The 68,010-nt window shown below is 35.0% G+C and overlaps 2 protein-coding genes and 1 long non-coding RNA gene across 25 annotated transcripts; 2 read left to right on the top strand and 1 right to left on the bottom strand.

Annotated features, from left to right (window-relative positions):
• Positions 1–27,183: 27,183 nt before the first annotated feature.
• On the top strand, positions 27,184–42,159 carry LOC18440312 (Leucine-rich repeat (LRR) family protein). 23 transcript variants are annotated; one of them, XR_016053982.1, is made up of 9 exons: positions 27,184–27,461; positions 27,617–27,743; positions 29,240–29,440; positions 33,022–33,176; positions 33,270–33,487; positions 34,006–34,618; positions 34,696–35,223; positions 35,355–35,561; positions 41,946–42,159. XR_016053982.1 is itself a non-coding variant. In XM_088864634.1 (9 exons), the coding sequence occupies exons 2-8, from the start codon at positions 27,694–27,696 to the stop codon at positions 35,429–35,431; spliced, it is 1,842 nt and encodes a 613-aa protein (XP_088720760.1). In that variant the 5' UTR covers positions 27,184–27,461; positions 27,617–27,693; the 3' UTR covers positions 35,432–35,435; positions 41,946–42,159. The 23 variants fall into 23 exon arrangements, 9 of the variants coding, with proteins under 9 accessions (XP_088720760.1, XP_006850525.1, XP_020526665.1 ...); XR_002281984.2 differs by lacking the exon at positions 41,946–42,159 and adding an exon at positions 36,601–37,140 and having other exon boundaries at positions 34,696–35,219; positions 35,355–35,435; XR_002281983.2 differs by lacking the exon at positions 41,946–42,159 and adding an exon at positions 36,601–37,140 and having other exon boundaries at positions 34,696–35,219.
• Positions 42,160–49,580: 7,421 nt separating this feature from the next.
• Positions 49,581–52,391, top strand: EMB2261 (Tetratricopeptide repeat (TPR)-like superfamily protein). The gene has a single exon (XM_011627319.3). It carries the CDS (start codon positions 49,765–49,767, stop codon positions 52,333–52,335), a length of 2,571 nt encoding a protein of 856 aa, XP_011625621.3. The 5' UTR covers positions 49,581–49,764; the 3' UTR covers positions 52,336–52,391.
• Positions 52,392–55,356: 2,965 nt separating this feature from the next.
• Positions 55,357–58,547, bottom strand: LOC148783824 (uncharacterized). The gene is made up of 2 exons (XR_016053976.1): positions 57,216–58,547; positions 55,357–57,019 (listed from the first exon to the last, which is right to left on the bottom strand). It is a non-coding gene; the product is annotated as an uncharacterized LOC148783824 (long non-coding RNA).
• Positions 58,548–68,010: the final 9,463 nt, after the last annotated feature.

The raw sequence follows: 68,010 nt of genomic DNA, 5'->3' as shown, positions 1-68,010 counted from the left end.
TCTGGATTCTATGGAGAGAATAGATAGGTTTGTGGCTATCTTGGGGTATTGTTAACGTTTATGGCCCTGTGATACTTCTGCTCGAAGCATTTCTTAATGATCTTGACGATGTTTTGCTTGCTTATGATGTGCCAATCTGTTTTGGTGGTGACTTTAACTTCATTCATTGGCCAGATGAGACCTCGTCGAATATTGCTATTAATTTTTCGATACGATTGTTTAATTCCTTTATTGAGCGACATCAGCTCTTTGATTTGCCCCTCGCGGGGGTAAATTTTACTTGGTCCAATAACAATGCTAATGGTCTGGTTATGTCCAAGCTTGACCGTTTTTTGGTGACTCATAATTGGATGGAAGCTTTTCCTCTGGCAACAATCAAAGCATGGTCGAGGTTTCATCTGATCACACTCTGCTATTACTTAATACTAGATTAAGTAATAATGGGAGAAAGCGTTTTAGATTGGAGTTGGCCTGGTTGGATGAAACTGGTGTTGCCTATTTGATCAAATCCACTTGGGAGAATTCTATTAACTTTGGGTCAATGGATTTCCAGCTTCATAAAAAGCTTCTCAATGTTAAAAATAAACCATTAAGTTGGAGATCTGAGTACTGCTACTCAATCAAAACTAAAATTGACAATATCCTGGATGAGTTACAGAGATGGAATTAGGACCTTCAACAAACGAGCCTTATATCTGAGGCTGTTGTTGGGTTGAGAAACAAGTTGTTGTCATCTTTGGATGCCCTTAATAGAGCTAAAGAGATCTACTAGAAACATAGGTCCAGGGTAAAATGGCTAAAAGAAGATGACCATAATACCAAGTTTTTCCATGCCATTGCTAGTGCACGCAAGAGACATAATGACTTGTCACGTCTCCTGATCCTAGGTGTGGTTGAAGATGACAACACAACTTGGGAAAACAGTATCTTGGCTCACTTTCATAAAGCTTTCTCTACTAAAATCCCCTTCAAGCCTAATCTGAATAGATTGGCCTTTTCGACCCTTCTTCTATTGCTAACAGTTTGGAAAAAGGGGTTTCAATGGATGAGCTTAAGCTAGAAGTGTTCAAACTCCCTAGAGATAAAGCCCCAGGACTAGATGGCTTCCCCTTTGCATTCTTTCATAGATTCTAGTCGGTGGTTAAACCAAAGTTGTTGGAGATGGTGAGGGAGTTTATGACAACTGGGGAGTTTTTTAAAGGGGTAAATGCCACTTTTATTGCTTTAATTCCAAAAATGTCTGTTATATCTGCTCTCTCATATATTAGACATATCAACCTTCTCACTAGTCTCTATAAAATTGTAGCTAAAATCCTTACTGAAAGGCTGAAAACGGTCCTCCCTATGCTCATATCGGATACACAGTCGGCCTTTATTCAAAATAGGTTGATTTCAGATAGTGTTTTAATTGCTCAAGAGTTTATCCACTCTAGATTGATAAGCAGAGAACCGGGGGTAGTGATTAAGCTGGATTTGGAGAAAGCCTATGACAGAGCGGAATGGTGTATATTGCTAGTTTATGAAACAAATGGGTTTTGGACATAGATGGAGAAGTTGGATCTTTGGTTGTCTTTTGACGGCGCACTTTTCCGTTCTCATTAATGGAAGCCCAAAAGGCTTCTTTTGGGCATCTAGCGATTTGAGACAGGGCGACCCTCTTTCACCCTTTCTGTTTACTCTGTATGCATAATGTTTTAGTAAAATTATATGTATAATTGTGGAGAGAGTGTATTTTTCAGGCTTTAATGTATCTCAGAATAATATCTGAATTTCCCACCTTCAATATGCTGATGATACACTGCTCTTTTGTGATTCTAGTAGAGATCAAGTTGATAGGATTGAGAGGTTTTTTATCTACTGTGAGGTGTTAATGGGGTTGAAAGTTAATTTTAGGAAAATGGCTATGATTGGGGTTAATTGTAACGAGGATATGGTCAGAGATCTTGCTTTGAGATTTGGATGGAGCGTGGAAAAATTCCCCTTTAAGTTCTGGGGTTTGCCAATAGCAGATGGAAGCATACCGGTTGCTACTTGGGATAGTGTCATTCAAATGGTACAATTTACGCTGGAGTTGTGGAAGCTTAATTACATGTCCTTGGGAGGTCGAGTTACTTTACTCAACTCTTGTTTGGCAAACCTTTCAATATATCAAATGTTTCAGATGCGGCAAAGTGTATCGAATGTATGATACACAATTTTCTATGGGGCTCTTTCGGTGATGAGAGGAAATATCACCTCATTCAGTGGGGTTTGCACATCAAAGAGGGAAGGTGGTTTAGGGGTGAGGAGACTGACAATTATGAATGAAGCGCTGCTCTGTATGTGGTGGTGGTGAAGTCTTACATGCAAAGAACAGCTATGGTGCAGACTACTCTTATTAAAGTACGAAGTCGATAATTTTGGTATGTGGATTTGCAGAGGCGTTGGTAGGGAAAGTACGTCGCCTTTATGGAGAGATATTTTTACCCTAAGACAGATAGTTGATCACAAAACTAGGTGGTTGGTGGGTTTAGGTACATCGATTTCGTTCTGGCATCACAAATAGCTAGGAGATGAGCCTTTGAAATATGTTTTTCCCCTTTTGTATGAGAAGGTCAACTTGCCGCAGGCAAGGGTAGCAGATGTGATGGAGTTTAGAGGCGACAAGATAGCTGGAATATCACTTTTCTTTATGATATACATAATCATCTTTACCTGCCATTTGTTAATCTGTTACGAGAACTTGAGCTTACTTATATTGCGCAACATAATGAGGATGAAGTGGTGTGGGAGATTGAAAATGATGGCCAGTTTGCGGTTAAGTCTGTCTATAATCTTCTGTTCTTTGATAGGGTTCATTGGACTCTGCCAAAGATTTCGCAGATATGGAGATGGCATATTCCACATAAAGTTCAAGTATTCCTTTAGTTAGCAGCCCAAGACAAAATCTTAGCTGTTGATAACTTGCTTAAGAGAGGAAAGATTATCACTAATGTATGTCTCATGTGCAAAGCAGATGGCGAGAGTGGGCCACACTTGTTTATTCATTACTCGTTTATATCTAGAATTTGGTGGTGGTGTTTTAAGTTGTTGGGCCTTAACCTAACCCTACAACAATTTGTCCTAGACCTGATAACCAACTTGAGGTGTCTCTACCGAAGATTGGGAATTCTATCTGGAAGATTTTTCGAGGTGTTATTTTGTGGGAAGTGTGGTTAGAGAGAAACAAAAGAACGTTTGAAGGAAGAGTTTATAGCTTTGACATGGTGTTAAATAAAATCAAATTGTCCCTATAGTCGTGGTTGTCGGTGAACAAGGAAAATTAGGGCTTATCGAAGGTTGATGTCATGATTAACCTTTCCAACCTCTTTCTTTTGGATGTGCCAAAGATCAGGCCATTCACCAGATGGAAACCACCAGATCATGGAGTGCTAAAACTAAATTGTGATGGAAGCTTGTCAGGTAACGTAGGCCCAGCAGGTTTTGGAGGAGTTATCCGAGATTGGCAAGGTCGGGTTATTCTCGCTTTTGCTGGGCCGTGTGGAGTAACCACGGCTAACCAAGTTGAAATGCTCGCGATTCTTTGTGGTATGAAATTATTACTGGCAGAAAATTATGTGGGAGGTATCATCATAGAAGGGGACTCGATGAATGTGGTTAGATAGTGTAAAAAAGAGCAATATATCCCCTGGAAACTCAAGTGGATCGGGATTCAAATCTTTGAGCTTCTGTCCTCTCTAACCTGCTCCTTGCAACATGAGTATACGGAGGCCAATGATTTGGCTTATTCCTTAGCTAAAATGGGTGTCTATCTTGCTACTTTTGTTTCCTCTACTAATATCGTTGCAATCTTGTAATTCCGCTTATTATCAATGAATATTGAATTTTGTCAAAAAAAAAAAAATTAGCCCAACTTGGGGAAATTTACAAAAATTAAAAAATATAAAAAATCCCAAAAATGGGAACTTCATTTGGAAAATATTAAAATTATTTTGATCATAAATACTTATTTTTACATTTTTGTAAACATAGACTCTCGCTTGTTTCAATCCATAACTAAAACATTCCATGCAATGAAAAGTATAATAAAGAATCACACTAAAACTAATGAATCGTGTGATATGGATAAAACACTAATAACTAAATTGCCACAAATATTGACACCATAAAAAAGCAAAAGACAGTATCTGATTGAGAGTAAGAAAGACTTATGCAGCAAAGAGAGAGAAAGAGAGAGAGAGACATGGCAATAGATAGGTAGAAAATATAGTTTATATGAACAAATGGTTTGGGTTTCCCCCTTTTAGGGTTTTCTAACTTCTATAGCATTAAAACATGGAGAGAGAGAGAGAGAGTGAGTGTGTGTGTGTGTGGGGGGGGGGGGGGGGGGGGGGGGGGGGGGGGGGGGGGGGGGCGTGAATACATTGAGAGGGGTTATTTAAAAAAAATTAAAAAATATAAAAAAATCTCAAAAAATAATAAATCTATGCGTAAAACATATTTTTATATTTCTTATCATTTTGACAAAAATTAAAAAATATTTTGACTATGAATACTTATTTTTATAGTTTTGTAAACAAACTCTCACTTGCTTCAATTCATAACTAAAACATCTCATGCAATGAAAAGTAATTGAGAATCACACTAAAACTAATGATTCATGAGATATGGAGAAAACACTAATAACTAACGGGTTTTGTTAGGATACACCACTTGATGATGTAGACCTTTAAAGTGCTCAACATTTTTTGACACTAAAATACCATTGAATTATAATATAAAAATTTTCAAATAGGGGCATTTTTGGTCATTTAGAAGGATAAAATTGATCTTTTAATTAAAAATAGTGGCATTCTATTAGTAGTTAAAAACAATTAATGCATTTTGTGGATGATGCACACACCATATCAATGATGTCATTGTCCACTATTGTTAATAAATGTTTTTGTTTCTATTAAGAATTTCTAGTTTACCTTTGACTAATTACTTAAAATACCCCTAAACAAAAAGTTACTATACTCTAAGATAAGGGTATCTAAATGTTTAAAAATGTTGAGCATTTTAAAGGTCTACACCATAAGTATAGCCTAACAAAACCCATAACTAAATTGCCACAGATATTGATACTATGGAAAAAGTAAAAGGCACATGCCTGATTGAGCAAAAAATAACAAAAGATAGGTGGATGCTAGTATAGTTTATATAAGCAAATGCTTGGGCTTGCCCTCCTTTAGGGTTTTCTAATTTCTATAACATCAAAATCCTAACTAATGAGAGAGAGAGAGAGAGAGAGAGAGAGAGAGAGAGAGAGAAAGAAAGTGTGTATGTGTGTGTGAGAGAGGGGGAGGGGGGGAGGGGGGGTTTATTGCATTGTGAGGGGTTATCATGATCTTTGCTAGGGAATCCCCTGGGCTATGGAAACATTCTTAGATATGTACGCATATCTTTCTCTATTGAATTTGAGTTGGGGATAGGTACCTATTTTAGAAAGTTTGAACCAAAAAATATGGAAAGAAAAATTCTCTCATTTGTCAAATTCAGATATGAAAACAATCTCCTCTCTCTCTCTCTCTCTCTCTCTCTCTCTCTCTCTAATCTCTACTTTAAGATCTCCTAAAAAAGTCTCTCTCTTCCACGGAATAATTTTAGAAGTTAAAAAAGTCTCTCTCTCTCTTCTCATAAAGTTGGGACATCTCTCTCTCTCTATCTCTTCCATGCACTAATTTTAGGAGAAAAAATGTCTCTCTTTTCAAAAGGTCTATCTCCCCTTAAAGGTGGGAATGTCTCCTACAACCTCTATAGAGTTAAGGTCCCTTCTTATTTTTGAGATACATGCCCACTGCTTAACTTTGGATTAATAATCTAGTATCGATAGATATGTGGGTGTGGTTTCAATAAGGTTGCAACCTCTTTTCTTTTTAGACCAATGTTAACCAAATTTTATTGACAAAAGGAAATTTACCAATGCATGATTACATCATCCGCAATCACAATCGCAGAGCATGTAGCACCAAATTTAGCCAAGGAATTAGTCACAGAATTGGCCTCCCGATATGCATGGACGAAAGAGATTCGAAGGTGGTCCGATAATTTTAGAATTTGCAACCACAGGGATCTAAGTGTCTAAGGGACCCTTAGTTCACTCTTGCACTAGCTAATTACATTTTGAGAGTCCCCTTCAACAATCAAAGTAGTACCCAAATTTTTTTCTATAAAAATCTTCAACCCTTCAAAGAGAGCAATAAGTTCCGCATGGTTAGCAATTGTATCACCAAATGGACCAGGGAAGGAAAAGAGAACCTTCCCATTCAAATCCCGAACAACCCCACCAAAACCGGCCAATACAGGGTTCCCCAAGAAACTACCATCAAATTTTAGTTTTAAGTCATCTTGAGAAGGTGGAGTCCACGATGATCTTGGTCGGCACCTAACAAACTTCATAGGATAAAGATTACCTAGGTTTATAAATACATCCACTTCGATAATGCCCTGGCCCTCGGATATAACAGACAACGAGTACCAAATGGTATTTTTAATTGCATTGACAAGTTTATAAAAAGTTAACCAAACCCCCTCAAAAATTCTTTTTTTCCTCTCTTTCCAAACTTCCCATACGATCGCAGCTAAGGCAATTGGCCACACCCTCTTACCAGCCTTGAGAAGATGTGGAAAAATAAGGTTGGCAGACACACCTAAGACACTTTGAGGCATAAGTAAAGATATCCTCAATCGTGCAAAGAACCAAGACCAAATACTTGCTACAATGTATAGTGCAGAAACATATGGGCCCATAATTCACCGGCCTCCTAACACATCAAGCGGATATTTTGCAAAATCTTACCTCTCTTAACGAGGTTATCCACAATTAAGATCTTATTTTGTTTACCCAGCCATAGGAAAATCTGAACTTTATGAGGGATAGGCCACTTCCAAAAGGTCGCCACTTGAAGTAAAGACCACCTAAAATAATCATGGAAGAGAAGTCGGTAGATTGATTTTACTGAGAAAAGACTATCGGCTTCAATATCCAAGACTACCTCATTAGCAACATCACTAGGAATAAACACCTTGTTTAGCATCTCTATGAGGACAATGTAGCTTGATAAAGTAGTATTATTGGCCCTATTATAAAGGAAATTAATATTCCACACAACTTCATTACCTCTAATCTCAAGCAATTCATAAACCTTGGCGTAAGGCTACACCATTCTTTCAAACACATTTGGGAAAACCCATTTTAGTGGCATATACCCAATCCCTTCTTTGTGCCAAAATGAGATATGGCAACCATCACCAATAACCCATTTGATATTTGTGTGAATTAAAGGTTTACACAGATAGAGAGCTGCCATAAAACAGAGCGGCTCTCACTTCCACCACCACCCCCAATCCAAGAACCATGTCTATTCATGCCATATTTGTGAGAAAGGATTTGAAACCATAACTGATCTCTAAGAGTAAGGCTACGCCACCACCATGTGGATAGCAAGGTTTGGTTGACAAACCCCACCTTTCTAATGCCCAATCCACCTTCATTCTTATGTGTACAGACTCTATCCCACCTAAGAAGATGATATTTTCTAGTCTCATTATCCGAACCCCCCAAAAAACCCAACGATAAATATTTTGGTTCCTACATGTCCAATTTAACTTGAACTCTTTGCAAAATTGTATCTCATACCAAAATACGTACTCTACCAACAGAAATAGGAATCCCCATATAGGTAAAAGGAAAAGAACCCACTTTACAACCCATAACAACAACTAGCTCCTTCACCAAACCCTCACTGCAATTAATACCAATAAGAGAAGTCTTATCGAAATTAACTTTGAGCCCCACAACTACTTTACTACAATTTAAAAAGCACGCAATATTAAAAACTTGATCAACATTTGCCTGGCAAAATATCAACATGTCATTAACCCCAACCTGGAAACCCACAAAATTACCTACATTCTCCACATTATTTATCATCAAGCTAAAACTTTCAGCGTAAATTGTGAAGATAAAAAGGGACAGGGGATCACCTTGGGACAATCCCTTAAGGGCCCTGAAGATGCCCTTGGGGCTACCATTGATAAGGATAGAGAAGTGGATATATGACAAACAACCAAAAATCCAACTCCTCCATTGTAATAATCCTAAAATTTCAAAAAAAAAAAAAAAAAAAGAAACTTTTAATAAGTGAAGGTCCATATGAGCATGATGGTCTTTAGGGACCATCACTATCTTCAAAAGCTTGTGGTTTAAGCTTGTTCCTTTCTCTTACTACGTCCTTAGTTGACATGTTTCTTAATCGTCTCTCGCATAATATTAAGGTAACACCTCAGGTGTGAGGTGGAGCCTAATAAAATAATATAATAATATATTATAAGAATTTAAATTTAGAGAGGTGAGGATTCCTACCCTAGAAAATTTTGAGATCTCTCTCTCTCTGGTCGAAACACAATGAACTCCTCTCTCGAGCCGAATTTTTATCGGAAGCTCTCTCTCAAATATTTGTGTGTAAGTGACATCATCTTTCTGAAAAATAATCTGTTTTTAATAAATAGTGATATTTCCGTCCAGGATCTTTATTTTATAAGCTTTGTGTGTAAGTGACCTCATTGTCTCGAAAAATAATCCATTCTTTTTAAAAATAAAAGGAAATGATTATTTATACTTATTATCATGAATTTTAAGCGCAATAAATTTTATGCGCACGCGACCTCATTATCTTGAAAACTAATCTTTTTAATAAAAATTGTGATATTTTATCTATGTTAGAAATTTTAAATGCTGTAAATTCTTAAAAAATAAATTTATTTATTTTTCTTGTCTATTGTTAGATAATTTTAGATACTGTAAAATTATTAAAAATAAATGTGATATTTCTACTGTTAGTAAAATTGTGAGAATTCGTTCTACTGTTTTTTTAATATTTAAACATTGTAAATTTTATGTGCAAATGACTGCCTTATTATTTGAATATATTTTTGCATTTGATTATAGCATTGTCTGTGAAATGTTCATTTGTCAATTGATATCCCATAAATTGTGATGATTCCGTATTCTTGAATTTCTATAAGAGTTTTTCTATACACATTAAATTGGCAATTATGCTAGAATGTCTCTACGAACTACTACCTTTCTAAATTTGAGCCCAAAATATTTGATTGGTTATTTTTGAAATGTTATTGAAAGTGAATGTTATTAATGGTTTCTGTAAAATTCATATTAATGATTTCAGCGATATGTTGAGTGCATGATATTGCTGCTTTCGAATGTTTAAAGAGATTTAGAAATACTTTAAGTATGCAAGTGGACTCATCCGATTCGCCGGTGAGGTATAAGTGGACCTATCCGGGATGCCGGTAGGGATTAAGTGGATTCATCCGGTACGTCGGTGAGGTATAAGTGGACCTGCAGGGATTAAGTGGACCTATCTGGGACGCCGATAGGGATTAAGTGGACCCATCAGGACGCTGATGGGGTATATAAGTGACCTCCTTGGGATGCCAGTAGGGTATTTTGTGGAATATTTTTAATTATGCATTGATGTTAAAATGTGATATGTATTTCAATTATTCGGATTATACTTAATTATGCATTTTTTGAAAGTGAAACTGTTAATGCATTCCTGTTAATAGATCTCCTTTTTAGAAATATTGATATCTTTCAATCATGATTATTTTTAGGATTATGATGATCACTTACTGCGTAGCCAAACTCATCAAATTATGGTAAACATTTTTCAGGATAAATGCGGATTCATTTTGAGTGCTAGTCAAGATCAACCTTGGAAGATATTGTTGTTGTGTTAACTTTCTTTTGTTAGCCACTGTAAATTTGTCCTATCAAGAAATGTATATATGTTTTGACTGTCACATCTTAGGAATATTAGTATTGTAAACTCTTGAGGTGTGACATCCATCTTTGTGTCATAATTTCCAGTAAGATACCCCATTTGACCTTGTCATATGACTTCTCCATATTCAATTTTATCACTACCCCTGGTAACTGACTTAACACCCATGAATAAACACACTCATGTGCCACTAGCACACTATCCGAGATGAGGCGATCCTGCATGAATACTGATTGAGGACTAGAAATAATCAAGGGAAGGACCCCTTTTAGCCTCACTGCCAAAATTTTGTCAATGATTTTATACTGACTCGTAAGAAACTAATAAGCCTAATATCTGTAGGGAATTCGAATGAAGTATTAGCAGTATTATATCCAGAAGGATTGGGATTATAAATGGGTTTTTGTGGTGATATTCTTTTGGGTACAAATGTAGTGGGATCCATATTGAAAATGTCCCACCATTTTACAGAGATAGTTTTGCCCAAACACGGGATATAGGTATAGTCGACTGTATTATTAGAAGACATAGACTATTCCCATTTCATGATCCATGGAAGTTGATATAAGGTGAGAAATTATAAGTGTGGATCCGTATCATTATCAATCTTATTGAATATTGCAAACTGCTCCTGTGCCTTCTTAAAAGCAGGAGGTAAAATGTCACTTGTAGAACCCCATATCAAAAACCAATTTTTAAACCAACTGGAAAATCTTTCAAAAATGGGCATCCTGAATTGGATGCACCAACTATGAGAGTTGTTTGGATTTTGGTATGAAAATACTTTATGTCATGCCTCAATGTATTCGGCATACTTATAAGAAAAATCTTGATTATTTAATTTTCTCCCCTGGGTGGGATTGCAACCCCACTCATCATAGGATAAAAGTTTTTTTATTTGCATTTTCGAGTATGCAATTACTCTTGTATTTTACTGATAATAATGGACTACAGAGACAGACCCTGTTTTCATTAATATAGCTTCATAGTATTCACGGGTTTTCACCCCATTGGTAGGGTTGAGATGGTTTATGAGGTAGAGACGAGCAAGTTTGGTTGGGTCCATATGGGTATGGTGATCTTCAATGGTTATATCCTTGAGGAAAGCTCTTTCGATGAATGTGGAACGAGGAAGATTTTGATTCGGCCTCTGAAACGGCTTTGATTGAGCAGGTGTAAAGGCTGGAGTGGACGTATTATACTCTGGGTAGGTTATTTGGTGGATAGGTGAAATAGATGGTGAGAGAGTGGCCAAAGGTGGACTCTCTAGCAAAGCTGGTACTATTTCAAGAGGGCGTTTCTCATTGCGAGAATTGCTACGAGTGCCCATGATAGTGGATAAATCAGGCAAAGTATTATTGAATATAATGCTTAAGAGTTGGGTTTAGGAGGAATCCTAAAACAACAAGTTGATAATCACGAACAACTACTCAGGTATACTTCTAAGGCCTAGAAGTCTACCCAACAAAACTATTCCACAGTCAAAAAAGAACTTCTTGCCATTGTTTATAGTGTCACAAAATTTCAAAGCGATATTTTAAATCAACAATTTCTCATTCGCACTGACTGCAAAGCAGCCAAAGATATATTGTAAAAAGACGCTCAAAATCTTGTCTCCAAACAAATCTTTGCTCGCTGGCAGGCGATTCTCTCTGCTTTTGATTTTACTATTGAACATCTCCACGGTTCTTTAATTCCTTACCCGATTTTCTGACCAGTGAATTTTTATAGGGGGGGCCACACTGACGCCAACGACGATACACCTCTTACACTTGCACTACAGCTCTTTGCAGCTAATAACAACAAAACTTCGCCTGATTTATCCACTATCATGGGCACTCGTAGCAATTCTCGCAATGAGAAACGCCGTCGTGAAATAGTACTAGCTCTACTCGAGAGTCCACCTTTGACCACTCTCTCACCATCTATTTCACCTATCTACCAAATAATCTACCCAGAATATAATACGTCAACTCCAACCTTTACACCTGCTCAATCAAAGCCGTCCCAGAGGCCGAATCCAAATATTCCTCGTTCCACATTCATGGAAAGAGCCTTCCTCAAGGATATAACCATTGAAGATCACCATACCCATATGGACCGAGCCAAACTTGCTCCTCTCTACCTCATAAACCATCTCAACCCTACCAATGGGGTGAAAACCTGTGAATACTATGAAGCTATATTAATGGAAACAGGGTCTGTCTCTGTAGTCAGTTATTATCAGCAAAATACAAGAGTAATTGCATACTCGAAAATGCAAATAAAAAAACTTTTATCCTATGATGAGTGGGGTTGCAATCCCACCCAGGGAAAAAAATTAAATAATCAAGATTTTTCTTATAAGTATTATAAGTATGCCGAATACATTGAGGCATGGCATAAAGTATTTTCATACCAAAATCCAAACAACTCTCATAGTTGGTACATCCAATTCAGGATGCCTATTTTTGAAAGATTTCTTAATTGGTTTAAAAATTGGTTTTTGATATGGGGTTCTACAAGTGACATTTTACCTCCTGCTTTTAAGAAAGCACAGGAGCAGTTTGCAATATTCAATAAGATTGATAATGATACGGATCCACACTTATACTTTGTCACCATATATCAACTCCCATGGATCATGAAATGGGAATACTCTGTCTTCTAATAATACAGCTGACTATACCTATATCCCGCATTTGGGTAAAACTATCTCTATAAAATGGTGGGACATTTTCAATATGGATCCCACTACAATTGTACCTAAAAGAATACCACCACAAAAACCCATTTATAATCCCAATCCTTCTGGATAAAATACTGCCAATACTTCATTCGATTTCCCTACATATCCCCGAAATATGCTCCAAAATAACCCAGATGCCACCAAAGAAACTCTGGAAAAACAAATGCGCGAAATCTTTGCTGAAGCAACGCGCAAACCAGTATCCTCAGAAGAAACAGTTCAATCCTCTCCAAACCGTGTTAATAGATATTTCCCACTAGAAGAAACGGATCCAAAAGAAGAAGAATAAGAAGACCCCAATGAATTCAGCCAAAGAACATAAAGTTGCTCCACCGTACTATATCACCTCAAAGTACTGTAGTAAGATTCTCTTCATACCAGACACTGTAGCTGCCGACGCATACGACAAACCAAACATTGTAGCTGCTGACGCATACGAAAAAACCAGGCACTGTGTGGCCGACAGAACACTGTGCTGCCGATAGAAGATGACAAAAAGATACTGTTTTAGATGCTTCTTTAAGCATCTTTCTTTTGCTTTTACTTTTCTCTTTATCCGAACCCCCCAAAAAACCCAACGATAAATATTTTGGTTCCTACATGTCCAATTTAACTTGAACTCTTTACAAAATTGTATCTCATACCGAAATACGTACTCTACCAATAGAAATAGGAATCCCCATATAGGTAAAAGGAAAAGAACCCACTTACAACCCATAACAACAGCTAGCTCCTTCACCAAACCCTCACTGCAATTAATACCAATAAGAGAAGTCTTATCAAAATTAACTTTGAGCCCCACAACTACTTTACAACAATTTAAAAAGCACGCAATATTAAAAACTTGATCAACATTTGCTTGGCAAAATATCAACATGTCATTAACGTATTGAAGATGAGATACACTAAGGTCATTAACCCCAACCTGGAAACCCACAAAATTACCTGCATTCTTCACATTATTTATCATCAAGCTAAAACTTTCAGCGTAAATTGTGAAAAGAAAAAGGGACAGGGGATCACCTTGGCACAATCCCTTAAGGGCTCTGAAGATGGGCTACCATTGATAAGGATAGAGAAGTGGATATATGACAAACAACCAAAAATCCAACTCCTCCATTGTAATAATCCTAAAATTTCAAAAAAAAAAGAAAAAAAGAGAGAAAAGATACTTTTAATAAGTGAAGGTCCATATAAACATGATGGTCTTTAGGGACCATCACTATCTTCAAAAGCTTTTGGTTTAAGCTTTTTCCTTTCTCTTACCACGCCCTTAGTTGACGTGTTTCTTAATTGTCTCTCGCATAATATTAAGGTAACACCTCAGGTATGGTGGAGCCTAATAAAATAATATAATAATATGTTATAAGAATTTAAATTCGGAGAGGTGAGGATTCCCACCCTAGAAAATTTTGAGATCTCTCTCTCTGGTCGAAACACAGTGAACTCCTCTCTCGAGCCGAATTTTTATCGGAAGCTCCCTCTCAAATATTTGTGCGTAAGTGACAACATCTTTCTGAAAAATAATCTGTTTTTAATAAATAGTGATATTTCCGTCCAGGATCTTTATTTTATAAGCTTTGTGTGTAAGTGACCTCATTGTCTCGAAAAATAATCCATTCTTTTTAAAAATAAAATGAAATAATTATTTATACTTATTATCATGAAATTTAAGCGCGATAAATTTTATGTGCACGCGACCTCATTATATTGAAAAATAATATTTTTAATAAAAATTGTGATATTTTATCTATGTTAGAAATTTTAAATGCTGTAAATTCTTAGAAAAATAAATTTGTTTATTTTTCTTGTCTATTGTTAGATAATTTTAGATACTGTAAAATTATTAAAAATAAATGTAATATTTCTGCTGTTAGTAAAATTATGAGAATTCTTTCTACTGTTTTTTTAATATTTAGACATTGTAAATTTCATGTGCAACTGACTGCCTTAGTATTTGAAAGCTGATATTTTTGCATTTGATTATAGCATTGTCTGTGAAATGTTCATTTGTCAATTGATATCCCATAAATTGTGATAATTCCGTATTCTTGAATTTCTATAAGAGTTTTTCTATATACATTAAATTGACAATTATGCTAGAATGTCTTTACGAACTACTACCTTTCTAAATTTGAGCCCAAAATATTTGATTGGTTTTTTTTAAAATGTTATTGAAAGTGAATGTTATTAATGGTTTCAGTAAAATTCATATTAATGATTTCAGTGATATGTTGAGTGCATGATATTGCTGCTTTCGAATGTTTAAAGAGATTTAGAAATACTTTAAGTATGCAAGTGGACTCATCCGATTCGCCGGTGAGGTATAAGTGGACCTATCCGGGACGTCGGTAGGGATTAAGTGGACTCATTCGGTACGCCGGTGAGGTAAAAGTGGACCTGCAGGGATTAAGTGGACCTATCTGGGACGCCGATAGGGATTAAGTGGACCCATCAGGACGTTGATGGAGTATATAGGTGACCTGCTTGAGACGCCAGTAGGGTATTTTGTGGAATATTTTTAATTATGCATTGATGTTAAAATGTAATATGTATTTCAATTATTCGGATTATACTTAATTATGTATTTTTTGAAAGTGAAACTGTTAATGTATTCCTGTTAATAGATCTCCTTTTTGGAAATATTGATATCTTTCAATTATGATTATTTTTAGGATTATGATGATCACTTACTGAGTAGCCAAACTCATCAAATTTTGGTAAACATTTTTCAGGATAAATGCGGATTCATTTTGAATGCTAGTCAAGATCAACCTTGAAAGATATTGTTGTTGTGCTAACTTTCTTTTGTTACCTTGTAAGAATTCGCCACTGTAAATTTGTCCTATCAAGAAATATATATATGTTTTGACTGTCACATCTCAGGAATATTAGTATTGTAAATTCTTGAGGTGTGACATCCATCTATCACTAAACCCCATTTGTTTCATAATTTCCAGTAAGATACCCCATTTGACCTTGTTATAAGACTTCTCCATATTCAATTTTATCACTACCCTTGGTAACTGACTTAACACCCATGAATAAACACACTCATGTGCCACTAGCACACTATCTGAGATGAGGCGATCCTGTATGAATACTGATTGAGGACTAGAAATAATCAAGGGAAGGACCCCTTTTAGCCTCACTGCCAAAATTTTGTCAATGATTTTATACTGACTCGTAAGAAACTAATAAGCCTAATATCTGACAACACTGCAATAGTGGAGTTTTTTGGAATCAAAGCAATGAAAGTTGAATTTACCCCTTTTAAAATTCTCCCCCAATAAAAAACCTCTAACCATTTTCATCAGCTCCATTTTTATCAAGTCCCAAAATTTATGAAAGAAGATTAGGGGGAAACCATTTGGATTTGGGGCCTTATTACCAAAAAGTGAAAAAACTGTTGATTTCAATTCTTCCATAGACACATGTGCTTCAAGCTGAGTAGAAACATCAACTGGAAGAACATTAAAAGGAACTCTATTTAACCTCCGCATAAATCTAACTTTATTAGAGAAAGCCTTTTTGAAGTAATTAGTAATAGCCAATTCTAGAAGGCTGTTTTGAAGTGATAAGTAGCAGTCAAATCCAAACCATTGCTATCATTACAATCAATACCATGAAAAGATAAGCTAGAAATATCATTTTGTTGTCTCCTACCACTGGCAATAGCATAGAAATACTTCGTATTTAGGTCACCCTCCTTAAGTCATTTAGACCTCGACCTTTGCTTCCAATAAATCTCCCCCATTATGAGCAAAACACTAAAGTCCATAAGTTTAGTATTTCTTTTAGTCACCAATGCCTATGTTAAGGCCCCATTGATTTGGGCAGAGCAATCAATGGATTCAATAGCTGACAGAGTTTCCTCCATCTTGGCCTTCACATTAAAATTGTTGGCTTTCTTCTATAAGATCAGGCCATGCTTAATATTGAGTAGTTTTTGTGCAGTAGGAAGTCCATAGACCCAAAAGAAACAGTGTTTGTCTAGGTAGACCTAATCAACGCAACAGACATCTTTATCCTCAAGCCACCCAATCTTCAAGTGAAAAGGCTTAGCCCCTGCCCCTAGTAAAAGAAGTATGAAGGAGAAATAGACCGCAAGAGAAATAAGCGCCCCCCCCCCCCCCCCCGCTTCCTTTTTAGAAAAAGACTCATCCGGCCATCTAATGAGGTTGAAATCACCACCAATACATGTAGGGAGATTATAAGATTGTAGAAAATCAGCCAAGTTACTCACAAAAAGTTCTTTTAAAGCAAAAAAATACATACACATTTAGTAATCCCTAAAAAACACCCAGCATAGGACTCTGAAAACCCACAAAGCAAACCATCCCTAACAACAGAATCAAACTTCTGGTGAATTAAAAGATCATCCATAAACCCCCAACGGCCCCCACCACATCCGTACCCGCAAAAGCCACAGCCCTGAGCCCCAAATTTCCCTTACCCCCGAAACCGAGGGCCTGGGAAGTTTAGTCTCTTACAAAATAAAAATAGTTAGTCCAAACTTTTTAACTAGAAAAAATACAACCCTTTTTCTTCTGGGTCCACAAGGCCCCTAACATTCCAAGAGAGAATAAGCATTAAAAAAGGTTAAAATAAAAAGCACATGGACTTTCAATACAAGGTCCGAAATATATTTCTTCGAGTACAAGGGCCTCCTCCAAGGCAGCAGAATCTGAAGTAGCCGTCAAGGCATCCGATGTAGTCTCCGAAGAAGAGATGCCACTGCTCAACTCCACCAGTGAAACATCCACAGTATCAGCAGGTCTGGCTTGAAAACCACCAACCCCTCGTAGCAAGCCTGGTTGATGACCTCGAAGGCTTTAAGGAGCCTTCAGCTTTTGATTTACACGAATTCTTGGCGGGGTTCTTCTAAGAATCACCAACCTCCACCGGCGCCTTATCCTCAGAAGCCTCATCGAACTTCCTAGCCTTCTTCTTTTCTTTAAATTCAACCTTCCTAGCCTTATTCTTTTCTTTAAATTCAATATAAATGAATCCCAACCCCACGTCATTGAACATAGTGGCAACCTTATTTTCTTCTAGCTTGTCATTATCTGCCACCTCCTTCTCAACGGCATCCACACCCGGCAACAGCAGAAGCACTATCACCGGTTGAACACACAACGGTGCCTGATCCTCCGACTCCACCAGAGCGCCCTGTGAGTCAAAAACATCATCATGATCCCCCTCGTCCATCCATGGCTGATCTTCAACAATGGCTTGGATGGGCACCATTTCATCATCTGACTCCATGGGGAAAGGCTCCACCTCTAGAGGGTCGAACATTGGTCTTGAGGCAGCTGGGGGACCCTTTCTAGCAGCCCAACTATGAGGCAGATACTTCATCCTTTCTCTGATGAGCACAGAGCACAGGAACCACAGACCCTCTTACGTATTCTTGATGGCAGATGATACCAACTTCAGAGAGCAGAACCAGAACCTTAACCTTGCCTACTGCACAACCTTTCAAGAAGGAAAGCTCCTCCGACGATTCTTCCAAGCAAGAGGACAAAGAAGATTTAGTGGAGATATTGAGATGATTGAAAGGGAAGCTTGCGGTCATCTAAGACAGCGGTACACTTTCCAAAGGATTTAAATTGTTAACCGCCATTACCCGAAACATTTGCATGCATCGTCTCGTCTCCTTGGTAGGCATGTATCTCGAAAAATCAGCTGTAAAATTCGGCAGTGTCCCAATCGGCACCCATCTCTTTTTCAAATTTGAAATTGGCTAATTCGAAAACTTATCGTTATTGTTCCTGTGTCTAGGCCGTTGATACCATCGACCGCCACCGGACCGGCTGTATAGGTGCAATCTTTTGCTGCTCAACAACACCATCTTTACGAGGCAAGCTCACAACCCTGCCATCCGCCACTGGCCCAGGAACCCGTAAGTCCTTCCCATGGTCAATACCCTCCCTCAACCGATACTTTAATAAGATAATACTCCTTAGGCACACAACTGGATAACTTGAGGAGAAGGCTGACCCACCAACAACCACACCCTCACCCTCACCCGACAGAGCAGCCATCAACACCTAAAAAAGACGTTCAATCTAGATCACAATACTCACCACAACTATTAGCAATGCACTCGATGACTGACAACTTCCACACACGGAAAGAGATACCCAATAGTCTCACGCAAGTACAACCCCTATGGGGAAAAGGAAGAATGATACGACGGTTTCCAAAGATAGATCCAAAGGTAGTAGCCTAGCTCGAACTCTGGGGAACCTGAAACGCAATGCTCTACTAAACTCCAATTAAGAAAAACTCCAATTAAGAACGAAGCATAAAACCACTTTATTATCACCAATAATCTTCACCTCCGAGCTGTAGTTGAGAGATCAACCTCTCTTCACCCAATCTCCAAGACGGAAAATATTATTGGAGGGAGGTGAAAAGGAACCGACCACACAGTTCTTGATGAGCTTAAAACCATCCTCACAATGCTCTTGATCCAACGAAACCAGACAGGGGGACATCTCTACCACCATTGGAAACCTCTCATCTCTCCCTCCACTCTCTCACATTCACCTGCCATCTATAAGAGAGCTCGTTTTGTTTGATGATCAAAATACAAAAGAGGCGGCTCTGCTAGTGTTAATAAGGGTGCAACCTTAAACAATCCAACTAAGGCACATCTCTAAATTTTATTTTAAATATAAATTTGGTATCAAAATTTCTTAGTATGGCTTGAGAATTTATTTTCATCTCTAACTCTAAAAATGGTTCGCATAAAGTAGATCTATAAACATGAAAATCTTGAAAATTGACAGTCCAAATAATGTGTAGCAAGATACATTATTTTTTGGCCTCGAAATCTTTTTTTCTTTTCATATTCATACATGTCGATGTCAAGATAATCAATTAGAATATTTTTCAACATCAAAACAAACTTTTATGATGGATTTTTGGCGTGCACTTTTAATTCTACATTTTAAGGTTGCAGCCTTAGCAGTAGTATTACCGATCCCCATGGTGAGGTCTCATGCTCCATTCTCATCAAAGGGTAGGGGCCTAAATCCCCATTGACTTACGACTTTAAGAAAAGAGCCCAAGCTTAATTAGTTAGCGCTTGATGATTTGCAACGCTACATCCTAGGCTCAATTCCTACTAAGGGTAGGGGCCCTCTCCCCACTGACTCACCAAAAAAAAAAAAACCTTATATAAATTTTTTCATATATTATATATATAGGTAGTGATTTAATGATATAATGCACTAGTTGTATCATAGTATAATGCAACTACACTTCTAGAAAACTATGTTTGTGGTATTTGTATGACCCAAAATTTTGCACACACACTCTTTTCATCTTTATAATCAATCTAAAAAACAAAATTTTATTTAATCAAAATGTGTCCCCTCCAACAATGAATCTAGATTGCCCATTGACAAATTTCAAGATCTAGGCCTTTATAAATTCAAAATCATTTTTTTCTTTTCTTAATATAGTTAATATAATGATAATAAAGTTATCTAAAAAATTTGGAAAGAAAAAAATCTTTCTATGACCTAGATCTAAGCATCTCACCAAAAATAGATGGCCTATGTTAAGTGGGCTAAAAAAAACTTTTTAGGTTGCATTTTCAAAAAAAAAATTATGATTGTTCATTAGAATGAATAAGTGTATATTTTAAAATTTGGATCAAACAAATAGCTCTAATATGGTTTTTTCAATATTGTTGCATTATATTACTATATAACCATTGCATTAGATCACTACCTTATATATATATATATATATATATATATATATATATGGAAAAAAACTTTCCAACGCATATAGGCGATAAGGAACAATGATTTCGCCCCTGCTCTCTCCACCGTTCGTTTAAATGGGATGAAACAAGAGGCTGGGATTGAATAAAAAAAACCCATACAAACGAAACAAAATCTTCAAACTCAAAGAAATTTCAACCTACCCCTCTCTTCCCACTTCCCCTACTCTGCGAACTCCCCTCTCTCTCGCTCGCCCTCGCTATACTCTGCGAAGCCTCTCATCCTCTCTCTACAATGCTCCCCTCTGTCTTGCTCGCACTCCCGCCTCTGTTGCCCTCTTCTCTCACTGTGAAGCTTCTTGCTGCCAGACCCACACACACAGCTCTTCAACAAACCTGGTGAGTTCTTCCTTACCCTTTTTCTCTCTCTCTACGCCACACACATAGTTCTTCTTTGTTACCCAACCCACAATATCTCAATAAACTCTAACCCCAAATCAAGAATAAAACCCCATTTTTTTCCCAAAACGAAACCAACATTTTTTATTCAAATCCCAAACCGACAAAGCCTTACGCTTTTTCCTAATAAAACACCAAAAATGGGAGAAGAAATCATGGGTAGAGAAAATAGAAGATAAAACTACATATGGGAGAGGAAATTTTGGATTTAGTTTAAAAAAATTAGGTGATTTCAGTTTATCACAGTTTAAATCGAACATTATCACAAATATACACACCAAATATTTTTCTTTGTTGTCCAAAATAATCTCAAAGTGGAATTTGTGAATGAAGCCCTCTATTTTACAGTGCTAAATGCAAAATCACCAAGTAAAAAAAAACTTTTACTTAATAAATTACCAAAAGGGCTTGCCTCAATGTAAAATTCATTATTGCAAAATTGAATGCCATAGAGAATGCTTAAAAAAGTACATATGGGAGAGAGAATGTTTTTTAGGGCATTGTGCATTCCTTTAAATGAAATCATTGCTATCAAGGTTATGGATTTTGAGAAGACGACAATAATTTGGTGAGCCTTTTGGTCTTATACGTCATTGCATTTAATAAACAATGCTTCTTGTTTCTTTCATTTTTTTTGTTATATTTGTATTTGATGTTATTTATATTAATAATTTATAGAATCCATCAAGGAAGTGATTTTAATTAGCTAAATTTTCTCAGTTGATATTGTTATTACTATCATTAACACTATTATGTTTATTTTCCAATATAATTCGGTGTTTTTTTTTATATTATTACCTTTTTATTCAATCCCAGCCTCTCGTTTCATCCCATTTAAATGAATAGTGGATAGAGCTGGGGCGAAATTACTGTTCCCTATCGCCTATAGGCGTTGGGAAGACTTTTACATATATATATATATATATATATATATATATATATATATATATATATATATATATATATATATATATATATATATATGTAAAAGTCTTCCCAACGCCTATAGGAGAAAATAAACAGTGATTTCACCTAACCTCATCACCATCCAAAGTTCATCGCATTAATCACGATTGTCCGGTAGTGTTTTATTTTTCATTTTTCTTCTACAAATCAAAATTACTTGAAATTTGGAGCGTATCTACATCTTAGTGAGGCACACCTAAAATAAATATAAAAAAATAAAAATAATTCACAATAAAAAAATTGACCAAAATAAACCCAAAACTATTTGGGGGTATTTTGGTCAATTTTTTTTAATGTAAATTATTTTTTAAAATATTTTTCGTAGATTCATCTATTTTTTATGAACACAAGCACCAACTTTCAGGTCATTCCGATTTGTAAAAAAAAATAAAAAATAAAACACTATCGGACAATCGTGACAATGCGATGAACTTTGAACAGTGATGAGGGTACGCGAAATCACTGTTCATTTTCGCCTATAGGAGTTTTGTAGTATCTTCATATATATATATATATATATATATATATATGGAAAAGGCTTCTGTGGGCCAACGGGCTCACAAGAAAAAATAAGTCCAATAGCTCTAATTGAATCTGGACCAATCTAACGATCATGGATGCCCGATAGTGTTTGAATTATAATTATTTTTCCACAAGTCCAAATCACTTGAAATTTTAGATGTGCGTTGATAAAAAATAGATGAACATTTTTTTAAAAAAAAAAAAAAAATTATATGAAAGTAATTGACCAAAATACCCCTACAAATATTTAGGGGGTATTTTGATCATTTTTAATTTTACGAATTATTATTTTTATATTTTTATCAGGTGCAAATTATTGATAATATCATTCATATAAATTTTCAAGTGATTTGGATTTGTAGAGAAAAATTAAAATTCAAACACTCTCGGCCGTCAGATCGACCCAAATTCAATATGGGCCATTGGACTTATATTATTTTGTGAGCCCTAACCCAGCATATTCCTATATATATATATATATATATATATATATATATATATATATATATATATATATATATATATATATATATATATATATATATATATATATATATATATATATATATATATATATATATATATATATATATATATATATATGTTATTCTATTGAGATCATTGGTTGTTGTATCCATAAAAGCTAGTTCTCTATTATGCAAATTATCTACTATGGTTGGTTCTTCCTTTTGAAGCATTAAAGTTTCATATTCAAGAGGTTCATGGAGCATTAAGGTATCATGCTCAGGAATTTTCTGTTTACGTTTATCGGATGATTCTGGGATACTAGGTATGGGTACATGAATACTTATCTTTGGAGAAGGGATTCCTTTAATATCTAATTGGACTAATTTAGAGATTAGTTGATCCATTAATGTTTTGTTGTCTTCGCCAATATGAAATTTAATTTTATTAAGTTCTGGAGGAGGTTTGAACAAAACAAATTTAGGAATAGGAGGGATTATTGGTTTAGGTTGAGGAGTAATGAACCTTTCTATGCGTTCTGCCTCTTTTCCTAAGGACTGCATATATAGGTTTGTATAATTATTTCGTTCTACTATATGAGGTATTAATTCCTGTTTTTTAGTCATTTCTTTGAGTATAACCTTATAGGGTGTTGCAATAATTTCATATAAAGCCTGTGGTGGCTCCCCTTTCATTGGTGGAGTTTTTACTTCTTTTAGTACTATACTTTTTTCAGGAGGGTGAACACTTGCAGTACTTGTTCCATCTGTACTTAGATAAGTTTTTTCTTCTATGGTTTGAATATTAAATTGAGGAATTTGGATATTATATTGGGTACAAATTTCTTGTAACCATATGAAAAATCATTTTGTTTGTTTTTCTTTCTTTAGGAATGTAATGTATTTTTATGAAATAATTCCACTAATCTAGGTTGAAACGCTTTAAGATACCATTCTCTAATACCTTGGTTTTCTAAGGCTAAATAGTCATTTTTAAGAAATTCAATATCAACTTTTTTCTTTTTTGCTTTTACCTGATATTGCTATTCTTGGTATTCTTCTATGTCTATATCATTTTCGACTTGTAGGGTTAATATTTGGAAGTCAGCTATGTCAGGTTCAGATGTATAAGTAGGTATGACTACATGATCGGCTGTTCTCTTTATTCCTTATAATTGTAGATCGGAGGATCCTGTAGGTGTTGCTGGAGGAGGAAGGATGATGATATCGGGAGTTGTATGACACAATTTTCTTGCAGAAACTAATGGTTTTCTAATTCTTTTTCTATTTATTTCTAAGTCATCTTGTACAAATGGTGTATTGGATTGGAATTTGATTTCAATATTCCCATCTTGATTTTCAATTATTTGACTAGGAATACTATTTATTGGTACTGCTTTTGGTTGGTTTTCATTTTGGATTGACCATGATTGAGGTAGCATAATATCCGACCAAGTAATAGTTTTTGGAATAATAGTATTGGATTTTTCAATATTGGTTTGAAATAATATCGTTTGTCCTTTTGTATCTGTTTGCATAATATTAGGGCAAATAGTAATCATAACTTTGTAATATAGACGATATACAATTGCTAGATTTTGAGATCCAGGAGTCAAACTGAATCCATAGGTTTTGAGATTTATTGTTAATACATCTAGGATATTAGGGTCTGTTAATGAAACAGAAAAATTTGAAAAACAGTTAAAATAAATGGGTCCACTACAAAGGCTGGATTCAACCATGTCGAGGAGTGAGTCCGAAAACTTATTGTGTCTTGTATCTCTTAGGCATACAAGCACTGAGTTGTTTAAACCTAAACGGGTTAAAGGTTTTATAGCTATTTATATTAATCCAATATATAAATATTATAATTATTTTCTTTATGTTTTTCGATAATTTTTCTAGATAACAGTTGGAAGTCTTTCTGATTTTGAGTTACTGATAAACTTTCTACCACTGTTTTAATTGCATATCCTAATTTTAAATTGAATGTTCCCCTATTATAAATATCTGAGATAGGTATCATGGGAATATTCCGATTTTGTATATATTTTTCAACATCATTTATTATTATTTCTTCCTTATTTTTTACTCTTAAAGTTTGACTAGTTTGAGTTACTGTTTTACCTTTTAGATTTCTAATTAAATTTGCCATCTGTAGGTTGCGGATAATGACAATCTGGAAGACCAAGGGTCCAGTGTGTTCCCCTAAGCGGCTCTTCCTGGCCTTGGCAGGTACTTTGCCTAGACTTCTTTCGTCTCTTGCCTTAACTCTCGGACCAACTTTCTTAGGTGGAAATTTACTTAGGTTTCTACAATAATACTGTAACTTTCACTTTGGCTCTGATACCAAAACGCGCCAAGATCTAGTGACATTTAACATTTAACCCTATATAGAAGGTATGTAAAGATCAAACTATTATACTTTATTAATTCTTGTAAAATACGGTAGTAATTTAGGCAAAAGAGAATTAAGGAGATAAAAGGAATAACGGATATATCGATAACAACCCATTGTGTGTGTGTGTAATTGCCTAGTTTAATACTAAAGACGAATTTAAACTGCATACCAACAACATGACATAACCATTACATAAAGATGAAATTATTACAGACTACAAGCAGACTACAAACCACAAGAGATATTACAGTGTACAAACCATCGGTATAAACAAAAACAAACACTTACAATTTACAGATACAATAACTGGAGAATAACTTCCAATGTTGAGGACAGTATGATGGAAGTGTGTGGAAATTGCAGTCGCACAAAATAAAATTATAAGAGAAGAGGATAAGAGAGAACCTGGAGGTAAATCAGAAAGATAGGAAAAGACCTGGATAGCATGAGGTGGTTTCAAGCTGTGAGGTTAGGACAACAGCAGTGGAGCAGTATGGCAAAGAGAGTAGCCGGATATTAGAGAGATGAGCAGAAGACTGTGAGAGAGCAGAGGGATGGAAAGAGAGAGAGCAGAGAGAGCAAAGGAAGAAGAAAGCTCTAAGACCTATGTCAATTAAAGAAAGGTGCTTCCTTATATAGGCGAAGGCTAAGGTAACTTAGCGAGGAAGGAAGAGAAGGAAAGCGACTTGATTTGACCAAACAAGAAAGAAGAGACGTAAAGGAAAAAGAGAAAAGTAAAAGCAAAAGAAAGATGCTTAAAGAAGCATCTAAAACAGTATCTTTTTGTCATCTTCTGTCGGCAGCACAATGTTCTGTCGGCCACACAGTGCCTGGTTTTGTCGTATGCGTCGGCAGCTACAGTGTCTGGTTTGTCGTATGCGTCGGCAGCTACTGTGTCTTGTACGGAGGGAATCTTGCTACAGTATTTTGAGGTGATACAATATGGTGAAGCAACTTTATGGTACTTAGCTGAATTTATTGGGGTCTTCTTCTTCTTCTTCTTCTGGGTTATTTTGGAGCATATTTCGGAGATATGTAGGGAAATCGAATAAAGTATTGGCAGTATTATATCCAGAAGGATTGGGATTATAAATGAGTTTTTGTAGTGATATTCTTTTGGGTACAATTATAGTGGGATCCATATTGAAAATGTCCCACCATTTTACAGAGATAGTTTTGCCCAAACACGGGATATAGGTATAGTCAGCTGTATTATTAGAAGACAGATTATTCTCATTTCATGATTCATGGGAGTTGATATAAGGTGACAAATTATAAGTGTGGATCCGTATCATTATCAATCTTATTGAATATTGCAACTTACTCATGTGCTTTCTTAAAAGCAGGAGGTAAAATGTCACTTGTAAAACCCCATATCAAAAACCAATTTTTAAACCAACCGGGAAATCTTTCAAAAATGGGCATCCTGAATTGGATATACCAACTATGAGAGTTGTTTGGATTTTGTTATGAAAATACTTTATGTCATGCCTCAATGTATTCGGCATACTTATAATACTTATAAGAAAAATCTTGATAATGTATCCGGCCCGCAATGGGGGCAATATAGTTATCACTCGAATAAGAAAAAAAAAAGGAAATATAAGCATTTAACTGTTGAAAAAAAGAATACATTTTTTTTATATGGTTTCAACCTTAAACTCTATAATTAAAATACACCTAAAAATAAGGTACATATAGAGATGTAGCGCTGCTAAACAAAGATTTTGAATTCCCAAAAGGGTGTAGTTTGTATAAGGCTGCAACCTTAAAGAGCCCAACCATGAGGCACTTCCAAATTTTATCATAACATATAATTTTGATATTAAAATTTTTTTGAATTATCAAAAAATCTAATTTTATCTATAATTATAAAATTTTAAATTTCAAGAACGTTAAAATGGAGTTGATCTATAAACATATCAAAAATTTAAAAGTGAATGGTTTAAATAATGTGTGTAAGATGTACTATTTTTTAAACTTAGCTTTTTTTTTTATTTCTTATGTTCATATTCGTACATGTGTTGAGATAAATCAAAGGTTTTTCACATTAAAACAACCATTTCAGATGGATTTTCATCATTTTAAAGTTGCAACCTTTAAGAGGACAATGAGAGAAAAACAGAGTTCTCTCTTGTACTCTCTCTCTCTTGTTTTGGAGTTGACGCTTTAGAGAGATAAACAATGGCCTTTCTCTCTCTTGAATTAAACGAGTCCCATGCGTAGGCGGCACGTTACCTAAGGCGCTCCAGCCCCCTGTCCCTCTCTCTAGGGCCACGTTCCATTTCTCAAGCGAAGTGAATTCCGCCTCAGGCGATTTTCATCTCTTGAAAGTTGAAACCCTAATTTTCACGTGAGAGTTCTTAAGCTCTCCACTCTTGCTTATATATTATATATCTGTTCCCTCCATTTCATTCACTTAGTCTTGGAGAAAATATGAATACATAAAAAGCTTTTGGATTCATTCCCTGATATCTCAGATATCTCTGTAACTTTTGTTTCTGATAGATCAGCGCAGTTTGGTTTGTTTGGGGAAGCTGAGAAGGGAGGCCAGGCGAAATCAGTTTGCGTTTTTATCTGTCAAAATGAGCAAGAAAATTTACATGTCCATGGGTAGGAAGGCCTTGATTAAGAGGTATGTAATGTATGTGTGTGTTTTAAACAGCCCTTGCAATCTCAATTTCTGATGAAATCATCTTTTTACATATCATGAGTTGCATATTGAAATTCAAATTTTACGTTTTTATCACTGATTTACGCAGAGGGCTCGCATTTTATATCTTGCAAATTATGTTTCAAATTGGCAGTGGAAGCTATGTTAGACTTATGGATCTGTAAGCTTTAGTTTACACTGGAAATCTGAGTTCTCTACTGATTTCAACTCATTTTCTTTGCTATAATCTGTAAAGTAGACAATGCATTGATTTTTTGTTGTATCCCGAGAATTTTGATGACTAGATTGTCTCTTTATTGCAATTTACCAGATATCCACTGTCAGATACAAGAAATGAGTTTACTGGCTATCTTCCTCATATTTCTGTGATTTTCTAGGGGACTAAGTGGACATACAAGGTTTATTTGTTCAAGCTTTGTACATGGCCTACTGAAACAGACAAACGACCATATTTCTTTTGTTATTTGTTCAGCTTTTGGAGAAACAAATAACACTGATCTGCAGTTTTTTTATAAGTAGTTTAAGCTACAACTGATATGAAATCTTCTAATGTATGCCCAGTGGGAAAACGCTTCACACTTGTTTTTTAAATCCGAAACTATTAGTAAGAACGAGTTAAGGAGATTACTGAAACCATCATGGGTAAAGTGACTCGTCTCTCTTGTTCAAACATGCTTTTTGTGGGGATAGATAACAATAGAGGATGATCATATGAAATTGCTTGGAGGAATCAAGGGACGTAACCCCATAAAATTCAAACAAAAGTGAAGGTAATAAGACAAAAGAGACATGAAGAGAAAGAAGTGAAGTCAAAAGTGAGATTAGAAGTTAATGGGTATCATTGGCTTCTCTAGTTTCAAATATGAGGAAATCCATATTTGTGGGAATCTCTACAGTATTAACTAGCTTCCATGGGTGTTGTCACTCTAATAATAGAAATGAAAGAAACAAAAGCATGTTCCTCTTTAACCTATTTAAGATGTGTATATATGGTATTTGTGGCTATGTTACCAATATATATATATATATATATTGATGATGTAAAATAAAAATTTTATCTTTTTTCTAACACTTCATTCAAGTGTAAGCAGTTACAACAAGATACCATGATGTATAGTAAGTAGTGGTCATACAATTTTGTCGTGATATTAACAACTGATGCTGTATCCAATCTGAAAATGTGTCATGAGGTGTCAGTGTCAGCTGTGTTGGACATTTTCACAAGAAGCCAATTGAAGTCTTAGTTTTCTTATCACATTTTCCATTAATCACTTGTGGAAATGTATGTGGAGATTTTTTTAAACCTTTGAAGTTTCATATTCACTATATGGAGGTTTCTTTAAACCTTTGAAATTCCATATTCATTATCTGGTTTCTTGGAAATATTGTTAAAGGATGACATAGAAAAACTGTTAGGGGAACATTCATTAACCTATAATTCTTATGCTTCCTTTCAGAGATCTAGAGTCAATAATGGCATATAATGAAGGGGAAGGCCTTCTCACTGTTATGTGTGTCGACGCTGCTTGCAAGAACCCACAGGCTATTGAAATATGGAGGAGGCAGCGAAGAACCCTTGAAAGCATGCCTTCGCAACTTGCAGGAGGCCTTCTCCGTCTCCTAATTCAACGACACCTCATTACACCTTCATTGCTGGAGTGAGTTTCTTTTTCATATATTGGGAGGGTTTCTTTTCAATAATGAAAAATGTTTTTGTTTGGGTTTTAATTTTGTTTCATTAGATTAGTGAGTCAATTATTAATGACCTTATAGGCTGCCTAATAACTGTGGTGCTCAAAGTGTCTGGACATCAACAGGGGATTTCATTGGTAGATTTGTGTTGTGTAATAATATGATCTTTGTATTAGCTCAGGGGCTTGGATATCGATTCTTTTTATAACTATCTAAAAAATTCTTTGTATAACTATCTAAAAATAAACACATGTAGTTTGTATTAGAATGACAATTTGGGTTCAATTGCTCCCCTGTGAACCTATACATCCTATTTGTCTGATGATCTTAACTAGGCTGTTGCCTTTGTGGGAGAGGCTTGTTGATGATGGATCTTGCAATGTCCTTCAAAATGATAATAATAAAAAAACAATGTTTCAGAAAATGCTAATCGGCCCCTAGGTGGCCGGTGTGGCACCCAGCACCGGGGTGGGTGCCTAGAACCTTAGGCGCATGAGGTGAAAAGTTTTTACAAAATGCATATATGTGTTGTCCAAATGCATGTATATCAATATTGACATATTCGTTTCAGAATTTGCTTTGGTTTGATATGAAAAATGAAGCAATTTGGTGCTTCGGAAGATTTGGGGGAGGACTTCAGTTCTTTTTATATTTTAAAATAAATAAAAATACATTTTATAAAAATTGAAAATGAAAAACAAAAATTAATAATAAATAAATTTATTACTACTGACTTAATAATAAATAAAATGGCTAAAATATATTATTTTAATACGACCGATTTTAAATTTAAATTTTTAATGCCCTTAGAGTTAGAGCATCATCATGAAATGCACTTTAATAATTCTTTGTATGATTTTAAATTTTAAAAATACGAAGACTTTTTCACTTTTGACTGTGAAAGTAGGCAAGGTGGTCTTTGTACTTCTCTCTGAACCAATGTTGTTAAATTCGCTTTTCTTCGGGCGAAGCATCTGAAGTCTTTGGGTTTTTCCTCGTCACCCGAAGCGAAACAAATAGTGAAGACTAAGTGTTATTTTTACTATTAAATACTTTCAAAAAGTAAGTACAAGTGGAAGGAAAGACCGCTTGTTGACGAGAACATGTCACGTTTAGAGAGCTTTTTGACTTTCTTTGGAGAACATGCCACGTTTGGAGAGAAGTACAAAGACCAACTTGCCTACTTTCAGAGCGAAAAAGTCAAAAGTGAATAAGTCTTAATATTTTTAAAATCTAAAATAATACAAACAATTATTGAAGTACATTTCATTATGATGCTCCAACTCCAAGGGCAATAAAAATTAAATTTAAAATCAATAGTTTTAAAATGATATATTTTAGCCATTTTATTTATTATTAAGTCAGCAGTAATAAATTTCTTTATTATTAATTTTTTGTTTATATTTTAATTTTTTATAAAAGTAGAAAAATATTATTTATTTAGAAAAAAGATAACCAAAGTCGTCCCCTGAATTTGCCGAAGCACCAAATTGCTTCATTTTTTCAGACCAAACCGAAGCAGACTTTGAAGCGAATCTAACAACATTGCTCTAAACGTGCCTTGCTCTCCATAAAAAGTCAAAGGTGCTCTTTAAATGTGGCATGTTCTCATCAAAAAGTGATCTGTCGTTCCACTTATACTTACTTTTTGAAAGTGTTTAATAGTAAAAGTAACTTAGTCTTCGCTATTCGTTTGCTTCGGTGGCGAGGGAAAACTCGAAGACTTCTGGTGCTTTGCCTGAAGCGAAGCGCTTTAACAACATTGATATATATATATATATATTGTGTTGATTTTTTATATTTTTTCATGCAAATATCTACTCATGAATGTTGAAACACGTCCAAAACTTAAATCATAGAAAATTTAGTGAAAAAACATAAACAAGTCCATAGTGTATTAGCCTCCAACTCACCAATCCACACTCCATAGTGACATACAATCATGATACACAGTTACACACACATAGCCATAGTCACTTGGACTTCAAGTCTCCAATAGAAGTATAAAACCTTTAAGTCCAAACCTTCATTACAAAATGATGCAATACAAAGTACAAGATGAAAAACAAATACAAGATGAAAAACAAAAGAAAAGACAATAGAAGCCTTCTAATACTTTCATTAGCACCCTAAAAATAATTCCAACAATAAAGGTTAAGCTTTTGGATGCTTCTTCAAACCCCAGATTTCATTTGATTCAAATAAAAATTTGCAAATTCAATCGATTTGGGGTGTTTGTAGGGTTTAGATTTGATTTTTTTCACTTTGGCGTTTTAGAATACCCCAAACACCCTTTTTAGTCTATCTTGTGGGTCAACATGACCCAAACTGGCCATACGGGCTTCTTTATTTCCACAAAAAAAAGCCCTGGTCCTGGGCGCTGGGTGCTCGCCTAGGTTGCCTGGGCGGGCACCTAGGTACTGGCGCCTAGGGAGGACCGCTCAAGCCTAGGCATGCAACCTAGGGCCCTGTTCGCCTAGGGCGGTCTCCTTTTTTTTTTAAATGAAAAAAGGAAAAAAGAAGAAAGAGATGATGGATCTTGCTTTGAATTAGTGTACATAAACTCTGAATTTCCATTTTAAGAACGAAAACCCTTTTATTTGGGTTTCAGGCACTGCTTAGATTGGTTACAATGTTGACTATTGCAAACACAACATTCCTGGTTCGAACCCATGCTGACCTACCCAAAAACATAATTGTGCATGTTACTCTTATATATTAAAATAATGATTAGGAATTTAGGATAGATGACTAGAATATCCCATGCAAGTACAATATGAGATGTATACTTTAACAACTGGTTGCATAAATTCAGCCTATTTGCAGCAAGGAAATTAGTATGTAATAAACGGATGGTTGACTGGTTACTGCACTAACCTATCAGAAAATAAAAAAATGATAAATATTGGCATTCTGCAAAGAATATAACTGTATCTATAAGGGAGATCATTCTGTGATGGTAAATTGTTACTTGCTTGGGAGGCAGCTTCATGTTTGAATTTTTATGACAAGATGGTTTTATGATTCAAATTTTTATGACATGATGGTTTTATGTTTAGTAGTCCAATTTACATCATTTGCTTATGAATGGATGGACCTTTCTTAAGCTGCCTTAGCTATAGACTGATTGCAGGATATATCCGCACGAGGTACGGATTCCTTTGTTGTCAAGTTGGTAAATAGGATTTAAGATTATATGATGGCTTTTTTGCCTTCATCGAGATTATTGAGTTGATATCTTTGTGGAATCTTTATATTCTTGAGTTTATATAATGTTTCTGGCCCTATATGTTTCTCTTATTATCTTTTTTGTGTATGATCTTCTAGTGTATATTCTTAGGGTTTACAACATTGCATAGATGCTGACTCAGGTTAATGCCTTCTTTTTTTCTTTTGGAATGGATTACAAGTCCTCCTTTTCTTTGATTGCATTTTGATTACTTTAAATTTTATTTTTTTGGTGTACTCTGTGTTGTAAAATGATAGACCCATCCATCCAGCGCTCTGATCCTTCTTATTTTATGGTCTGTGAGATGTGAGTTTTCAGGGTCTTCAAGACATGTATAGAGGAGGTTGATTTGATGGGTGAGAGTTCTGTAGATGCAGAATGGATGGCTTATTTGGGGGCATATCGTTATCTTAGGAGTTTGAATCTTGCAGATTGCAAGAGAGTTACTGATTTTGCTCTCTGGAATATCAGTGGTTAGTAATCATTTCAGTGAAGTATTGTGATTCCATGTCATTCTTGTGAATGCTCACTCAGTGCTTATGAAATGGTTTGTTCTTTGGTGACAGGATTGAGCAGTTTACAAGAAGTTGACTTGTCCAGGTGCTCAAGAATTACTGATAAAGGGATTGCACATCTTTTGTCCATCCAAAATTTGCAGAAATTATGTCTTCCTGAAACTGCAGTGAGCTCCAATGGAGTCCATCTTCTTTCTTCTCTTCGAAACCTCACTTACTTGGATTTAGGAGGCATACGTGTCACTGATTCAGCACTAAGCTCGTTGGCGGTAAATTTTTTGTTTGTACTTTCTCCAAATTTTTTTTTTTTTGTTCTCATTCTATGGTGTGTGCTTTTGTTCATGTCTTTCTACCTTTTATATTCTCAAATTAACATTTTTAGCAACAAAATGAACAACTCTTTTGTAGTTATAAGATCTTGTCAAAGGCACTTTTTCTTTCTATAGCCTAATGCGTATCAAGAAAAGAACAAAAAGTTTAAAAAATGTTTGTTGAGTTGTTTAATGTGATTCTTTCACATCATTTGGAAGTTTTCTTCTGCCGGATTTGTGAGTATCCTTTCGCGTGATTCTCTCCTGTTTCTGAAGTTTTTTTTGGATTTTATCTTATTAATGTTTTAATGAAGTATTTGTTAAGCTTGAATTCTAACAGTTTCACTATGCGTGTATTTCGTCAAATGATCTATTTCTGTACAATGCATGGACTTTCAGGGGAACTAAACTTACTAATTTCGTTGGTGTTGCCTTTTCATTGTCGTGTCTAACAACCCCTCTTGGGCGCAATTTAGACATTGACAGATTTGGAGTACCTCGAGTTATGGGGAAGTGATATTTCAGATCAAGGAGCTGCATTTCTAACAAGGCTATCAAAGTTGAATTTCCTGAATTTAGCCTGGACCAATGTCACTGAGTTGCCAAATTTTCCCTCTTTAAAAACTTTAAACATGAGTCAATGTGCCATATCCTCTATCTTTCATGGAGAGAACGAAACGAGACCGCTATTGTATAAGCTTCTTGTCTCAGGAGCCATATTTAAGGATGTGCACAGGGCCTTCTCTTGTCTGGAAACAGCCAACTTATCATACTTGGATATATCTGGCTCCATTATGGATGAATTCCACTTTTTGTCTTCTATGAAAGCACTGGAATATTTGGATATAAGTTCAACCAAAATGGGAGATAGTTCAATAGATTCACTTATATGTATTGGAGAGAATTTGAGAGTTTTGAAGCTACGTAACACAAAAATTACCTCTAATTGGGTGGCTGCTCTTGCTGGAAATGTCCCTAATCTTGAAGCAATCTCCTTGTCCCACACAGCCGTTGATGATGATGTCTTTTCATATATCAAACTGATGCCTGCTTTGAGGGGAATCGATCTGAGCAACACAAACATCAAAGGTTTTATACTATCATTCGTGCTTAACCAATATTCTTCTGTATTTATCTGATTATTTGTCTTTGTTTTGGAATGCTAGGTTTTCTTCAGCAGCACATTAATGGAGTTCTGAAAACAACTCCCTCCCTGGTAGCTCTGCAAGATCTCAAGAATTTGGAAAGATTGGATTTGGAAGACACCCAAGTCAGGGATTCGGCATTGCATCCACTATCTCGGTTGAGTGAACTGATCCATTTGTCCCTTAAGAATGATTTCCTCTCTGACATCACTCTCCACCCAATGTCCTCCATCCCAAAATTGAAGTTTCTTGGGATTCGAGGTGCGGTTTTGACCAGTGCGGGTCTTTGTTCTTTCAAGCCACCAGGCATGCTTGAGACCCTTGATCTGAGAGGATGTTGGCTTCTGACAAATGAAGGAGTTTCACAATTTTGTAGGAGCTACCCTTGGATTCACGTAAAGCATGAGTTTGTTAAGATGTCCTCTACAGATTCAAATTCCTCTTCTGATTGTTTGTTGCCATGGCATGGAACATCAGGAACATGTAGACCAAGGAACATCAGGAGGAAAACGCCCTCATCCATGCTCAATACCAGGAAAAAGTTTGTAGGTTTGGAATTTCTATGCCTTATTGGATCTTGGTCACTTCCTTTTGTAGAGATCTAATCTTGCTATGGTCTTATGTTTTCCAATTTTGGTGGTTTTTGCGTGGTTGTGAAATTTGATATTCTTGTTGGACAGATGAACGTATAAAATACAGCCGATCAGAGTTGCTAAACCTGCAGCCATCACATCTATCCAGGATAACTCTTTCATGATACGGTATGTTGCTCCAGGAAATGGACTGTAAGGAGCAATACGATCCTTTTGGAGTTCTTTCCCATTCCCAGTGTTTTGAAAATCGAGTCGGCCAAGGTACTCGGCCCTTGTAAGAGCCAAGTTACTCAGGTGAGTCTGAGGTACTTGCAGTCCAACCCTAGTTTCAAAAAAAAAAGAAGAGAAGTAAAAAATAGTAATAGATAGAATATAGCCTTCACTTTTCTTGCAGCCAACGCCAAATGGCGTGTTGGTTTGCATCTCCGCTCTTAGAATGCCTCTTTGTGAGGGTCTTGGGTCATTTGGCATTTTGTTTTTAACTCCCATTTATTTAAAAAAAAAGAAAAGAAAAAGGCAGGGCCTTGGTGAGATTCAAACCCCCGATATAGCGCAAAATGAACGTGCCCACTACCCGGCATTGCCCTTTGGGTGTGTTTGAATTGAAAATGATACATTATTCTATATAACAAAAAAAAATCGGTATACAACACAATTCACCTCGCCCATAGGGCAGGGCTAAGTAAATCGGTCAAGTCCGAGTGCACTCGGCCTTGATTAGATAAACTGCTCATTCCTAGTTCTGTGATTGAGTTATTTAATCAGCTTTTTATGCAATTGCATGTAATATTGATTTTGTTGATACACCCAATTGGATTGTTTTTGCTGCCTTTAAGGTTTCCAAATGTATTATCACAAAAAAAAAAATAGAAAAAAAGGTCCCCTAATGCTCTTCTTCGATTTTGTTAATTTGTTTATGTTCTTCATGGAAAATAGCTTTCTTTACATCCCCATGAATTCAAATAACAGGTTCCACTGGAATTGAGAGGCTTATGTGTATTTGGGTTTATATTTAGAATATTATTAAATAAGAAAAAAGTTTACAAGGTTTCAATTTATACGGTAGAAATAAGGCACATTGAAAAATTCAGTGAAAAGGTTGTTTTGGCAGGGCAAAACCCTCCAATGGATCATCTCAACTTTGAGATGTATGGATGTGAAAAAAAAGAATGATTTCATGCCTTATCTGGACTGTATATTTTCAAAATTTTCAAGAGTTTGTAGATCTGCCCGACATACGCTATTTTTTAGTTTTAAATTTTATAATCAGATATGAAAATAAATTTGACCATCAAGGGATTTCGTTCGACTGTATCCTTTGGCGTCAATGCAGGGTGCGTCTAACTGTGATTGTTTAAGGCGCCAACCTTACACAAACCTCACCCGATGAGATAAAGGGTTGTAAAGTGATGGACTATTTAGAGGTCAGTCCTGGAAGAGAAGCAATATGTGTGAAGCTTGCCATTACTGAAAGCCAAGGCCTCAGAAAGAGGTCGTGTTTTTTGCTGCTGCTGCTTTGGACCGATGGGAGTATCAATTGAGAGGCACCATTATTACATTCATGGCTTCCAAACTCATGAACAAATTTCTAGCACCGTACGACCATAGCTTGGAAGTATTAAAGAGATTGAAGTGATTTCTGAAGGGTGGACTTCTTGTTTACTGACGCAGAGAGAGCATATAACTAAGAGAGAGACTGCTTCTTTGTAGGTTACAGAGGGAGCATATAACTGAAGAGACTAGTTTAGCACGTGTAGAGAGAGTAGCTTAGTTCTTGGAGAGAGAGGAACTAGCTTACTATGTATAGTATGCTCCTGTGGGAGTATACTATACATTGATTCAATCCCACACAAGAGCTGCTTGAGAATTTAAATTTTAGGATCCACCTAAGTATCATTCGCTAGATGATTATTTTTGACGACAAAAAAACAAAAACTAGGTTTTTAACGCTTAGATTTTACCCACGTGTGATTGAAATTGTTTTTATTTAGAGGTGGTCCCGTGGTTCTGGAGGTTACGTACCTGAATATGTTCATCTCCAAAATTCAATATTTCTAATCTACGTACACGTCGTCATTGGCCAACCCCTTAATCCTTGAGGTTGTGCGTGAGAGAGATTCGCGCGTTTGGTTGTGCAAAGAGAGAGATTTGAGTAAATGGCTTTGATGGTTAAGGGGCTTCCGATCCACTAATCCTTCAATTGAAGTGGAGGGAGAGAGAGAGAGAGAGAGAGAGAGAGAGAGAGAGATTGGGGTTGAAGATTGACAGGCCTCACAAATCCCTAGTCCTTATGTTGGTGTGTACCATGTAATGCCTTTTTTAGAAGGGCAAAGTTTATATGGAACCGGGGTTCTAAACAATCAAATTCGAGTCTATCTCAAATAGTTCTCTAGAAGAGGTTGATTTGATGATCAAATATCTTCAAATTAATCATTTCGACATCAAGATCTTGGACATGAGAAAAAAAAGGATTGCAAGTTTTGGAAATAGTGTATTTTGTAACGCATTTTTGGCCCGTCAATTTTCAAGATTTTTAAAGCTCTCAGTGATATGTTGATTTACATTATTTTTGAAACTTCAAAATTTTAAAATAAATATAAAAATATACTTTTAAGGTTATAACAAATATTTTCAATATGGAAACGACATTTCTCGATACTATTTGAAGGTAGGCTCTAATTTGATTGTTTAGAGCTTAGGCTCTATACAAACTGCACTTTTTTTGGAATCCATCCTTAACATGGAACCCAAAACCATCTCCTTGATTAAAGAGAGATAAAACGAAGGAGAAAAGGTTCAGTATGGGTGAGAGAGAGAGAGGGCGAGAGAGAAGCCATACATATGAAAGCTAAAAATGCGTGTTGTGATCTTAGATGATTAGGATTGGAGAGAGAGAGAAAGGGGTGCTAAGAGAGGAGGATGAGAGAGAGAAGGGGTAACTAGGGAAAGCAGTGAGAGGGAGAAGAGGTGGGAACGGGAAGAGAGAGATGGAAAGCGGTATAATGAGGGGGTGTTGAAAGGGGCAAACTGATTACCTCCCCATCACCGTGAAGATCTCAATGTGGGTGAAATTCAAGGGCCAACAAGCAGTATTTTATGTATTTTTTTTTTATATATATATATATATAGGAAAATACTATACAACGTCTATAGACGAAAATGAACAGTGATTTTGTCTATTTCTATTATCGTCTAAAGTTCATCGCGCGGTTACGATTGTTTGGAAGTGTTTTATTTTTTTTCTACAAATTGGAATGGCTTGAAATTTGGAGTGTGTATTCATTAAATATAAGGGAATCTTTAAAAATTATAAAAAAAAATATTTCACTTGAAAATATTTGACCAAAATACCTTCGAAAAGTTTAGGGGGTATTTTGGTCAATTTAATTTTTTACAGATAATTTTTTTTATATTTTTATTAGATGCGTCTCAATAAGATGTACATATCCTTCAAATTTCAAGTCATTCTGATTTTTTTAAAAAATAAAACACTATCGGACAATCGTGACTGCACAATGAAATTTGAACGGTGATGAGGGCAGGAGAAATCATTATTCAATTTCGCCTATAAGTATTGGAAAGACTTTTCCATATATATATATATATATATATATATATATATTGAAAAGTTTATATAAGGTCGCAACCATAAAATGTAGAATCACAGATGCACCTAAAAATTCTATCGAAAATGTTGTTTTAATGTTGAAAAAACCCTCTTATCGATCATCTCGACATCGAGATGTATGAATATAAAAGAAAAAAAAAAATTAAGTCTTGAAAATAGTGTTTCTTACAACACATTATCTAGACTGTCCATTTTCAAGATTTTCATATATTTATAGATCTACTTGATTTTAACCATTTTTGAAATTTTTTTAGTTAGGTATGAAAATAGATTTTAGGATAATGCTAAGAATTTTTTATAAAAAAAGTACATGTTATGATAAAATTTTAAGGTGCATTTTAATTAGATTGTTTAAAGTTGCAACCTTATAGCAACCGTACCCATATATATATAACGTTTATAGGCTAAAATGAACAGTGATTTGGTCTATGTTCATCACTGTTCAAAGTTCACCGTACGGTTACGATTGTTCGGTAGTGTTTCAATTTTCATTTTTTTTTCTATAAATCGGAATGATTTGAAATTTAGAGTGTGTGTGCATTTTAGTGAGGCACACTTAATAAAAATATGAAACAAATATTTCGTAAAATATAAATTGACCAAAATACCTCTGTAAATTTCAGGTGTATTTTGGTTAATTTTGTTTTACGACTTAAATTTTTTATATTTTTATTAGATTTTCATATTTTTGATGAACATACGATCTAAATTTCAGATCATTACGATTTGTAGAAAAAAAAGGAAAATTGAAACAATACCGGACAACTATGACCATGCGATGAACTTTGGACGGTGATGAGCATAGGCAAAATCACTGTTTATTTTCGCCTATAGGCTTTTAGTAGTGTTATATATATATATATATATATATATATATATATATATATATATATATATATATATATAATATCGCTCTGAAATTTTGTGACACAATGCATAATGGCAAGAACTTTTTTGACTGTGGAATAGTTTTGTTGGGTAGAATTCCAGACCTTAGAAGTATACCTGAGTAGTGGTTCATGATTGTCAACCTATTGTTTTAAGATTCCTCCTAAACCTAACTCTGAAGTATCGCATTCAATGATTTTAAAAGTAGTAGGGTTAGGAAGAGAAAGGCAAGGTAAAGTTTTAACTTTTGTTTTAATCAATTGGATTGCCTTAGTGTGAATATTTGTCCAAGGTGGAGGATTCTTTTTTAGACGATCATGTAAGGGTTTGGCATCAATAGCAAGGTCTTGATAAAAATCAATAACATAATTCAGACAACCTAAAAATCTCTGAAGTTCTTTTTTATCTAAGATTTGATCGGGAAATTTATCACCAAATTGGATTGATTGGTCGATAGGAAAATATTGTGTCCTAAAAATCTAATAGTAGTTTTGAACAAATTAATCTTTTTAGCAGATACTGCTAATCCAGCATGTTTAATTGTATTAATAAAAGTATGAATATGTTTAAAGTGTTCTTCTATTGATTCTGAAAAGATAAGAACATCATCAATATAAACAATCATAAATTGACAGTAAGCGTTGAAAATATCATTCATTATTTTTTGAAATTCTGATGGAGCATTTTTTAATCAAAAAGGCATAACATTCCATTCATATTGGCCAAATGGGACATTGAATGCTGTTTTATATTTATCTTCTTCGTTAATTTGAATTTGCCAGTATCCTAACTTCATATCAAATTTTGAAAATATACAAGCATTTGCTACTCTGTCTAATAAATCTTTTTTATTAGGAATAAGATATCTTATCCATTGTAATACTTTATTCAATGGTTTATAATATATAACAAGTCTAGGAACTCTCCGTTCTTTTTCTGCATTTTTATTGACATAAAAAGCTGCACAATTCCATAGTGATAGACTAGGTCTAATAAGTTTTTTATTTTGGAGTTCAACAATTTCTTTTCTACATAATTTTAATAAAATAATATTCATTTGAAATTTGTCTTTCATCAAATCCAGGTTCATATGGAAGACTTATACTATGCTTTTTCTTATCCCAAAAAGCATTGAGATGTTCGCTACAAATAGAAGTTTCTATCTGATGTTGAAGTTCTTGAATTTTTTGTAATATCAAGGGATTTTGTAATTGTTCTTCTACATGTTTATATTTAATTTCTTGTTTTAAAGTACAGAGAAATTTTTTTTTATTGGTTAGTTGGCTTTTCATATTGTTGATTTCGTTCATTTTTAGTTTATTAATGAATTCAAAATATATAGGGACATTTTGGTAAGTTGATGTTATTCCTGTATGATCTATGGATAGAGGATATAATAATGTAAAGAATGGGACTCCTAAGATAACTGTCTGGCTTAGACCTTTTACCATAATAAAAGGTGTTTTGATGCACTGTTGGTTATTACAAACAGAAGCATCTGATAATTTATAATTAATAAAGAGTCTACTGCCATCTGCAGTATTTAATATTTGAGTTGTTTTAGCAAAATACTTTGTTGGTACTAGTCCTTCATTTATACAATTTAAATCAGCTCCGGAGTCAATTAAAGCAGATGTTTGAAATTTATAATCTTCTGCCACTATAATGGTTACTTGTACAAACCATTTTTGTATGATGATTTTATCCAGAAGGTTAACAGAAGGAGGGTTGTCATTTGTCTGAAGTGGTTTAGTTTCTGAAGATTCGAGAGTATCGGTTGATATTTCTTTTTTGGGAGAGAAAGGAGCATATGTTGTAACTAAGTGGTTGAACTCTAGTTCATCTGTATCAGAATTTTGATTGGATAGATTTTGTAATTCTAAAATTTTTATTCTATTTTTTAATTGGTGTACTTTTTTCTTTACTTCATTTATTTCTTGTTTTAGCTCAGAAATAGAAGGTTCTTTTTAGACAGTGAGATGTTGTTCACTGACCCTTTTCATAATAGCTGCGAAATTATATTCATCTGGTGTTTTTACTAGAGGAGGTGGTTTTGGTTTAATTTTGGTTAGATTAATAAATTTTGTAATAACAGATCTTTTTTCATCTGGATCTGTAATTTTTTCAATAAGATCTAAAATCAAATTATCTTATTGTGTTAGGGTATGAAGATTGTGCATTGGGATTGGACAAGCACAATTTGATTCTTGCATAGGATTACAAGATTGTTCAGAGGAGTCTGAAGAGGAATCTAAAGAATCTGTCCATTCAAAATCATCTTCTTGTATATTTCCTATTAGAGATTCACTTGAATTTGTACTCAACGAAGATGTACTATTATAATTGATAATGTTATATATTTTGGTTTTTAATATCTCATCCAATTGTAAAGCATCCATTTTTTTTTTTACTTTACATTGATGTTTATAATGTCCAAGTTTTCCACACTTGTAGCATGCAGGTATTTTCTTTTTATTTTTAGTATGCGGAGTGAATTTCCTTATAAACTTTTGTTTTTTAGACTTCTTATATTTTTTATGTAATTTATCGAACTTATATTTATCTTTATGATATTTTTTTTGTTCTTATAGAGTTTTCCGGTTTATTTTTTCTATCTATGTGATAACCAAACTGTTCACAAAAATCACCAAGCTCTTTTCTTTTAGTAATTTGTTGTTTGTCGAGTTGACGTTTAAGTTTTAGATCTGTGCATAATGCTAATTCTTCAGCACATATTTCTGCTGATAATTCTCCTAGTGTATATGCAGAATAAATAATAACTCCATTATGCTTTTTTCTAAGTCTTTCTTTCACCTTTTTCTGCAAATAAGTAAAGAAGACCAATAATAAAAAAAAATTTCCAATGGTCAAGTTGACAGTCTTCTCTTATCAATAATCTTGAAAAGAATACACCTTTATAGCACTTATAATGTGATAAGGTAGGACATCTGAGGTTTGACAGCAAATCTTCTAATCGTGCTGCTAATAAAGCACTACTTCCTACAAAGTGTAAGGTGATAATATAAATTAAAGTATTTACAACATCACTTTCTGTATAGATTATTTCTTGATTTTGTTCATTTCTGGCCGTCCATTGCCTAAAATTGGTTAGGATTCTATTTTTGGTTTCATCATCAACATAAAAATCCCACGAACCTCTTAACCATCCTGTAAATCCATTGACTATTGCTTTGGCAACTTCTTGATCAGGATTACCGGCCATCTTATTGGCTAATGCAAACATAGTCATATGTCTCATTACATCTAATATTTTTAAATCAGATAAACCATCAATAGTCCAGTTTACTATTGATTTGCCAAAGTATGATACTGCCTGTTGTATTGCATCTTCTTCTAATTGGACATCAACAGGTGTAGGTCTTTTATAATATGGTAAGGCAGTAATTGGTTTCCATGTTTTACCATATGCTATTCTATTGAGATCATTGGTTGTTGTATCCATAAAAGCTAGTTCTCTATTGTGCAAATTATCTACTATGGTTGGTTCTTCCTCTTGAAGCATTAAAGTTTCATATTCAGGAGGTTCATGAAGCATTAAGGTATCATGCTCAGGAATTTTCTGTTTACCTTTATCGGATGATTCTGAAATACTAGGTATGGGTATAGGAATACTTATCTTTGGAGAAGGAATTCCTTTAATAACTAATTGGGCTAATTTAGAGATTAGTTGATCCATTAATGTTTTGTTGTCTTCGCCAATATGAAATTTAGTTTTATTAAGTTATGGAGGAGGTTTGAACAAAACAGATTTAGGAATAGGAGGGATTATTGGTTTAGGTTGAGGAGTAATTAACCTTTCTATGCGTTCTGCCTGTTTTCCTAAGGACTGCATATATAAGTTCGTATAATTATTCTGTTCTACTATATGAGGTATTAATTCTTGTTTTTTAGTCATTTCTTTGGGTATAACCTTATAGGGTGTTGTTATAATCTCATATAAATTCTATGGTGGTTCACCTTTCATTGGTGGAGTTTTTGCTCCTTTTAGTACTATACTTTTTTCAGGAGGGTGAACACTTGCAGTACTTGTTCCATCTGTACTTAGATAAGTTTTTTCTTCTATGGTTTGAATATTAAATTGAGGAATTTGGATATTATATTGGGCACAAAGTTCTTGTAACTATATGAAAAATCCTTTTGTATGTTTTTCTTTCTTTAGGAATTTATTGTATTTTTTATGAAATAATTCCACTAATCTAGGTTGAAACACTTTAAGATACCATTCTCTAATACCTTGGTTTTCTAAGGCTAAATAGTCATTTTTAAGAAATTAAATATCAACTTTTTTCTTTTTTGCTTTTACCTGATATTGGTATTCTTGGTATTCTTCTATGTCTATATCATTTTCGACTTGTAGGGTTAATATTTGGAAGTCAGCTATGTTAGGTTCAGATGTATAAGTAGGTATGACTACATGATCAGCTGTTCTCTTTATTCTTTGTAATTGTAGATCGCAAGATCCTGGAGGTGTTGTTGGAGGAGGAAGGATGATGATATCGAGAGTTGTATGACACAATTTTCTTGCAGGAACTAATGGTTTTCTAATTCTTTTTCTATTTATTTCTAAGTCATCCTGTACTAATGGTGTATTGGATTGGAATTTGATTTCAATATTCCCATCTTGATTTTTAATTATTTGACTAGGAATACTATTTATTGGTACTGCTTTTGGTTGGTTTTCATTTTGGATTGACCATGATTGAGGTAACATAATATCCGACCAAGTAATAGTTTTTGGAATAATAGTATTTGATTTTTCAATATTGGTTTGAAATAATATCGTTTGTCCTTTTGTATCTGTTTGCATAATAATAGGGCAAAGAGTATTCATAACTTTGTAATATAGACGATATACAATTGCTAGATTTTCAGATCCAGGAGTCATGCTGAATCCATGGGTTTTGAGATTTATTGTTAATACATCTAGGATATTAGGGTCTGTTAATGAAACAGAAAAAATTGGAAAACAGTTAAAATAAATGGGTCCACTACAAAGGCTGGATTCAACCATGCCGAGGAGTGAGTTCGAAAACTTATTGTGTCTTGTATCTCTTAAGCATACAAGCACTGAGTTGTTTAAACCTAAACGGGTTAAAGGTTTTATAGCTATTTATATTAATCCAATATGTAAATATTATAATTATTTTCTTTATGTTTTTCGATAATTTTTCTATACAACAGTTGGAAGTCTTCCTGATTTTGAGTTACTGATAAACTTTCTTCCACTGTTTTAATTGCATATCCTAATTTTAAATTGAATTTTCCCCTATTATAAATATCTGAGATAGGTACCTTGGGAATATTCCGATTTTGTATATGTTTCTCAACATCATTTATTATTATTTCTTCCTTATTTTTTACTCTTAAAGTTTGACTAGTTTGAGTTACTGTTTTACCTTTTAGATTTCTAATTAAATTTGCCATCTGTAGGTTGCGGATAATGACAATCTGGAAGACCAAGGGTCCAGCGTGTTCCCCTAAGCGGCTCTTCTTGGCCTTGGCGGGTACTTTACCTAGACTTTTTTCGTCTCTTGCCTTAACTCTCGGACCAACTTTCTTAGATGGAAATTTACTTAGGTTTCTACGATAATACTGTAACTTTCACTTTGGCTCTGATACCAAAACGCGTCAAGATCTAGTGACATTTAACATTTAACCCTATTATAGAAGGTATGTAAAGATCAAACTATTATACTTTATTAATTCTTGTAAAATACGGCAGTAATTTAGGCAAAAGAGAATTAAGAAGATAAAAGGAATAACTGATATATCGATAACAACCCACTGTGTGTGTGTGTAATTGCCTAGTTTAATACTGAAGACGAATTTAAACTGCATACCAACAACATGACATAATCATTACATAAAGATGAAATTATTACAGACTACAAGCAAACTACAAACCACAAGAGATATTACAGTTTACAAACCATCGGTATAAACAAAAACAAACACTTACAATTTACAGATACAATAACTGGAGAATAACTTCCAATGTTGAGGACAGTATGATGGAAATGTGTGGAAGTTGCAGTCACACATAATAATTTTATAAAAGAAGAGGATAAGAGAGAACCTGGTTGTGATAAATCAGAAAGATAGGAAAAGACCTGGATAGCATGAGGTGGTTTCAAGCTGTGAGGTCAGGACAGCAGCAGTGGAGCAGTATGACAAAGAGAGTAGCAGGATATTAGAGAGATGAGCAAAGACTGTGAGAGAGCAGAGGGATGGAAATAGAGAGAGCAGAGGGAGCAAAGGAAGAAGAGAGCTCCGACATCTACTTCAATTAAGGAAGGGTGCTTCCTTATATAGGCGAAGGCTAAGGTAACTTAGCGAGGAAGGAAGAGACGGAAAGCGAATTGATTTGACCAAAAGAGAAATAAGAGACGTAAAGGAAAAAGAGAAAAGCAAAAGCAAAAAAAAGATGCTTAAAGAAGCATCTAAAACAGTATCTTTTTGTCACCTTCTATCGGCAGCATAGTGTTCAGTCGGCCACACAGTGCCTGGTTTTGTCGTATGCGTCGGCAGCTACAGTGTCTGGTTTGTAGTATGCGTCGGCAGCTACAGTGTCTGGTACGAAGGGAATCTTGCTACAATATTTTGAGGTGTATGGTGGAGCAACTTTATGGTCTTTGGCTGAATTCATTGGGGTCTTCTTATTCTTCTTCTTCTGGATCGATTTCTTCTAGTGGGAAATATTTATTAGCACGATTTGGAGAGAATTGAATTGTTTCTTCTGAGGATACTGGTTTGCGCCTTGCTTCAGCAAAGATTTCGTGCATTTGTTTTTCCAGAGTTTCTTTGGTGGCATCTAGGTTATTTTGGAGCATATTTCGGAGATATGTAGGGAAATCGAATGAAGTATTGCCAGTATTATATCCAGAAGGATTGGGATTATAAATGGGTTTTTGTGGTGGTATTCTTTTGGGTGCAATTGTAGTGGGATCCATATTGAAAAGTGTCCCACCATTTGTACAGAGATAGTTTTGCCCAAACGCGGGATATAGGTATAGTCAGCTGTATTATTAGAAGACAGAGTATTTCCATTTCATGATCCATGGGAGTTGATATATGGTGACAAATTATAAGTGTGGATCCGTATCATTATCAATCTTATTGAATATTGCAAACTGCTCTTGTGCTTTCTTAAAAGCAGGAGGTAAAATGTCACTTGTAGAACCCCATATCAAAAACTAATTTTTAAACCAACTGCGAAATCTTTCAAAAATGGGCATCTTGAATTGGATGTACCAACTATGAGAGTTGTTTGGATTTTGGTATGAAAATACTTTATGCCATGCCTCAATGTATTCGGCATACTTATAATACTTATAAAAAAAATCTTGATTATTTAATTTTTTCCCCTGGGTGGGATTGCAACATCACTCATCATAGGATAAAAGTTTTTTTATTTGCATTTTCGAGTATGCAATTACTCTTGTATTTTGCTGATAATAATGGACTACAGAGACAGACCCTGTTTCCATTAATATAGCTTCATATTATTCACGGGTTTTCACCCCATTGGTAGGGTTGAGATGGTTTATGAGGTAGAGAGGAGCAAGTTTGGTTGAGTCCATATGGGTATGGTGATCTTCAATGGTTATATCTATGAGGAAGGCTCTTTTGATGAATGTGGAACGAGGAATATTTGGATTCAGCCTCTGGGACGGCTTTGATTGAGCAGGTGTAAAGGCTGGAGTTGACGTATTATATTCTGGATAGGTTATTTGGTAGATAGGTGAAATAGATTTTTAAGCTAAACAAATCTAAAAAAAACATCTTTTCTAAAAGTCATCTTCTCAAATTTTTAGAGAAAGAGAAAGGTTTCATGGAGGTGAGAGGTTATAAGGAAGAGAGAGTTGTGTTTGAAAAAACATAGGAGGAGAGAGACATTGGAAGAAAGAGAAAGAGAGAAGTTTGGAGATGTATAATTTAAGAGAGAAAAAGATTGGGTGTAGAAATAATACGTCTTTCACACATTTATTTAGGTTAAAAAATAGAATTAGAGTGGCCAAAAGGTTATAAGATATTTTTAAAAACTTTAAATTTATCAAAAAAAATAAAACTTAAAATAAAAGATATCGTCTTTTTTATTAAAATATACATGTATAGTGTTTTGGTGCCAATATGCAGCACACATATTACAGGTATGTGACGCTTTGGCGCTGCGAACGCATACAATGGGTCTTGGTGCCAGTTTGCAGCGCTTTGGCAGTAAAAAGCGCCACGAATACAATAGGTCGTTGGGGTCTTTTGCGGTGCCATGTATTATAGCTCCGCATCACTTTGGTGCTACAAAGCACACGGATATATCTGAGCCGTGATTTCACAAAGCGTCATAAAAATAATAAGCTCATAGCACTTTTTTTTTTTTCATCTAATGCACCACTGGTATAGTTTGTATAGAGCTGAGATTCTAAACAATTAAAATAAATTGCACCTTTGTCGAGAAATGTAGTTTCAATATTGAAAATCTCTTTGATAGCCTTAAAATATATTTTCATATTTAATTATAAAATTTAAAGTTTAAAAAATAGTGTAAATCGAGCAGATATATGAAAACATGAAAATCTTGAAAATTGGCTGTCCAAAAATGTGTTACAAGATGCACTATTTTCAAAACTTGAAATCCATTTTTTTTCTTATGTCCATACATCTTGATGTCGTGATGATCAATTTGAGGATATTTGAGCATCAAAACAACCTTCTAATAAAAATTTTGAGGTGGTCTCTAATTTGAAGGTTTAGAGCCTTAGCTTTATATAAATTTTTTTCCCTTATATATTTAATGTGTGATTCCACAAAGCATCACAAAAATAATAGGTCCATAGCACTTTTTTTTTTGCACCATGTATCTGTTGGATCCATGATGCACAAGATCCATGGCGCCATTGTGCAGCATGGATCTAGCACATTTGTAGCAAAGAAAAAATAAATATTAACATCCAAATGGAGATTTAGGTAATTTTTAGTGGTTTGTGTAAGGCTGAGGTCCTAAACAACCAAAGTAAAGTGCACCTCAAATAGTGTCGAGATATGCCCTTTCCATATCGGAAACCTTTGTGATGTCTTGAAAAATTGTTTTCATAACTAATTATAACATTTAAAAATTCAAAAACATTGTAAATTGAACACATCGATAAATACTTGAAAATCTTAAAAATTAACGGTCTAGATAATACATTACAAGATACACTATTTTCAAAACTTAAAATCTATTTTTGTATCATATACATACCTCTTGAGGTCGAGATGATTAAATTGAATGTTTTTAAACAATGAAACAACTTTTTGCAGTAGTAAATTTTTTAGGTAAAAGCCCTAATTTGATTTTCTAGGCCTCACCCTTATATAAACTTGATTTTAGCCATTTTTGGTATTTAAAATTTTATAGTTAGATATAAAAATAGATTTTGAGATAATTTGAAGAATATTTTATATCAAAACTATATGTATATATTGATTGGGATTGTATGCAATGAGACCAGAGTAATAATCTTATGAGACCATCTCACACAATGTGTGTAGTACCTTAAAGAATCACCATTAAATTTGACATATATCTCTAAAAAAAGTTATCACATGATGTGGGGGTTGACTTTTCTAGAGATCTGTATCAAATTTAAAGGTAATCTTTTGAAGTCCTGTACACATTGATGCGACAGGGTCTCGTAAAATCATGAGTACATTGATGCGACAGGGTCTCGTAAAATCATTACTCATGAGACTATTTACCTTTTATACAAAATGACCATCGTTCCTTACAATAATTTAAGGTGAAATTTGTAACTTGATGTGTCGGGAAATTTCTTTTGAGGTTTTGGGCTAAATAATTACAAGCACTCTCTCATATCGATTTTATTCTGTCTCCTCTAATTTCCTATAGAATTGCTCTCATAATGACTTTACAGTTTTCACACAGGGTCTCCCTCTCGTGATGTTGAGTTCTCTCTCCCTATGGCCTCCACTTGGTGCCAAACTTATTTTCCATTTTCCCAACGAATTCACTGTAAATTCCCACCCAATGTAGGCGCAAAACTTTCCCCAATCCACCCAAATTTCTCTCACAAAAGATTTGAAAACCTGAAGCGCCAACTCATAAAGCATAGTGAAAATGGCCAACCTAAAGAGGCCCTTAAAATTCTAAGCTTTATGCGCAGCAATGGCATCTCGCCTGACCTCACCATATACTCTGTGCTACTAAAATCATGCATAAGGCTCAGAGATTTTAATCTTGGGGGATCAATCCATGCGCATTTGCTCAAGTCCAACCCTTTACTGGACAATGTCACATTGAATTCTTTGATAAGTTTTTACTCAAAATGCGAGGATTATTGTGGTGCTCTTGCAATATTTGACAAAATGAAGAGCAAGGACTTGGTCTCTTGGAGTGCTATCATTTCGTGCTTTTCTCGTTCTAGACAACCCATGAAAGCAATCATTTTCTTTGTTGGGATGCTTGAATATGGGTTGGACCCAAATGGGTTTTGTTTTTCGGGTGTCATGAAGGCCTGTGCTTCCATGGAGACCATGGAGTTTGGAGAAATGGTGTTTGGGTTTGTTTTAAAAACTGGTTTTCAATCTGATTTGTGTGTAGGAAGCTCTCTCATTGACATGTTTGCCAAGATGAATATGATGGGTTCAGCTCGTAAACTTTTCGATGAAATGCCGGAGAGAAACTTGGTTGTATATACACTTATGATTACTAGATATGTTCAGCATGGGTATTCTAGAGAGGGAATCCAATTGTTTATGGACATGGTGATCGAAGGGTTCCAACAAGATAAATTCAGTTTAAGTAGTGCCATTTCAGCATGCACAAATTTGGGTTCATTGGAACTCGGCAAACAGATCCATTCCCGTGTTTTAAAAGATGGTTTGGGATTGGATTTATGTATAGGATGTTGTATAATAGACATGTATGCAAAGGGTGATGAGTTTGGATCTTTGTGTGATTCAAAGAAGGCTTTTGATGCCATGCCTGAGCATAATGTAATGTCATGGACTGCAATTATAAGTGGTTATTCCCAAAGAGTAGGAAAAGAAGAAGAAGCTATCAAGCTCTTTGTCAAGATGGTGCAACATGGAAAAGTTAAGCCCAATCAATTCACTTATTCTAGCATTCTTAAGGCTTGTGCTAGTCTCTCAAACCCAGTTATGGGTGAACAGGTCCATGCCCATGTGGTCAAAGCTGGTCTCTCATTGGTTACACATGTTGGAAATTCTTGTGTTAGCATGTACTCTCGGTCTGGAAGAATGGATGATGCACGTAAAGTATTTGATTATCTCTATGAGAGGAATTTGATCTCTTGGAATACTATACTTGATGGGTATGCTAGAAATTCAGATACTCAAGAGGCTTTCACTTTCTTTGAGCATATAGAGAGTATGGGCATTGAACCGACTGATTTCACATTTTCCAGTCTCTTAAGTGCTGCCGCAAGCTTAGGAACAATGGGAAAAGGCATGCAAATCCATGCTAGAGTGATAAAATCAGGGTTTGAATGTGACCAGTGTATTGTTAATTCACTCATATCCATGTACTCTAGGTGTGGAAACATAGAGGATGCCTTGAAAGCCTTTGAAGAAACAAGCTATAGCAATGTCATCTCATGGACTTCAATGATCATTGGACTTGCAAGACATGGATATGCAAGAAAATCAATCGAATTCTTCAATAAAATGACTCAACAAGGTGTGAAACCCAACGAGATCACCTTTGTCGGGCTCCTAACAGCTTGTAGCCATGTGGGTCTAGTTAAAGAAGGATGGGAGTACTTCAATTCTATGTATTCTAATTATGGCATTGTGCCAAGGTTTGAACATTATGCTTGTATGGTTGATCTCCTTGGGAGATCAGGACTTCTCAAAGAAGCTTACAATTTTATACTGGACATGCCATTAAAGGCTGATGCTTTGGTGTGGAGAACGTTACTTGGGGCATGCCGAAAGCATGGGGAATTAGAGATAGGAAAATATGCGGCTAAGCGTATGTTAGAGATCGAGCCGCACGATCCTTCAGCATATGTGCTGCTTTCAAATCTCTATGCTGCAACAGGTGAATGGACGCTTGTTAGTGACATTAGAAGAAACATTAGAGAGAAGAAAATGATGAAAGAGGCTGGTTGTAGTTGGATAGAAGTAGATAATAGTGTTTATGCTTTCTATGTTGGGGATACATCAAATCCAAGAACTAAGGAAATTTATGGAAAGTTAGATGAATTGGTCTGCAAAATCAAATGCATGGGTTATGTGCCAGACACAAGCTTTGTTCTTCATGATTTGGAAGAGGAACAAAAGGAGAAGTATGTGATCCAACATAGTGAGAAGCTAGCCATTGCTTTCGGTATCATAAGTTCACCCCCAGGAAAACCCATTCGAGTTTTTAAGAATTTACGACTGTGTGGGGACTGCCATAATGCAATTAAATATATTTCAGTTGTTGCGAATCGTGAAATTATTGTTCGGGACACAAATCGCTTCCATCACATCAAGGATGGTGTATGTTCTTGTGGTGATTATTGGTAATATGCATGACAAGTTGATATAATGAGGATTCATTCTCTCCGAGTTAAGTATTAAAAGTCATATTCAGATAATTAGCAATTTATGCATCTGCTACAACCATCTTATTGCCAATAGGAAAATGAGTAGAACTTATTACTAGCGAAGATAGTATCTTCGGTGATACAAGAAACAAATGACATGAGAGATTTTTAAATATGTCAAATTAATTGGGGCCAACAATGATGGTCTGGCTCTGTCAATAAAATGTAATATAAATGGATCTTATAGCAAAAGTTCAGGATATCCGCCCATTTATTGAATTGGTTGAGAAGCATAGGCAACATGGACCTTAATGTCAGATATTGTTTTCTTGTAATAAATCCCCATGAACATAATTTGAATGGACAGAGTCCCCAATATATAGCAAACACAGAAATGTAATTCTGTTGAGGAGGAGAAATTGCAAGTCTACTTGTTGACATGGTAAGGCAATAATATTCTCTGGTTCCTATCATCTCTGTTCGACCTCGATATCTGAAACCAGTAATTGCAAATATCAAAGAACAAACAGGTATATTTTCCAATTTTTCAGACACCAATAGCCGCTTCTAGAGCAAGAAAGAGAAAGAAAGAGGAACTCTGGAAGAAAAATGATAGATAATTTTGATAGATATATGCAAATTATTCGATGACATAAAATTGTCTTCTGTTTTTCGTGGACTGTATAAGTTTGCTGAACCCTTCAGGTCCAGGAGGCTCCACCTAGGAATAATTGATTCTCAAGAGAAGATCTTCCTTATAAGCCTCGGATAATAGTGATACAAGTTTTGTGATAGGAGGGAGATGAGCTAGAAAAGGCTCAGCTGATTCGAGATGTAAACTCAACAAATGCCACACATTATGAGTGAAGCTGGGAAGCTATAATCAAGGAGTGTATGTATAAACCTGCTAAAGTCTGCTCTATTGGGCACTTTATACCCCCTGAATGCCCTAATTGGTCTTCAGAGATGGGTTAAATGATGGAAAATAATGCTACTGAGTTCCAAGAATAATGTGAAATGCTTTTGTATTTAGTACCCAATACAGGCCAAGCAGCTAGAAGGAAATTTTAAGGAGAAAGTAGTGTTGAAACTAGCATATTGGAAGATCAATTAGCTGAAATTATCATGAGCAGCTACGATATATAAGTTTTTTTCTCTTGACCAAATTTGTAACCTGCATTAGCAGACTCATTTTCAGTGGTTTTCTTTATCAAACTAGAGGTTTCCAAGGACCCATGCATATCACGGAACAAGGAGCCACCGAATACACTAGCTAGGCTTAACATGTAAAGTGGGGGCACAGGAATGTTGTGCTTCAAATACAAACATAAAGTTAAAAGTACCAGATATTCTTAAAGGAATACATATGAGAAACTTCCAGTAGGAAAGATCAAGACTATAGCATAGTAGTTGTAATTGGAGCTGAATATGTGACAACACTCCAAGGGCGTATTCTCAGGCAAAAACTAAGTTCCACTCGCACCCCATGTAACAAGCTATTCCAAGTAAGAAGTGGAGAAGAATTAAATGGGTGTAACAAGCTATTCCAAGTAAGAAGTGGAGAAGAATTAACTCATAAGGACTGCCATTGTATAACCTTACATCAACAGATGCCGCTTCCCATATTGGGGGAAAATGCAAACCTATAGCTATAGAATTTGGAAAAATGACACCAAAAATAATATCGTTTCCATAAAGTAGAGAACCTGAAACATGTTCATGGATCCCTTTTAGAGGAGCCACAATGAAGGTGATAATAAATATAGAAGTCGCAGTCTATAAGGTAGGGATCATCAAAACACCAAACCACCCATTGTAAAGATGGTTTTCGGTGCTGGTTGTCCAATCGTAGAAGTGCCCCCATAAGCTTGATTGATCCTTTGATTAGATCCCAACAAAAATCAGGTTGTTGTGAGTAATGTATCGCATCCACCTTTTCCATTTGACCATTATTTGGATCGTCACTATTCCCAGCAACATTATAAGTAGAAGTATTAGTATTCTCATTGTCATCAACATAAATTACCACAGGTTTGGCTTTTCTTGAACGAATTCCATGATCCTCTATTTATTCTTCATTATCTTCTACCTCCTCTTGTTCCAAATCTACAGTTAATCTAGATAATTGTCAAGGTGTCATTTTCTTTCTTTCTTGAATTTCACTGGATGCATTCCTAATTACTTTATCATTTAGATTACTCAGAATTCTATCCAATTTTAATCATTTCACTTTATTTTATTTTTTAATGAATTCCTCATTATTCTGTCAATAAATTATGTTGTTTCAAACCGACTGTCGATTTCGCATTGTTTTCTACTAATTCATGGATAGAAATCGACAAAGGGCTTATGTCTTTAGATAATATTCTCTACTATCTATTTCGTGTTCAAGTTCTTGCCAATCATTTTAAAAAAAATGAGACTGGTGATTCGAATCATATGTCCAAGTGATTTGATCATTTATAATTGAATGTTAATACAATTTTTTTATTATTCTACTGATCTATTTAAAAAAAGATCATACATTTTAGGTAAGCATTCTTTTTCATCGTGATCATTGCATAATTTGATCCTTTTTGGAGCAAATCCAAAATAATATGTCCCTTGTCCGAAGCCATTGCAAAAATATTGGCATCTCAAAAATGTCAAGATCAAAATATAGATTTTGAATTAAGTTCCAAATTAGTGGATGCTGGCAACAATAACATACGCAAAAAGGAAAAAATGACAAAGGCTAATAGGCATTTTGCACTTTTTTCACTCGACTATCTATTTTACATCAAGTAATACGTGGAGTAAAAACTAATATAGCAGTAAAAGCAACATGTGTGGGTGGATAGACTCATCGAGTTCGAAATAGGATTCAAACAAGGAAAAGTATTTGCCACTCACTGGTTATCAAGGGCATCCTAAAAATATGCGAGTAAAAAATATAGCTTCCAAAAGTAAGTTCTGAATTAGTGGCCACTGTCAAAAGAGACTCAAATAGCAAAGGCCAAGAGAGCATTAACACATTTTCGTTAATATGTGAATAGGATTCTATATAGACACATAGATCCGCAAATCCATACATCTCAATCAGAAAAGAAATGATAGAAAAAGAAAGAACTAGGATTGCTTAGCCTATTTCTCAAAAAAAAAAGAACTGGGATTGCTTGGTCTATTTTTCAAAAGGCATGCACTAGCCTAATGGCTGCCCGATGTAGGAGGGAGTACACCATCTTCATGATGCCCAATGTAGGAGGGAGTACACTATCTTCATGGGGCCATGCAGCATAAGGTTGCTCCTGATTACACCATCTTCATGAAGTCATACAACATAGGTTGTTAGAATTCGTGAGAGCATACAAGCACAGACATTGAATGGAGAATGGAAAGAGAAGAAAAGAGAACAAAACATTTACGTGGTTCAGGCCGAAGCTTTACGTCCACGGATCCAAAGTTCAACAGGCTACATCTTCTCTAATTTGGATGAATGTTTACATTAATAAGTACCTATATATATATATGACAATCATACAATTACAGGAGATAAATATGGTATGATTCTTGGATATAGAGATAAATAGTAGGAGGCCTTATCACTAAACTAACTAAATGATATAGCCATACATTCATAATGATGTATATCAATATGGACTTTAATATCCATATCTTAACACTCCCTCTCAAACTCAAGCTGCATACATCCATAATGATGTATATCAATATGAACCAGAGATATCCATAACCTAACACTCTCCTCAAAGCAGCGGGAGTTTGAACAATACTAAGTTGCCAAAAACGATTAGTGATCTTCAAATTGTTTGAAGAACAAGCATAAAAAATCGGCGACAGATCTTAAGAATATACGGTCTCAAGAACACCCTGGATCGAGTAACGAAAATGTTCTTGAATCAAATAACGAAAAACTCAAGATCGACAGTACGGCCTCAGGAACAAACAATCGAGTAACGAAAAATTGGATCATCTCACAGGATGGAGTAACTCAATCATTAAACATGAGCATCCAGAATAGATAGGATCAAGTAAACTCGATCATCACACAAGATGGAGTAACGGAAAACTACATCATCCAATAAGATCGAGTAACGAAAAACTTAATCATCAAACATGATCAAGTAACCAAAAACTTGATCATCAAACAGGATCGAAAGATTCGATCATCAAACATGAGGCACTTGAAAGAGCCAACATAAATCAAAAGAAAATCCGAAAATCATTGGAGGCAAAAACCAATCTCTAACTTTATACCAGAAAGTAAATATCTTTGCTAAATTTCAGCCCCAAAATCGCGTGCTCTCTCCAAAATGTGGGGACATTCGATCTTTCGATGATCCCAACTCACCCCAACTCGATCTCCCTTTTTTTTTCTCCTTTAAGTTTTTTTTTTTTTTTTTTGACTCTTTATTGCCAAAGGGCAAAAGGAGCTTCTAGAGAGAGAAGGGAGAAAGTGGAAAGGATGATTCCTCCCACCTGGTTCTAGAGAGAGATAAGAGAGAGTCAAAGTTGCAACAATAAGTTGTATTTGGATGTCGAGATATGTTGAGGTCACTCGCTGCTTGCGAATTGCTTCACAATGCCAACCTTGGTTGAACCCGCACCACAAACTGTACCCAACAATCTTGTACTCAATCTTTTTCACAAAGTCCCCAAGGCAACTCCTGAAAAAGCAAGGAACCCACTCAAGTCTGTACTCGAAGACCTTTTAGTTTCTTTAAGAAGAAGATCTTGAATATAGCTAAAGCAATATGTTCCAACCCATTAGCAATAGCGTTGCAAAGTTTTGGGTATGTAAACGATAGAAAAAAAAAAAAAAGGCAAAAATGCCTCTTGGCTATTTTTGTTGTTTTCCCTTACCTGAAAACATCTTCTACCTATTTTCCCTTATCTGAAAACGTCTTCTACCTATTTTCCCTTATCTGAAAACGTCTTCTTGAGCCTCTTGGCTATTTTCCGAGCACCGTCTCGCTTAATAACACCATTATTCTCACATTGTTGCAATTTTATTTGACCCATACAACCAACCTTTGGAGAAATGGGTTCTTCTCTCTCTAACTGCAATAAATTCGGGAGGGAGATCAAGTGGGTATGGCACAAGAAAAATCCAAGTTATCTAAAACCACACACACCATGTGGGTCGACTACAGTTCGGGGTGGTGATTGACCAATCTGTTTCTCTCTCATCTGGCCTCTCTTTCTTTGATTGACCAGTATGTTTCTCTCTCATCCAGCCTCTCTTTCTCTCTCTACACCAGCCTATTTCTCTCTCATCCTTGCAAACAATGCCTATCCAAATTCATTGGAAAGTTCTGCTGTTTTGATAAGGTGGGCAAAGAGATGGGTCGAGAGGCATCAATAGATCGTCATGCCCAAGCACCGCTACTACCATTTATCTCCTTCTCATGCCCTCTCGCACTTTCTCTCACTTGACCAAAGTATGGGAACTTACAAGGCCTTAAGATGAAGGGAGGAAGTAAAAAGAATGGCTTTAAGATAAAACAATGGATGGGATGTAAAAATCAGAAAGAAGCAAGAGGTGGTTCATGCTTGGATTAGATGTAAAAATCAGGTGGAGAGAGAAAGAGTCATGCTTGGATGGGTAGAGAGAGAGGGTGTAATCGGTTTGTGTAACAAGAGTAAATATGGTGGGCACGAATCCGAGCCAACCAAAGAGGCAGAGGGTAATGAAATTTTCCGACCTCATATCTGAGGTTCGAACCTCAAATCTAAGGATGGCGAGCTCAGATCTAAGGTTGAGAAAACCACTGGCCTCAAATCTAAGGTTGAGGAACCTAATGTGGCCTCAGATCTAAGTTGAAGAACCTAATTCTCTGATACCATGTTAGAATAGATCTAAGAACCTTTGGCCTCAAATTTAAGGTTGAGGAACTTAATATGGCCTCAGATCTAAGGTTGAGGAACCTAATGCTCTGATATCATGTTAGAATTCGTGGGAGCAAAATGCACAGAAGCCTCAAATCTAAGGTTGAGGAACCTAATGCTCTGATACCATGTTAGAATTCAAAGTTGGGAGAACCTCTGACCTCAAATCTAAAGTTGAAGAACATAATACTCTGATACCATGTTAAAATTCGTGGGAGCATACATGCACACACATTGAATGGAGAATGAATAGAAAAGAAGAGAGAAAGTTCAGGCCCATAGATCCAAAACCCAACAGGCTACATCTTCACTATTTTGGATGAATGTTTACATCAATAAATACATCTATATATAGAGGACAATCATATAATTATAGGAGATAAATATGATATGATTCTTTGATATAGAAGTAAATAGTAGGAGGTATTAATACTAAACGAACTTGATGATAAACTCATACATCCATAATGATATATATCAATATGAATTCGAGATATCTATATCCTAACATAGGTCTGGTCCTATCTAAATCTTAGGGGGTTGGGTCTTATTATAAGTGTATGTGTTGGGAAAACAACAAATCCTGAGAGAAACTATGCATAGCCCCCTTTTCTTGTAGAGGGAGAAAGCTCGCATAGAAAACACATCTAAGTGAAAGTCCCCCAATTCAAATAATTTAGAGAGGGAAAGTCCCCCGATTCATGTATTAACTATTTTAGCCAAGGTTTAAAAAAACAACTATCCGTGTCGAATCGGAGAATCGGTGGATCGGATCGGATAATCGGCAATTTTTATCCCAACTTTTTTTCAAAAAATCACTTTAAATCTTCAAAAATAGTGTCCTTTTACTTTCTAAAAGAAATCAGAAGTGATGTATTATGTAATTTCATTATTTTGTAAAAATAGGTGAATACTGAGATGTTTTCCTATCTGGATGTCTATATAATTTATTGATTATAACATAATATAATATAATAATATTCAAAATAATTCAAAAATATTAGAAAATGCTTCCATATTATAATTTAAAAATAATAATTTATCATAGTAAAATTAGTATCACATCAAAATATCAAATATTTATTAATTCGCTTTACTCATCCAAAATTATCACAAAACTAAGTACATATATTTGAAATATATTTTTTAGAATATTTTTTTAATATTTTTTTTGTTAGGTGCTAGACCCAAACCCAAGTTAGGTCCGGTTGGTCGAGGTTCAAGTCGACCCTAACCCCAACCCAACCCATTGCCACCCCTATATCTAATGGGCTTTGAAGATAGAATAACGAGGTTTTCTAAACCATATTATTATGGGTGTGGTTTCTATAAAGTTGCAACCTTACACAATACAATTAAGGCAAGCCTCCAAATTTTATCATAACATGTAATTTTGGTGTAAAAATTTCTTAGGATTATCTTAAAATCTATTTTCATCGCTAATTATTAAAATTTTAAACTCCAAAAATGGTTAAAATCAAGTACATCTATAAACATATGAAAATCTCAAAAATGGATGGTCTAGATAATGTGTTGCAAGTTGCACTATTTCTGATACTCAAAAATTGTTTTGTTTTTTTTTTTTTCATATTCATACATCTCGATGTCGAGATGATCAATTAGAAGATTTTTCAACATTAAAATAACAATTTTTAATAGATTTTTAAGGTGCACCTGTAATTCTACATTTTAAGGTTGCAGCCTTATATAAATTTTTTCCTATTATTATTTACCATAACCTAATCATTGGATAAGTTCTAGATTAACTCAAAATATGTATGTTGTAATTTATTGGGCGTGAATTGACCCAGAGATACATAGAGGAGGTCGTGCATGTCATTAAAAGAAATCATATTGGGGATAATAAAATTAGTAGATTATTTGCTAGTGGTTATTTTCCATACCTATCACACATGTTTTTACCTCAAATGAAAGCTCAATAGAAATCAGTCCCACATCATAGGTTTGGAGCAGTGAACATGGTATAAAATGTAGAAAAACCTTCCAAAGCAGCATGATCTTCCACGCGTGAGAGTCATGGAGCTCCTTAAAAGGGTTATTGATGTAGATGGTACTAAGCAAATATAGCATAACAGTCTTACGTAGACTTGGCCTAAAAGTTGAGTGGCCACATGTATAGCCCATTTTAAAAACAAAATCATTGATAATCGGTTAAAAATCATGTTTATGACAAAAAAAAATCGTTGAGAAGCGGTTAAAAGTCATGTTTATAACATCAACATAAGGATCTATGATGTCATCAATATAAGGATCTATGATGCATGACATCAACATAAGGATCTATGATGTCATCAAACTGGTTCCGTATTAAATCACCCGGATCTTATTTTTTGGGTGGATTCAGGACGGGTTGAGTGATACCCGATCCGAATCACCCAATTCTAGATCGGATCACCTATTTTTTAAACATAGATTTTAGCTATTCTTGTATTTGGGATTCCTACTTCACTGGCTTCACTTACCATAAAAGGAAGCAATTTAGGGTTCAGAGGTACGACTTGAGTGTTGGTTTGGATGTTAGAGCTCAAGAGCCATACTCAAAAGTAAAGGAAAAAAGTTTATATAGAACCAAGGTCCTACCTAAAAATTTTTACTAAAAGAGGTTGTTTGATACCTAAATATCCATAAATTAATCATCTCAATATCAATATGCATGAACAAGAGAAAAAAATGGATTTCATGTTTTGGAAATAGTGCATTTTGTAACGCATTTTAGACCATCAATTTTCAAGATTTTCAGGTTTACATAGATAAGCTCAAGGGGTGAAAAAATGGTTTCTAGGGTTTAAGAGACTGGTGAATTTATGCCTCCTTTTTTTTATTTTTATTTTTTTCTTTTTTTTTCCTGTTATCTATTGATAGTTAAGGGCAAGGGGGGGCAGATTTGGAAGCAGGGGAGGAGGCAATTAAAAAGTTTTTGAGTGCTCATTCTCCCAATTAGAAGAAAGTTGGAAGAATGTTTTAAAATGAGTATACTGCAAAGCCTAATGAATTTTAGAGTTTGTTCTTATGTTGGATTGGACATAAATTCAAGGAAAATGTATCCGATCGCCATGCAAGTCATTTAAGGGCTCACTTGAAGTTCTTGAAGCAACCATTTGGTACTCCAATTAAAATGGCCAACCTTTTTTTGTGGCCATTGACCCAGATTTTGTTATGCATGGCCTCACGTTGCTTACCTACTTTGTTGTACGTCATCTATTTTTATGAGATGAATCTCATTTATATTTATGATCATCTATTTATAAAGAATTTTGTTAAATATAATATATAAATAAACAAATTATTTTTTCAAGGTTTTCTAACGTTCACATGAAATGTGGATAAGCATCTTTGAGATTTGGAAGTATGTTTATCAGAAACCCGTTAATAAAATAACTTTGGGCCATCTTCTATCATATAAGTATGAGAATTTTTCTTTCCTATAAGTATGCGTAGTTCATTGTATAAGTATGAGAAGTTTTATTTCCTGTAAGTATGGGAAATTAGAGAGTGGAATACACAGCAACAGCAGCAAGCAAAAGTATAGAGCCTCCTATTTACAAAAAGCTTCTCCTTTCTCTCTAAAAGGTATTTAATCAAAATGCGAGCTCTACGATCACCAGCATCTCGGTTTGGCGTTCATCCTCGTTCTATTAATTTTGTTTTCACTAATATTGGTGCGATCTAGGATCTACCTTACTCATATTCTACAATTTTTTTAATGCTCATGTTTTTCTTATTTGTTTTCTCTCCTACGCACTGGCTATTTGTGATCATTGTGTACTGATATATTGTCACCATTTATACTCAATAAAAAAAATCTATCTCCGGTGAATATCACTAGCTCCTTTCATTACATGCTTTCTTCTGCCTCTTTCACTATAGCAACCAACAAAGGCAAATGGGGGGGTAATATTTTTTTTCTCTCGAGAGACACTGGCCATCTCTCTCACTCTCTTTAGTAGGGCAGGGCAGGCCCTGGTTTGAGGTCGAATAGAGCTTTCTCTCTCTCTACTAGGGGATTAGCCGTCTCGCTCATTGTCTCTCAATTAGGGCAAGCCCTGGTTCTGTCTTGAATAGGGCCCTCTCTAGTAGGCACTCCCTTACAGGGCGCTCTCTCTAGCCCCCAAGGATCTCCGTCTCTCTCGCCCACAAGGGACTCTCTCTCTCTTGTTAAGTTTTGACTAGGAATGATGCATTGGATTATGTTCAGTTTCAAATTGGTTGATTTGTATTGCATATTGTTTTTTTTAAATCACGTTGATAATGAATAATGGATGGTTTTTATTTCTGAAGTTAAATTTAAGTCTAGATTAGAGTTGAACCCATTGCTTCCGTCTGACAAAATTAGGTTATTCTGAGAAGGTATTTCTTTTTTAATTATATCATCAAGGATTGGGCTTCCTGCCGAAATAACGACCATTGAACCTCAGTGAAGAACATGGTCATTAGACTGGGCCAATTCGACTCGACACCACCTTATTGCTGACTCCAAGTTGGCCCACGTCAATGGTACGATTGATATTATACCCCTTGAATGAATATGACATGGAGGAAATTCGTAAGAATTGGCTCAGATCAGCAAAACTCGCCCGGGTATCGAATTTTTGCATATAAACTCGGACATATTATATATGTAAAGTTTCTTGACGTGAAAAATCAAAATTTTGACTAATTTTGATAGATTATCAGGAAAATTTATGTGTTTTAACAATAATATAATCTCTATGATGCAATTTGGGTTCATAAAATCCCAAATTGAACTAGATTTGATCACCGAACTTATGTTTTATTAGGGTTCTTAGAGCAGAAAAAAAAAATTTCCGCCAAACGTCTATGTTCTCTTTGATTTATACACCAAATCGGATGATCATTGATTTGTTTCGAAACTATTGAAATTAGATTCAAAAGCATTCTATAAATTCATGGTTTTTCTGTTCTAATATCGACTAATTTTGTGCATCAAAGAGGTAATATCGATAAACTGTAAAGAAATCGCAAAATCTATTATTTCTCTCTAATTTGTCAATAATTTTTTTTATTATTAGTTTTTTTATGTTATTGAAATAAACTTGAAAACCCCTCTACTGCTTTTTGTGTTTTTGCTCCAATATCGATTGATTTAATGCATCCTAGATGTAATATCGATGAACTCTAAAAATTCCGCTAAATCTATTGTTTCTCTCTAATTACTCGACAATTTTTTTATGAGTTTTGGTCTTTTTTGAATGTTGAAATCAACTTCAAAAGACCTCTATAGATTCGTGGTTTTTTTGCTCCAATATCGATTGATTTCATACATCGCTGAACTATAAAAAATTATCAAAATCTATTATTTCTCTCTAATTTCTTGACAATTTTTCTGATTATTAGTTTGTTTTTAAGCTATTAAAATAAACTTGAAAAGCCTCTATAGATTTACGTTTTTGCCTCCAATATTGACTGATTTAGTGCATCCCAAGGGTAATCTCGATGAACTATTGTCCATTTACCGCTAAATTTGGTATCAAAATTGTCTTTAATCAATGAATATTTTTTTTGTTTCCCCAACAATTTTCGAATTGTCAAAATCTGAAATTTTTTATTTTTTTGTTTTTTTAAAGTACAAACGATGGACATTGAAAACATTACCATGAGAAGTTTTTTATTATTAATCCAATTACATTTTGTAGGTGAAAAAGGCAATTTTTAGTGAATCTGTATTATTAGCCCAAAATTTAAAAATTTATGAGTAATATAAACCTAAATTTCTAACTCAAAGTAACATAGACCTTGTTTTGGAAGCAATTAATATATATATATATATATATATATATATATGGAAAAAGTTTCTATGCTTCCCCTACAGCATAGAAGTTCTATCCTCTCCCTACCATCCTGCCGTCCAATTTTGATCAAGAGAGCCACTCACCATTTGATCTTAGATCTGACGTCTCAAAGTATTTTACTTTTAGTTTTTTTTATACAAATTTATTAATTTGAAATTTGGTATGTGGCATCTTCTCATTGGGGTGCACCTATAAAAAATATTAAAAATATTTTTTTGATAAAATATAAAGATCAAAATACCACTTGAAACTTTCAAGGGTATTTTGATCCTTTTATTTTATTGAAAATATTTTTTGTTATAATTTTTGCTAGTGCGAGTTCATAGAGGAATAGATGTTCAAAATTTGATGTGAAAATAGTATATAGAAAAAAACTAAAATAAAATAGTGTAGAGACGTGATATTGGGATTGGGGCAATATTAGCCCTCCATTCAAAATGGACGGTTGGATAAGGGGGAAGATAGAACTTCTATGATGCAGGGGAAGTATAGAAAGTTTGCCATATATATATATATATATATATATATATATATATATATATATATATATATATATATATATATATATATATTTGAAATAATTTTTTGCCTTTACATTAATAGGTCTAAGAAATGACGTTGGAGGATCGATTTTGGCATTATGGAGAGAAGCTCGACGATAAGTGGAAGGGGTGCATCTACTACTACGACTGACCGGCCATCTACCACCTACCGACCCCACATTGACCCTGACCCTCGATCTTATGTACCCCAATATCATCATAAAAAACTTAATCGCTCAAGAGGGGAAAAAAGACCGAATCTATGAGGAAGACAAATACCTAATTCTTCTATTATGCCACCACCCCATTTTTAGCAAGTAAGTCCCCATATTTTCGACCGATGGTGAGTGTTATAGCTGATGCTAGGTCAGGAGCCAAACTCCCTACAACATAGGAGCTTCCATAGAAGCTCCTTGACAATGAAGTTACCCTAATACAATAGCACATCAAATAATTAAAAAGGTCATGGGATAATATTGAGTCACACTTATATCGTATGGCTAGAAGAATGGATGAGGTAAGCATATAGTAAATTTTTTTATTTATTGCCCTAAAGGTATTTCTTTTCTACTCTAGTATAGATCTTTCACATAAGAGGAGGACTTACATATTATTATTCAAAGAGCTCAATAAAGTTGTAGAAGATATTGGAGAAGATAAAGTAGTGTAGTTAGTCACAAATAATCACAAAAACTATATAAAGGTAAGGGAACACCTAATTAGAAAGAGACCACATTTAGTTTAGAAACCCTTGCACGATGCATTGAATAGATCTAATACTAGAGTACATTAGCAAAATAAAGGTGAGCAATTGTATTAAGAAGTCACAAAATATTATTATATTTATATACAACCACTCCTATATTCTTGTATTAATGAGAGCATACTGTAATGGAGATCTTGTCAGACCTACCATGACAAGGTTTACCACAACATACTTAACAATAGAATCAATCCTGAAGCGGCAAAAGGGATTGAGAGAGCTAGTGGCATCAGCGGAGTGGACTAAGTCAAATGAAGGGATAAGTGAGGTTGAAATAAAGGTACAAAAGATTATCAGTAGCCGTTAATTTTTGGCTAGATGCAATGAGGTCGTTTGGGCAACTGCACCACTAGTGTTGGTACTGAGGTTGGTTGATTCTGACTGGAGAACAAGCATGGGATTATGAGGCACTAGATCGAGCAAAACAGGTTGTCAGGGATGATTGTAGATTTTATGAAAAGTTTTGAGAGATTATCGACTTTAGGTGGGCCAAGCAGCTGTAACGCCATATACTATTTTATAATTTACTGCTAATTTCTTATTCTCATTAAGATATCTATGTTTATGTTTACATTGTTTTCAAGCTTCTTGTTTAACACGATTATCATTATATACAGAGTAAACACCCAAAAAACATGAGAGGTATGAGGTATGTTATTGAGAGATTGGAGCCTAATGAAGACGCCCAAATTAATGCATTGAAGGAGGTAAGTTTCTATCAATATGTTTTAATAGTTAGACAATAATTTAGTTTATTATTGGGTACTATTATTAACTATGTTGAATTTTTATGTCTTTTAGATTCCCATGTATATGGATATACCAAGAGAATTTGGCACTACCATGGCGATGAACACGAAAAGTGTATGAGATCCAGGTTAGTTAACAAACTTCATGAATTACTACTTCCTACTATAATTAATCATGGGATAATTGCATTTCTTGTTTTAGCTATCAATTGATTAATATTCGAACGTATTTCATTACAGCTGCATAATGGGATTTATATGGACTCCAAACCCCACATTTAAAAAAGATTGCAATTAAGGTCCTAAGCCAAACTTGTTCCTCCATCTTCCAGTTGATTCATACCCTAACAAGGAACATGTTGAAGATAGAGAGGCTGCACTAGCTGGTTTATGTACACGATAATCTCAACCTAAGGCAGAGGATGCTAGAAAGAGAACCCGCAAGTTACAACCCAATTAAACAGAACCACATATTCCCAGAGGACCTTACAGAGGAATGGGTAGAAGAGGAGGAGCAATGGGAGGGGCAGCCACCAACAGTGAACACGAAGCATTTAGAATAACAAGTTCGAGATCTAGATGATGATGTAGAAGCCTTGGGGAACAGCCAGGAGGACATGCAAGAAGAGATGCAGGAGAGAGAGAGGGGGGGGAGCACTGAGGAACAAGCTAGGGGAAGGACCATTGAAGAGGGGGACCGAGGTGGTCAAAATGCATACGCGATAGAGAGACATAACTATAGGGATCATAGCCCATCTCGTGGCGCCGCAACTAGCATTTGTGCTAGTGTTGTGGCAAACAACATAATCAAGGTGCTGAGGAACAAGGCGACGCTGGTGAGGGAGACAATCCGACTGGAAGGGAGCCTGAGGGTGGGACAAGTCTTAGGGATTATAGCTTGAGATCAGTTTATTGAATGCTCCAGATTGGCAGTGGGGCACAACCGGGATAGGGAGTGCTCCCTCATTGTCACTGATTTTTTGCTGAGGCCGTCATTCTAAGAGCGAGACCCAAGAAGACCCTTACCTCCACTATCACTCAGTTTTTCCTAGTTCTTTTTTACGTTTTGCTTTACTGAATGTATACATGTAGTTGGATGAAATTTTTGTCCGAGAAACATTTTTTTTTAGTGAACAAGAGAAATTATCAAGATGAATTATATTTAATTTATTACAAAAGTAAATGTCACTTTTGTTAGAGTGTGCGTACATTTCGAGACGTAAGATTTTTTTTTAAAAGAGCTCCAAAAATACAAGACTCGTCTGAGTAAATCGCCTCGGCCAAGGCCCAAGAACCTTGGCCAAGTCGATTTTCTGAACATTAGTGAAGATTTTCAAACCATGATTTGAAGTAGTAGTTGGTCTTCCCCTATCTCCAGCAGGCTCCACCATCTTGAGTAGTGCGTAATCTTCTTACAAGTCTAATAAAAACATATTTAAAAAATAATAAATTTTTTCAAAACGGTTAAGAACTTCAAGTTTTTCAAAAAATCTTTAAAAAAAAAATTCAATTAAATAGAACCAATATAAATTCTAAACTTTTTCTTTTTCTTAAAATAGCTTCTTCCTCGTAACTTTATTGAGACTTCCATTATTTTTTTTTAATTTGATATCTTGAGTATTGGTTTTAGAATAATAGCATTGAAAGTGAGATTAAATTAATAATCTTGATTTAACAAGAAAAATTGATAAAAAAATTTCACCAACAAATTCTCTTAAAAATTTGTATTAATAAAAAAATACTCTCTCAAAGCAACCATATATCCAAAAATGTAGAGTTATAGAAAGCTTAACCCAATGAATATTTTTCTTTAAACCAAGGGCATATTTATAAAGAACAAAGGAGAAATTCAATCATAACCACAATTTATTTAACCAGGAATTC

Source organism: Amborella trichopoda, chromosome 1 (assembly GCF_054954075.1).
Source record: "Amborella trichopoda isolate Santa Cruz 75 chromosome 1, AtrichopodaSantaCruz75HAP2 v2.0, whole genome shotgun sequence".
Classification (NCBI taxonomy): domain Eukaryota; kingdom Viridiplantae; phylum Streptophyta; class Magnoliopsida; order Amborellales; family Amborellaceae; genus Amborella; species Amborella trichopoda.
Note: the sequence above shows the minus strand (reverse complement) of the source record. Positions and strands in the feature narration are given on the sequence as shown.

Coding starts and splice junctions, on each gene's coding strand:
- LOC18440312 (XM_088864634.1), top strand. CDS start 27,694: ATGAGCAAGAAAATTTACATGTCCATGGGTAGGAAGGCCTTGATTAAG. Junction 33,177..33,269: donor TGCTCTCTGGAATATCAGTG/GTTAGTAATCAT, acceptor CTTTGGTGACAG/GATTGAGCAGTTTACAAGAA. Junction 35,224..35,354: donor TACCAGGAAAAAGTTTGTAG/GTTTGGAATTTC, acceptor CTTGTTGGACAG/ATGAACGTATAAAATACAGC.
- EMB2261 (XM_011627319.3), top strand. CDS start 49,765: ATGGCCTCCACTTGGTGCCAAACTTATTTTCCATTTTCCCAACGAATT.